Source organism: Bos indicus x Bos taurus, chromosome 11 (assembly GCF_003369695.1).
Source record: "Bos indicus x Bos taurus breed Angus x Brahman F1 hybrid chromosome 11, Bos_hybrid_MaternalHap_v2.0, whole genome shotgun sequence".
Lineage (NCBI taxonomy): Eukaryota > Metazoa > Chordata > Mammalia > Artiodactyla > Bovidae > Bos > Bos indicus x Bos taurus.
In genome coordinates, this window is record NC_040086.1 from 73,499,723 (window position 1) to 73,569,307 (window position 69,585).

At 40.3% G+C, this 69,585-nt stretch overlaps 1 protein-coding gene across 1 annotated transcript; it reads left to right on the forward strand.

Moving 5' to 3' along the window:
• Nucleotides 1-22,732: 22,732 nt before the first annotated feature.
• Nucleotides 22,733-60,679, forward strand: DNAJC27 (DnaJ heat shock protein family (Hsp40) member C27). Its single transcript, XM_027555925.1, has 7 exons — nucleotides 22,733-23,009; nucleotides 31,776-31,858; nucleotides 35,609-35,678; nucleotides 44,825-44,989; nucleotides 45,600-45,722; nucleotides 54,151-54,311; nucleotides 56,772-60,679. The coding sequence occupies exons 1-7, from the start codon at nucleotides 22,923-22,925 to the stop codon at nucleotides 56,902-56,904; spliced, it is 822 nt and encodes a 273-aa protein (XP_027411726.1). The 5' UTR covers nucleotides 22,733-22,922; the 3' UTR covers nucleotides 56,905-60,679.
• The last annotated feature ends 8,906 nt before the right edge of the window (nucleotides 60,680-69,585 follow it).

A 69,585-nucleotide genomic window follows, 5' to 3' on the forward strand; every position in this document is an offset into this window, starting at 1 on the left:
AACATTTAGAAAGAAAGGTTAAACAAATATGCTTCTGCATATGCTTCTACATATGAATCAGACAGACACAAACATAGGCTGATACAGGTGTGTTGACTCAAATACCACGAGCAACGTCGCCACCAGTGACATGATATTCTGAAACTCTGAACAGCTCTTGGTAAAACTCCCAACAAAACAATATGCAGTCTTCTCTCAATCTAACTAGCAGTTGTATTTGAGGAAAATTCAGTATATGGTAAACCATGTAAATGTCTTGTGCCTGTTTACGAGATGGTTGTATGGCATCACTGACTCAATGGACATGAGTTTGAGCAAGCTCCAAGAGATGGTGAAGGACAGGGAAGCCTGGCGTGCTGCAGTCCATGAGGTCGCAAAGAGTCAGACACGACTGAGCGACCGAACAACAGCAATGTGTAAAATAGAGTTCACAGCTAGGCTTAGATAAGCACAGAAGGGTTTGTGCCTATGTGAATTTCTGACAGGCTTGGAAAATTGCGTGGGAGGTGGGACAACTCTCCATGTGCAGGCTGTCCACACACTGTGGGGTGCCCAGCATCTCTGGCCATCCAAGCCAGTGGGGCTTCTCAATCATTGTGGCAACCAAAACACACCCACGGGCCCAAATACCTCCCAGGGAGACTGTTCTTTTTCAAAAGTGTTTTGGCTATTCAGGGTTCCTTGAGATTCCATATGAATTTGAGGATGGATGTATCTATTTCTGCAAAAAAAAAAAAGTGTCACAGGGATTACACTGACTCTGTAGATTGCTTTGGGTAGTATTGACATCTTAACAGCATTAAGTCTCCCAGTCCATGAACATGCATTCTTTACACTTATTTTTCCTGAGCCCTTTTTGAATTTTTAACTATTAAAACAAATTTTCTTTTCTTTGTATCTGATTTTCTAAAATCTAGGACACTGGTCTGTGCCCCAGATACACCCTCTTTCCCTCTATTTTCTCACCACATCTACATTAGGAATCTATTTTCTCTATTTCCTGATAAACTGTTGGCAGGAAGGTCAAGAGTCCACCAGATATCCTTTCAGCAAACCAAGACTTCCAGCAGGGATGCTAGTAAGGAGATTCCAGAATTAAATGAGATGTTAACTAACTTGCTGATAACTAACTTCTCCAACTCTAAGATCCTAAAATGTATTTTATTTTTCCTTTAGACCACGAGTCACAGACTTTTTTGATAGTACTTAAAATAAATATTAGTAAATATTTTGGGCTTCCCAGGGGGCCCTAGTGATAAAGAGTCTGCCTGCCAATGCAGCAGACTCGAGACCTGGGTTCAATCCCTGGATTGGGAAGATCCCCTGGAGAAGAGCATGGCAACCCACTCCAGTATTCTTGCCTGGAAAAATTCCATACACAGAGGAGGCTGGTGGGCTGCAGTCCATGGGTCAAAACAGGACTTGCAAAGAGTCAGACAGGACTGAGCACTTGGCAGCAGCAGTAAATATTTTAGACTTCGCTGGCCATATAGTCTCTGTTGCAACTGTGTAACTTGGCCAATGTAGCATAAAAGCTGCCATCAGTTCAGTTCAGTTCAGTTCAGTCACTCAGTCTTGTACGACTCTGCGACCCCATGAATCGCAGCACGCCAGGCCTCCCTGTCCATCACCAACTCCCGGAGTTCACTCAGACTCACGTCCATCGAGTCAGTGATGCCATCCAGCCATCTCATCCTCTGGCGTCCCCTTCTCCTCCTGCCCCCAATCCCTCCCAGCATCAGAGTCTTTTCCAATGAGTCAACTCTTTGCATGAGGTGGCCAAAGTACTGGAGTTTCAGCTTTAGCATCATTCCTTCCAAAGAAATCCCAGGGCTGATCTCCTTCAGAATGGACTGGTTGGATCTCCTTGCAGTCCAAGGGACTCTCAAGAGTCTTCTCCAACACCACAGTTCAAAAGCATCAATTCTTCGGTGCTCAGCTTTCTTCACAGTCCAACTCTCACATCCATACATGACCACAGGAAAAACCATAGCCTTGACTAGATGGACCTTTGTTGGCAAAGTAATGTCTCTGCTTTTGAATATGCTCTCTAGGTTGGTCATAACTTTCCTTCCAAGGAGTAAGCGTCTTTTAATTTCAAGGCGCAGTCACCATCTGCAGTGATTTTGGAGCCCCCAGAAATAAAGTCTGACACTGTTTCCACTGTTTCCCCATCTATTTCCCATGAAGTGATGGGACCAGATGCCATGATCTTTGTTTTCTGAATGTTGAGCTTTAAGCCAACTTTTTCACTTTCCTCTTTCACTTTCATCAAGAGGCTTTTTAGTTCCTCTTCACTTTCTGCCATAAGGGTAGTGTCATCTGCATATCTGAGGTTATTGATATTTCTCCATAGAGCCATGTAAAGAAGTATGAATACATGCTAAGTGAAACAAAAAATAAAGCCAGGCACAAAAGGCTGTACATTGTATGATTTCATTTGAAATGTGAAGAAAGGGCAAAGCAAATAGAGACAGAGGGTAGATCAGTTGTTTCTAGACTCTGCATGAGAGGGGAGAATGGGAAGTGATGATGAGTATCTTTTGAGTGTAATGGAAATATTTTCAAATTAGATAAAGGTGCTGTGTGCATAACTCTGAATATTAAAAAAAACACACTGAATTGTAAATCTTATTTTTTAAATAAATTTTTATTGGAATATAGTTGCTTTACAATGTTGTGTTAGTTTCTGCTGTACAGCAAAGTGAATCAGCTCTACGTATACATACATCCCCTCTTTTTTGGATTGCCTTTCCAGTCAGGCCACCACAGAGCACTGAGTAGAATTCCCTGTGCTGCCCAGCAGGTTCTCATTAGTTATCTATTTTATACATAATAGTGTATATACGTCAATCCCAATCTCCCAGTTCATCCTACCACCACTCCCATTCCCCGTATGGTATCTATACATTTGTTCTCTATGTCTGTGTCTTTATTTCTGCTTTGCAAATAAGTTTATCAACTTCATTTTTCTAGATTCCACATATTGGCAATATTATATGATATTTGTTTTTCTCTAAGTTATTTCACTCTGTATGATGGTTTCTAGGTCCATCCATGTCTCTGCATGTGGCACAATTTCATTCCTTTTTATGGTTGAGTAATATTTCAAAGAGTCAGACATGACTGAGCAACTGAGCACACACACAAACACACACAAAAAACTCCATTGAATATATGTGCCATATCTTCTTTATCCATTCCTCTGTTGATGGACATTTAGGTTGCTTCCATGTCATGGCTATTGTAAATAGTGCTGCAATGAATATTGGGGTGCATGTGTCTTTTTGAATTATGGTTTTATTCAGGTATATGCCCAGGAATGGGATTTCTGGGTTATCTGGCAGTTCTATTTTTAGTTTTTAAGGAGGCTCCATACTGTTCTCCATAATGGCTATATCAATTTACATTCCCACCGTCAGTGTAAGAGGGTTCCCTTTTCTCCACACCATCTCCATCATTTATTGTTCATAAATTTTTTGATGATGGTCATTCTGACTGGTGTGAGATGATACACTTTATTGTAGCTTTAATTTGCATTTCTCTAATAATTAGTGATGTTGAGCATCTTTTCATGTGCCTCTTGGCCATCTGTATATCTTTGGAGAAATGTCTATTTAGTTCTTCTGCCCATTTTTTTATTTGGTTGTTTGTTTTTTTGATATTGAGCTGCATGTGCTGCTTGTATATTTTAGAGATTAATCTCATGTCTGTTGCTTCAAGCATTTTCTCCCACTCTGAGGGTTGTCTTTTCATTTTGTTTAAGGTTCACTGTGCAAAAGTTTTAAGTTTAATTAGGTCCCATTTGTTTATTTCTGTTATTTTCATTACTCTAAGAGGTGGGTCAAAAAAAATCTTGCTGTGATTTATATCAATGCATGTTCTGCCTATATTTTCCTCAAGAGTTCATCCATTTTGTTACTGATGGAACCTGGGCTGTTTCTAAGTTTTGACTATTTTTTGTTGTTGTTATACATATTTATTTTTTACTTTTTTTAATTAAAAAAAAATTTCTCATCAATCCCAGTCTCCCAGTTTGTCCCACTCTCTTCCCTCCTGGGTAACCTAAGTTTGTTTTCTACATCTGTACTTTTTTTTTTTTTTACTATTCTTAATGATGCTGCTAGGAACATTGTTATACAAACATTTTGTGAACACATATTCTCTATTTCCTTGGACAACTACCTGGGAGTAGAATTGCTGAGTCCCAGGATATATTCGTGTTTAGATTTATCAAAAACTGTCAGATTTTCCCAGACTCCCACCAACAGTGTATGAGAATTCCAGTTGCTTCAAGGTGAATTTGACATTTTAATCCCTCAAATTATCTATCTATTCTGCTGTACTTTCTTTACAGAGTAAAGAAGCTTCACACCAAACTAACAGTGTTTCTTTTTTAATGTCTATGGACACCTTCTCAGAGGGGACCCTGGAAATGATCACTTGGTTGGTGGAATTTCTCTGCCTCCAAGATGTTTCACTCCTGTACTCCGGTGTGTTGACCACGCGCTGAGCATGACTCAAGTACTTTTCCCAGATCCTTGGCTGTGCCCTTTCCATAAAGTGCTTGGATTTCTGGCTGCCTTTCACCTGAAGCAGCATTTCCAAAGCCTGCTTGACAGCACATACCGTGGCAGCTGCAGGCTCCCAGGATCTGGTCTGCATCGTGAAGCTCAGCAGAAGCCTTGAGCTGTCACAGACCTCCTCTCCCCTTCCAGCAGACAGCGAGTTAAAACTAGAGCCTGCTTTGCAACTACCCAGAGGGATTTCTTTTTACTTCCTCAATTTAGTGTGATTATTAATTTGGTTCTGTTTCTGGAAACAAATAGCCAGTGCTAAGCAACCCACTGTCTTCCATTTGTAATTCTGATGCTGGTATCTTTTCAGAGGTGTTTACTTTTGCAGCTGTATAGCCTGGCTCTCTGCTCCTCTGCTTCACATTTTTGTTGAAAATCTTTTTGGTCGAGTTAGAAGGTCTGCCCTGAAACACATTCATCTTCACGTTAATGAGGAGTGTGCTGTCCCTTGCTAGCATTCCTCAGAAGATGTAGCACACACACACACACACATATCCAATGCTGTTCTTTGGTGCTTTCTAATTTGCTGTTTGCTTTGAGTATCTGTGCTCCTTATTGTTTTCTCTTTAATACTTGTTTTTTGAATCGTCAGTAGCTACACCGGTACAAAATACAAAAAGTACAAAAAGTATTCAGTGAAAAGTCTCCCACTCTTATCTCTCAGCCCCCATCCCTTTCCTTGGGGACCCACAATTACCAGTCTCTCTACATGTTCAAAATCCGCGAGTATGCACACTTCTTAAACAAACAAATAAGAAACCCACTCATTGTGGGTGGTGACATTGGTCTGTGCCTTGCTTTCTCCTTATCTATCTCTTGGAGAGCGTTTGCTATCATCAATACAGAGCTGGCTTGTTCTTTTTACTAGTTGCCTGTCACTGCGTGTGTGCATGCTCAGTCATGTCTGACTCTGCAACCCCATGGACAGTAGCCCACCAGTCTCCTCTGTCCATGGAATTTTCCAGGCAAGAATACTGGAGTGGGTTGTCATTTCCTACTCTAGGGGATCTTCTCAACCCTCTCTTCATCTGGTTAACAGGTTTGATCATGAAAACAAAATCTAAAAGATCAGTAACAACCTATTTGTCCATCAGGAGGTTTTGGATTCTGTTATGGTACACACTGTTGGTAAAGAATCTGCCTGCCAATGCAGGAGATGCAAGTTCAGTGAGTAACTACACCCAGTACAAAATACGAAAGGTACAAAAACAACAAAGAGCATGAGAGCTTGAAAGAAAGAAGTGTGCATACTCATGGATTTTGAACATGCAGAGAGACTGGTAATTGTGGGTCTCCAAGGAAAGGGATGGGGGCTGAGAGATAAGAGTGGGAGACTCTTCACCGAATACTTTTTGTACCTTTTGTATTTTGTACCGGGTGTAGCTACTGACTGAACTTGCATCTCCTGCATTGGCAGGCAGATTCTTTACCAACAGTGTATACCATAACAGAATCCAAAACCTCCTGATGGACAAATAGGTTGTTACTGATCTTTTAGATTTTGTTTTCATGATCAAACCTGTTAACCAGATGAAGAGAGATGAAAATAGCTGTCATGAACCAGCAACAGTGTCAGGGTTGCCAGCTGATCCTGTGAGGTTTTATCAAAGTATATGACATTTCCCACACAAACTAGCTGGTGAGTGTTTAATGATGCTTGGCAGGCTTTCTGTCAGATCTTGGCTGCATCCTCAAGGAGACTGGCTACCTCTTGATGAGGTATTGCAGGGTGACATCTGGTCAACTCTGAATATCAAATCTAGCTTCCCTTCTCTCCTCTTTTTTTCATTGCTCGGTGTGATAAAATAGAGAAATAAATGACACAAACAACAAAAAGCATGAGAGTTGGAAAGAAAGAAATTTGTATGAACTGGATAAGAACAACAGCAAAAAAGATTTTTAGAGGCAGTATTTGAGGAGGGCAAAGCAGGGGTTGGTAGAAAGGTAAAATTTGTGAATTAAAAGCAAGAAAAACAGAAAGAGCAAGGAGAGGGGAGGCAATAGCCCAAATTCAGAAGATAAGGAGAAGGTCAAACAGACTGGAGCAAACATTTCACACTGAGGAGCAGTGGCCAGCGAGGCAGGACAGGTGAGATGAAGCAGGTTACAAACGAACTGAATACATGGATGGTAAGTGCAGCCTTCATCTTTGAGGGTCTAAAATAAGTCTTGCCATGTTATAGGGCACATTTCCCCAACTTATTCTTTTTTGTCTGGAGCGTCTTAATTATTGATCACCTGTTCTTCCACATACTATGTAGAATCACCTTGCCAGCTTCCTTTTGGGACTGCATTTGTAGTGGCATTGATTCAAGAGATTAAGGAGAATCAGTTCAGTTCAGTTCAGTCACTCAGCTGTGTCCGACTCTTTGCGACCCCATGAACTGCAGCATGCCAGGCCTCCCTGTCCATCACCAACTCCTGGAGTTCACTCAAACTCATGCCCATCGAGTTGGTGATGTCATCCAGCCATCTCATCCTCTGTTGTCCCCTTCTCCTCCTGCCCCCAATCCCTCCCAGCATCAGGGTCTTTTCCAATGAGTCAACTCTTCACTTGAGGTGGCCAAAGTATTGGAGTTTCAGCTTTAGCATCAGTCCTTCCAAAGAACACCCAGGACTGATCTACTTTAGGATGGACTGGTTGGATCTCCTCACAGTCCAAGGGACTCTCAATAGTCTCCTCCAACACCACAGTTCAAAAACATCAATTCTTCGGTGCTCAGCTTTCTTCACAGTCCAACTCTCACATCCATACATGACCACTGGAAAAACCATAGCCTTGGCTAGACAGACCTTTGTTGCCAAAGTAATGTCTCTGCTTTTCAATATGCTGTCTAGGTTGGTCATAACTTTCCTTCCAAGGAGTAAGCATCTTTTAATTTCATGGCTGCAATCAGCATCTGCAGTGATTTTGGAGCCCCAAAAAAATAAAGTCTGACACTGTTTCCACTGTTTCCCTATCTATTTGCCATGAAGTGATGGGACCAGATGCCATGATCTTTGTTTTCTGAATGTTGAGCTTTAAGCCAACTTTTTCACTCTCCTCTTTGACTTTCATCAAGAGGCTTTTTAGTTCCTCTTCACTTTCTGCCAGAAGGGTGGTGTCATCTGCATATCTGAGGTTATTGGTATTTCTCCCGGCAATCTTGATTCCAGCTTGTGCTTCCTCCAGTCCAGCGTTTCTCATGATGTACTCTGCATATAAGTTAAATAAGCAGGGTGATAATATACAGCCTCGACATACTCCTTTTCCTATTTGGAACCAGTCTGTTGTTCCATGTTCAGTTCTAATTGTTGCTTCCTGATCTGAATATAGGTTTTGCAAGAGGCCAGTCAGGTGGTCTGGTATTCCCATCTCTTTCAGAATTTTCCACAGTTTATTGTGAGCCACACAGTCAAAGGCTTTGGCATAGTCAATAAAGCAGAAATTGATGTTTTTCTGGAACTCTCTTGCTTTTTCCATGATCCAGTAGATGTTGGCAATTTGATCTCTGGTTCCTCTGCCTTTTCTAAAACCAGCTTGAACATCAGGAAGTTCATGGTTCACGTATTGCTGAAGCCTGGCTTGGAGAATTTTGAGCATTACTTTACTAGCGTGTGAGATGAGTGCAACTATGCAGTAGTTGGAGCATTCTTTGGCATTGGAACAAAAACTGACCTTTTCCAGTCCTGTGGCCACTGCTGAGTTTTACAAATCTTCTGGCATATTGAGTGCAGCACTTTCACAGCATCATCTTTCAAGATTTGAAATAGCTCAACTGGAATTCCATCACCTCCACTAGCTTTGTTCGTAGTGATGCTTTCTAAGGCCCACTTGACTTCATATTCCAGGATATCTGGCTCTAGGTGAGTGATCACACCATCGTAATTATCTTGGTCGTGAAGAACTTTTTTGTACAGTTCTTCTGTGTATTCTTGCCACCTCTTCTCAATATCTTCTGCTTCTGTTAGGCCCATATCATTTCTGTCCTTTATCGAGCCCATCTTTGCATGAAATGTTCCCTTGGTATGATAATAGACATCTTTAATTTTTAAATACTCAAGAGATTTCATTTTACTTCTCAGAAGATGTCTACAAATAACTTTTCAGCCCAAAGTCAAAGATAACCAAGCACAGAAGGGAATAAGACATCAGTGAGGTGCAGCAGAAACAACCGGCAGTAGAAACAGACCAGCAAAGACTTCAGACATAGAACTTTCAGATACAGATTATAATATAAATATGCTGCCTGTATTTAAATACAGTAAAAGAATAGCTTAAAATATATTCCAGCATAACGAAATTATAAAAGTTGGCAGAAACTTAGTTTTACCCACTGCTCTCTGCCCAGGGCGAGGACCGTTGTCTGGCATGTGGTAACTATAGAGCAAATATTAATATTTGTCGAGAGACTGACTGAATAGCTACATCCTAGGCCTCCCACCTGGGCTCTCGACACATATCTAACTGCCTGTTGGTCTTCATTAGGATGTTCTTTTGTCACCCTCAAATTATGTCCGACAAATCCAAACCTGCAGCATGTTCAAAACGGAGCTCACAGCGTTCAGTGTTTATCCTCGGACTTTCTTATTTCTATCAGTGACTCAGACTCTACAACTTGAGATCACCCCTTCCTGCTTTTTCTCTTTTTCCCTTACACCTAACAATCGCCGAGAGTCTTCTTTTTTTGTATTTCTTTCCTCTCTCCCTTACTATCCATTCTCATGTCCACTATAGTTCGGGTTTTTTGTTATTACACATCTGAGTAACTACTGGGCTTCTGATGGCTCACCACCCCTACTTCTGTCTATTTTTGTATTATTCCTAAATTAATATTTCTAGAACGATATTCTGTGCACGCTAATCCCCTCTCCAAAAATTACATGTGCTTTATCAGAATATCCATCTCGTTTTCAGTCATCCAGTTCTTCAACAAATATTAATACTAATTGAATTTCTATTTTGTACCAAGTTTTAGTACTAGGAAATAAGTGAACTTCAGAGATTCAGTTCTTGCCCTCAGGAAACTTGCTGTCTAGTGGGGAAGATAGTCACTTGAAACAACAATTACGATTCAGTGTGACAAATGTTATCATAGAGGAAGTTCAAAAGTAGGGTAGAAGCCCATGACAGAGGCAAACTTGGGATGGGTAGGTAAAAAACAGGAGTCGGAGGAGGCTTCCCAGAGTAAAGAACTTTCAGTCTGATTTCTCATTATTCCCCTATTGCAACTTTCTGTAGCTTTAGGCATCATTCCTTCTATGTCTTATCTTTCCTTTAAAGTGAAAGTGAAGTCGCTCAGTCATGTCTGACTCTTTGTGACACTGTGGACTGTAGCCCTCCAGGCTCCTCCATCCATGGGATTCTCCAGGCAAGAATACTGGAGTGGGTTGCCATGTCCTTCTCCAGGGGATCTTCCTGACCCAGGGATCGAACCCAGGTCTCCTGCATGCAGGCAGATGCTTTAACCTCTGAGCCACCAGGGAAGCCCTATAAAGATCCTTTAAGATCCATGTTAAATTTCTTCCCAGATTTCACACCCATGATGTCATTTCCTTCTTGGCTCTGACAGTGATAATGTGGTACAAAGGGTATGCTGGGTTGAATTTATGCATGTATACATAGACATGTACTTGCATATACACATTAGGTAGAATCATACAGAAATCACTGGATATTTAACCATTTTTAACCCACAAAAATGGCAGTTCCATATGAGCTAACCATATGATTTGAAAACTTTGCCTAAGGCTATGCCTGCATAAAACTATTATACAAATTTATAGTTTAGATTCAAGATACACACTTTTAAGCAACTCCACAAATGTCCTTTTATACAGATTCCAGCTAAGTGTAAATTCTCATTAACATATTTTACATCTGATCACATGTATGCATATAAACACATGAAATGACAAACTTATTCACAAATGTCCTTACATATCATACACCCAAAACACACACACCAAACTGACAGATGCACAAGATGAAAATCTACACACACACATTCCCCAGAGCCAACACATTGGTATACATGTAGATTTCCGCACACGCACTTGCATACACACATTTCTATATTGATGTATCCGAATAAGTCTCAAAATTTAACAAAGTCAGACATATATTTTCCCCTAGGGGCAAATTTCAACCCACCCTCATTTTTGTTTTTTTTTTGGCCTCATAATGCAGCATGCGGAATCTTAGTTCCCCAAACAGGGATGGAAACTGAGCCCCTTGTAGGGGAAGCATGGAGGCTTAACCATTGGACTGTCAGGGAAGCTCCATCCACCCACTTTTAAAAATAATTATTTTAAATTGACACATGAAAACCCATGGCTGATTCATGTCAATGTATGGAAAAGCCACTACAATATTGTAAAGTAATTAGCCTCCAATTAAAATAAATAAAAATAATAAATTATTTATTTCAAATTGAAGGATAATTGCTTTACAATACTGTATTGGTTTCTGCCATAGATATACATATGTTCCCTCCCTCTGAAACCTCCCTCCCCATCCCTCCCCTCTAGGTTGTTACAGAGCCCTGGTTTGAGTTCCTTGAGTCATACAGCCCATTGGCTGTCTATTTTACATATGGTAGTGTCTGTTTCCACGTTTCTCTCTCCATTTGTCCCACCCTCTCCTTCCTCCCCCTACCCCCGTGTCCATAAGTCTGTTTTCTATGTCTGAGTCTCCATTGCAGCCCATCCACCCACTTTTAATCTGTCTTTTTGTAGACATAGAAAATCAGATAATGAAGTGATACAATGATGCTTAAAATTAGAATTAATAAGCTCTGAGCTAGAACCTGAAGAACTCTGCTCTAAGTAAAAGTGCCTTTGCTGTAATGCACAGACCCTGAAACATTCACTGTGCTACTCAGAGGCCTTTTTAGGCTGTGCCCTCAGTAAGATCCCACCTTAGAGCTGAGGTAAAGCTTAAAGTTAGTGAGGTGTTATGTGCCTTGTCCAGAGAAGGCCTTTTCTATTGCAAGTCCCTGCCAGCCCTACTTTCCTTCTGGGTTGAGTAAAAGGGAAACTAGTCATGGGGAGGGTAAGCTGGAACTAGTTATGGAATGGATTCCCGGGAAGTCATGACAAGCAGTAGTCACAGTTGTCACAGGTGGACAGTGGTCCTAGCAGGGAATGGCTGTGGTGGAGTGGGATCTGAAAATATAGTGAGAAGACACTTGTTTCTTTGTTGTATATGCTGCTTCCCACCACACAGTCTCTGTCTGGTTTCCATGGACACCAAGATCCATCATAGGAACAGCACAAGAAACTCTGAGCAGAGAAAAATATCAGACCAAGTCTGCTTGTTTAACTCTTAAACCCATGTGAAAATTAGGTAGGAATTGTTTTTGTAAACTTTTTGTATTGAAGCCTAATATCCTATGGAAAAGTGCACAAAACATTAGCATGCAGCTTAGTGAATTTTCACAACATGAACCCACCTTTGTAGCCATCACCCAGATCAAGATACACAACATGACTAATGCCCAGACCCTCTTTACACCCATTTCATTCACTAAAGCCCCAAAATAACCAGAATCCTGACTCCTAACACCATAGATTAGTTTTATCTGTTTTTGTGTGTGTGTTTAGTCACTCAGTTGTGTCCGACTCTTGCGACCCCATAGACTGCCAGGCTCCTCTGTCCATGGGAAGCTCCAGGCAAGAATACTGGAGTGGGTTGCCATTTCCTTCTCCAGGGGATCTTCTCAACCCGGGAATTGAACCCAGGTCTCCTCATTGCAGGTAGATTCTTTACTGACTGAGCTACAAGGTATAATTGGAATCATCCAGTACATACTCCTCTATATCTTATTTTTAATTCAACATTATATTTATGCAAGTCATAGCAGTAGTATAGTATTATATAGGGAAAATATAGTATTCCATTGTAAGAATCTGCCACAGTTTATTTATCCATTCTGCCACTGCTGGACAAATGAGTTGTTTCCAGTTTTTGACTAATAGTACTGCTATAATGTGGTACTGACAGAATGTGGTCCACTGGAGAAGGGAATGGCAAACCACTTCAGTGTTCTTGCCTTGAGAACCCCATGAACAGTATGAAAAGGCAAAATGATAGGATACTGAAAGAAGAACCCCCCAGGTCAGTAGGTGCCCAATGTGCTACTGGAGATCAGTGGAGAAATAACTCCAGAAAGAATGAAGGGATGGAGCCAAAGCAAAAACAATACCCAGTTGTGGATGTGACTGGTGATAGAAGCAAGGTCCGATGCTGTAAAGAGCAATATTGCATAGGAACCTGGAATGTCAGGTCCATGAATCAAGGCAAATTGGAAGTGGTCAAACAGGACCAAGAGTGAACGTCGACATTCTAGGAATCAGCGAACTGAAATGGACTGGAATGGGTGAATTTAACTCAGATGACCATTATATCTACTACTGCGGGCAGGAATCCCTTAGAAGAAATGGAGTAGCCATCATGGTCAACAAAAGAGTCTGAAATGCAGTACTTGGATGCAATCTCAAAAATGACAGAATGATCTCTATTCATTTCCAAGGCAAACCATTCAATATCACAGTAATCCAAGTCTATGCCCCAACCAGTAACACTGAAGAAGCTGAACGGTTCTATGAAGACCTACAAGACCTTTTAGAACTAAAACCCCAAAAAGATGTCCTTTTCATTATAGGAGACTGGAATGCAAAAGTAGGAAGTCAAGAAATACCTGGAGTAACAGGCAAATTTGGCCTTGGAATACGGAATGAAGCAGGGCAAAGGCTAATAGAGTTTTGCCAAGAGAACGCACTGGTCATAGCAAACACCCTCTTCCAACAACACAAGAGAAGACTATACACATGGACATCACCAGATGGTCAACACTGAAATCAGATTGACTATATTCTTTGCAGCCAAAGATGGAGAAGCTCTATACAGTCAGCAAAGACAAGACTGGGAGCTGACTGTGGCTCAGATCATGAACTCCTTATTGCCAAATTCAGACTTAAATTGAAGAAAGTAGGGAAGACCACTAGACCATTCAGGTATGACCTAAATCAAATCCCTTATGATTATACAGTGGAAGTAAGAAATAGATTTAAGGGACTAGATCTGATAGATAGAGTGCCTGATGAACTATGGACGGAGGTTCGTGACATTGTACAGGAGACAGGGATCAAGACCATCCCCATGGAAAAGAAATGCAAAAAAGCAAAATGGCTGTCTGGAGAGGCCTTACAAATAGCTGTGGAAAGAAGAGAAGCAAAAAGCAAAGGAGAAAAGGAAAGATATAAGCATCTGAATGCAGAGTTCCAAAGAATAGCAAGGAGAGATAAGAAAGCCTTCCTCAGTGATCAATGCAAAGAAATAGAGGAAAACAACAGAATGGGAAAGACTAGAGATCTCTTCAAGAAAATTAGAGATACCAAGGGAACATTTCATGCAAAGATGGGCTCAATAAAGGACAGAAATGGTAGGAACCTAACAGAAGCAGAAGATATTAAGAAGAGATGGCAAGAATACACAGAACTGTACAAAAAAGTTCTTCATGACCAAGATAATCATGATGGTGTGATCACTCACCTAGAGCTAGACATTCCGGAATGTGAAGTCAAGTGGGCCTTAGAAAGCATCACTACGAACAAAGCTAGTGGAGGTGATGGAATTCCAGTTGAGCTATTTCAAGTCTTGAAAGATGATGCTGTGAAAGTGCTGCACTCAATATGCCAGCAGATTTGGAAAACTCAGCAGTGGCCACAGGACTGGAAAAGGTCAGTTTTTGTTCCAATCCCAAAGAAAGGCAATGCCAAAGAATGCTCCAGCTACTGCACAGTTGCACTCATCTCACACGCTGGTAAAGTAATGCTCAGAATTCTCCAAGCCAGGCTTCAGCAATACGTGAACCATGAACTTCCTGATGTTCAAGCTGGTTTTAGAAAAGGCAGAGGAACCAGAGATCAAATTGCCAACATCCGCTGGATCATGGAAAAAGCAAGAGAATTCCAGAAAAACATCAATTTCTGCTTTATTGACTATGCCAAAGCCTTTGACTGTGTGGATCACAATAAACTGTGGAAAATTCTGAAAGAGATGGGAATACCAGACCACCTGACCTGCCTCTTGAGAAACCTATATGCAGCTCAGGAAGCAACAGTTAGAACTGGACATGGAACAACAGACTGGTTCCAAATAGCAAAAGGAGTACGTCAAGGCTGTATATTATCACCCTGCTTATTTAACTTATATGCAGAATACATCATGAGAAACACTGGTCTGGAAGAAGCACAAGCTGGAATCAAGATTGCCGGGAGAAATACCAATAACCTCAGATATGCAGATGACACCACCCTTCTGGCAGAAAGTGAAGAGGAACTAAAAAGCCTCTTGATGAAAGTGAAAGAGGAGAGTGAAAAAGTTGGCTTAAAGCTCAACATTCAGAAAACGAAGATCATGGCATCTGGTCCCATCACTTCATGGCAAATAGATAGGGAAACAGTGGAAACAGTGTCAGACTTTATTTTTGGGGGCTCCAAAATCACTGCAGATGGTGACTGCAGCCATGAAATTAAAAGATGCTTACTCCTTGGAAGGAAAGTTATGACTAACCTAGATAGCATATTGAAAAGCAGAGACATTACTTTGCCAACAAAGTTCTGTCTAGCCAAGGCTATGGTTTTTCCAGTGGTTATGTATGGATGTGAGAGTTGGACTGTGAAGAAAGCTGAGTGCTGAAGAATTGATGTTTTTGAACTGTGGTTTTGGAGAAGACTCTTGAGAGTCCCTTGGACTGCAAGGAGATCCAACCAGTCCATTCTAAAGGAGATCAGTCCCAGGTGTTCTTTGGAAGGACTGATGTTAAAGCTGAAACTTCAGTACTTTGGCCACCTCATGCGAAGAGTTGACTCATTGGAAAAGACTCTGATGCTGGGAGGGATTGGGGGCAGGAGGAGAAGGGGACGACAGAGGATGAGATGGCTGGATGGCATCACCGACTCAATGGACGTGAGTTTGAGTGAACTCCGGGAGTTGGTGATGGACAGACAGGAGGCCTGCTGTGTTGCAATTCATGGGGTCACAAAGAGTTAGACATGACTGAGCGACTGAACTGAACTGAAATGAATTGAACTGCTATAAATATTCCTATGCCAGGAATATATAGCTGATAAATAATATATATATATATATAGAACATAAAAAGAATTCTTACAAGTCAATAAGAATAAATAAACTCAGTAAAACATTGGATGAGATAATTGAACAAGTACTTCATGTAAGAGAAAATGGCTTATGAATATATGAAGTCACCCAATCTCATTAGTCATCAGGGATAGACAAATGACCATTAGATGCTGCTGCTGCTGCTGCTGCTAATTCGCTTCAGTACTGTCCGACTCTGTGCGACCTCATAGACGGCAGCCCACCAGGCTCCCCCGTCCCTGGGATTCTCCAGGCAAGAACACTGGAGTGGGTTGCCATTTCTTTCTCCAATGTATGAAAGTGAAAAGTGAAAGTGAAAGTGAAGTCGCTCTGTCGTGCCCAGTCTTTAGCGACCCCATGGACTGCAGCCTAACAGGCTCCTCGGTCCATGGGATTTTCCAGGCAAGAGTACTGGAGTGGGGTGCCATTGCCTTCTCCAATTAGATGCTACTACAAGCCTATAAGGAAGGCTGGCATGAAAAGACGGACGAAGTTGAAGACCACTGGGAATTTGGAACAAGTGGAATGCTCATTCCCTGTTGATGGCAATGTAAATTGATAAGCCACTTTGGAAAACTATTTGGTAGCACCTACATGCCCTATGACAAAAGAATTCAACCCCAAAGCAATGTGAACATAAGTAAAGTGCTGCATGGCATGTAGGGTCTTAATTCCCCAACGAGGGATAGAACCCACGCTCTCTGTAATTCCAAGGCAGTATCTTAACCCACTGGACCACCAGGGAAGCCCCTGAATGTAAATACTATGGTAGACTTTTCCTGTAAAATGTTAGAGTTGCACTAAGCTGCTAATAGGCATGACTAGTCATCAGCAGATAAATCACTCTAAGCCTTCTTTCTATTGTTACAGACTCAGCATAGTTCCTACTTTTTATGATTATTCACAAATTCTGTCAACATCCCTGCTGAAGGGTATGTTGAGGTAAAGACCTGAACTATTAAAGAGAGCTGGGTAAAAAGCAGAATCCTATCTGGTAAAAAGCAGAAATGTAGAGATTTCCTTCTTTCTTTCATTCTATTTCCTGTCATTTCCTTCTTCCAGCTTCTCTTCCCTTCTTTCTTTCTTAAACTTTTAATCAGGCTATTGGATGCCATTAACTGCAACTAGATATGCAAATAGAAACTGTGGTTTGTGCCAAAATCTCTTCTCCCTGGTAACCAGATCATTATATCTGGAGCATCCAGAAATCTGGGAAGGGCGTTTTAGGCAGAGGGAAACTAAATACAAAGCCCGTGAGATTCAGGGACTTCCCTGGTGGTCCAGTGGTTAAGACTCCATGCTTCCCCTGTAGGGTGTGTGGGTTTGATCTCTGGTCAGGGAACTAAGACCCCAGATGCCACCCAGTATGTCCAAAAATTAAAAAAAAACAAAAAAATGCCCATGAGGTTCAAATGAACTTGGCATTCAAAGAATGGGAAGAAGATGGCATTTGAGCTCTTTCACTCTAGTAATTCACCTGGCACCCTAGAATGTCTTCCAAGAAATCTGCACTTTGCTCTGAGTTCAAATCCATTGGTGAAGCAAAGGCAATTTTCTCCCTGTCTGTATCACTGAGTACCACTTGCCACAAACTCCTCGCTACATTCCACTTCCTGTTGGCATCCTTGCTTCATTGGTTTGGCACTTTCAAGATGGCTTGATCCCATGGCTGGCAAATTGGTGTGAGCTGTCATATGGGAGCTCAACTGTGGTTGTGGATGGGGGTCGGGTGCCTCATCTCTCTATGGGGGCTTCTTCACACTTAGAATTCCAAAAGTGAGCATTCCAAGAGAACTAGAAGAAAATCACACTGCTTTCTATTATCTAGCTTTGAAAGTGTCATTAACATCACTTATACCCCAGTGATAAAGCCACCCAGATTCAAGGGAAAGAAGACATAGACATCCCCTGCAACACCTCTCAAGGGGAGAAATGGCAGTCCCATTATAAGAATATTATATAGGAACCTTGAAGACATTATGCTAAGTGAAATAAACGAGTCAGAAAAGGACAAATACTGTGCGATTCCACTCAAATGAGGTGCCAAGAGTAGTCAAGTGCATAGAGACAGAAGGAGAATGGTGGTTGCCAGGAGCAGGGGGAAAGAGGAGGGGAAACTGATGTTTAATGGGGACAGAGTTTCAGTTTGGAAAGATGAAAAAGATCTGGAGGTGGATTGTAGTAATGGTTGCATACAATGTGAATGCACTTAATGCCACTGAACTGTACACTTTAAAATGATCAGAATGGTAAATTTTATGCATATTTTCATTTTACAGAAAATACCCTATGGGATAGGAAATGTTTCAGTCACACAGTCCTATGGATGATAGTCGGATGAGGGTGTAGGTGTCTCATGTCCTCTGACAGAGCACAGTGCATGCTCAGAACCAAAATCTTGGAACTCACACCTAAGACAGAAAGGGCTAGTCAGAGTATCTTCCAAGGTCCTTGTATTGCTCAGGAGAAACTTATCCCATGCCAGATGCTTCTCTATATTTTTTTACTCCCCTCCATCATCTGCCTGATTATTACATTACCCTTCTGAATCCCCAGGTCATTGTTCTGCATTTCTTTCAGAGTTTATAGTTATCAGTGGGAGACTTGGTCTATAGGGACTTTCACTGCCAAACTAGAAAGAGAGCTTCTCAATAAATTGAATCTAATACAAAGTTATTCAGTATGTGTATTTGTTTTCTGTTGCTATATAACAACAGCTTCAAACATTTCATATCTCACAGTTCTGTAGGTCAGAAATCCCAGCAAGGAGTAACTTGTTCTCTGGATCAGAAATCTCACAAGGCTGCAACAGGGTGACAGATAGCTGTGTCCTCACCTGCAACTCAAGAGTTCCTTCCCATTATGCAGGTTTTTGGCAGAATTCATTTACTTGAGGTGGTAGGATTGAGGTGCCCGTTTTCTCGCTAGCTATAGGGATTCCCTCTCAGCTCTGAGAGCCCACTAAGGTCTTTGCTGTGTGGCCCCTTCCATCTTCAAAGCCAGCAATGGAGAGAACCTCCCTCACACTGAATCTTTTTCAGTCTCTGAATATCTCTCACCAGAAAAATCTTGTCCCATTTAAGAACTTTCGTTAGCAAACTTCCCTTAACAAGGGCTTCTCTTGTGGCAAAGCTCGTAAAGAATCCGCCTGCAATGCGAGAGACCTGGGTTCGATCCCTGGATTGGGAAGATCCCCTGGAGAAGGGAAAGGTTACTCACTCCAGTATTCTGGCCTGGAGAATTCCATGGACTGTATAGTCCACGGGATCGCAAAGAGTCAGACACAACTGAGCGACTTTCACTTTAACAACCTGAGGTCTGGCCCAGGGAGAATAATCTCCCTATCTTAAAAACAACTGAATCTAATCACAAGAATACACCAAACACAAATTGAGGGATATTCTAAAAATAAATTCAGATTAAAAAAAGACTGAAGATATATGACAACTAAATGATGCTGGATTAGGCTCCAGACCAGGGGTAAAGAACATAGTTACAGAGAATACTATTAGAGTAAATGGTAAAATCTGAATAAGGACTGTTGAGTTTGATCAAAATTTCCCATGTTCTTGGTTCAAGGTGGCCTCAGTGTCTCAGTAATTTTTTCACAGTGTTCCTTGGCCAAAAAAAAACTCTAGTTCCAAACAACTTATTAAATATTTATGCTCTAACAATTTAGTTGCCATTTGAAAAAAATATTACACATAAACTAAAAGAAAAATGGCATTTTTATTTCATTCTTAAATAACCACAATTATTTACTAATGGGATTTATGCAGCTATTGTGCACTGCACAACTTCTCGAATCCTGGAATCAGTTTGGGTAAGACCACCCTCATTTCCTGTTCTCATTGATTTTTGCACTGTACTTTTTATCACAAACACTGAAAAAACCCAGCTTCCCAAGTACATGACATTTCCAAGAAATATGGCACCATCTAATGTTAAAGCTGTGCATAACCTCAAGTGAGTAGTTTTGCTTGCCTTGAAAGTTCAGAATGTATTAATATCACACAGATACCCTCATGAATTCACCGCGGTGCTGTGGGGCACCCAGTGCACAGTTTGGGAACCACAGGATTAGATGACAGTTTTGTATTAATGTTACGTTTCCTCCAGTTGATAAATATGCTGTTGCTATGTAAGAGAAAGTCCTTGTTATTCAGGAAATGCACATCAAAGTGTTTATGAATAAAGAAAGACATCTGCAAACTACTCTCAAATGATTTAGACAAATTGTGTGTGTATTTGTGCATATATAGTTAGTGAACACAACTGATAGAGGAAATGAGCAAAATATTAACAAGGAATCTGGATAAAGGGTTTACAAGATTTTTTTCCCCACTACTATTTTTGAAATTCTTTCAAAATAAAGATTTCTAAAAGATGCAATACAATACTATATTTCAAGGTGTATATACATATATAGTAAAACAATATTTAAATGCCTGGAAACTAGAAGCGCCAATTCAAATAGTTGTAATGTTTTGTAGAGTGGGAAGAGGGATGTACATTTGGGGAAGAGTACATACAATATCGCAGATGTTTTATTTCCTAAGGTAAGCGGTGGACATTACATATTATCATTCATACCTTTAAGTATGTCTGACATACTTCATAGTTTATTTTAAAGAATAAATATGTAGAATCCGGACTTCCCTGGTGGTACAGTGGATAAGAATCTGCCTGCCAATACAGGGGACACTGGCTAGATACTTGGTCCAGAAGATTCTACATGCCGAGGGGCAGCTAAGCCTGTGTGCCACAACTACTGAGCCCATGCTCTGGGTCCTTGCGCTGTAACTGCTGAGCCTGTGTGCCGCAATTACTGACGCTGGAGCTCCTGGAGCCTGTGCTCTGCAACAAGGGGGGCCACTGCAATAACAGGCCCGCACATCTAGAGACTAGCCCTGCTCTCCACAACTAGAGAGAGCCTCCACGCAGCAATGGAGACCCATTGTGACCAAAAATACAAGTTAATTAATAAAAAAATATGTAGAATCTTTTGTAACAGATAAAACATAAAAAATATGAGTAAATGAAAGCATACCACTGTTGCTTATTGGGGATTACCATACACGTCACAGGCAGCCCTGACTGCCACTACACACCCATGTCATGCCAACATTATGGATTAAGAGGGCTGACTCCAGAGCTCACATTTCTAATCCACATACTATATCTTCCAGCTCCGTACACAGTTAACATACTTCTTTTTGTTCCTTTTATCTTAGACTGGAAAAGAAAGCTAACTTTCTTGCTTTTTCTGTTTTAAACAAATTTAACACAATTAGTAAACAATACGGCTGTACATATTCAAAACTTGAAAATATCAATATGAAAAAATGATAATAAATTTTAATCTTTAGCACATTTCACTGCTCTCATGCTCAACAGTATTATACCTAATGTCTTTAATAGTTGAAGATTTGACATTTTGCAATTATACTTCCACAATATCAGTTCTATTACAGGGTCTGCTGCTGCTGCTGCTAAGTTGCTTCAGTCGTGTCCGACTCTGTGCGACCCCACAGAGGGCAGCCCACCAGGTTCCCCTGTCCCTGGGATTCTCCAGGCAAGAACACTGGAGTGGGTTGCCATTTCCTTCTCCAATGCATTAAAGTGAAAAGTGAAAGTGAAGTTGCTTAGTCGTGTCCGACTCTTAGCGACCCCATGGACTGCAGCCTACCGGGCTCCTCCGTCCACGGGATTTTCTAGGCAAAAGTACTGGAGTAGGGTGCCATTGCAGGGTCAGTATGGCAGAAACCAACACAACATTGTAAAGCAATTTTCCTCTAATTAAAAAATAAATTAAAAAAGAGGAAATAAAAGAAACAGATGCTTATTGATTTATCAAATCATACTGAGAGATCAGCATGAAAATGGAAAATTTTCATGGAGATCTGGAAAATCAGTATGAATCCAATTCTTTTAAGCTTTAAACTATCAAAATTCTAACCAGGACTTATATCTCATAATTGTAAAGAATTTTAGAAGCTTCACCGAACTAAGTTACATTACTTGTTTACTATGGAAACAATCCAAAATAAGCTTTTTTTCTTAATAAGCATTTAATGTTTAAAAATTAAATTTTAACATTAAAATGCTTGAAAAATCTAACTTAAAATAACTGTTACAAAACTTTGAGCCTTTAGTCACTATCTTCCTGAAATGTATTTAAAACGTTTATAGCTATGTGAGAACAGAAGCAATGCTACCTTCCCCCTCATAATTTAGTGGGAAATTGGCAGCCATTCTTTTTCAGGGCACTAAACAAACGTTTGTCAAGTTCTATTCATCTTCTGTAGCTAAATATATTGATCCCCAAAGCGACAGTTGCTCAAACTGTTTTCTATTTTAGAAGATGCTTTCCGTCTCATCGCTTGGAATGAGAAAAGTGGTTATCTCAGAATTATTATTTTGTTATATTTTCAGCTAAAGGTGAGAACAAGATGGGGTTAAATGTGGATGAGTAGCAGGGTAACGAGCTCAACTGAGCTCACAGCTACAATCCCACACACCTTGACAGAAGTCAAAGTGTAAAAAAGGTTTAATCTGAACGTTCCACCTGCAGGCGAGAAGTACATAATAGGGACCCCAAGGGAAACATAATATTGGAAGAGGGGGTCAGTGGATGTGCCCATGGGTACTGAAGAATCCACAAAAAGTACACCAAAACGGACCGTGGTCTACTTGGCATATCCGCACCGATGGACCTTGAACTAATCCGTAATTTCAGCTACTTCCAGCCTGAGAATCTGCCTTGAACAGTCAATAAATGTCTACCACTCGGCTGCGAACCTAACAAATTTCTAGGTCCTGAAACCCCACCCTGGCCATAAGTTCGCATCCTCCATGAAATGTAAAACTCAGCCACCTCCCGCGAGGCCGCCTTCCTGCCTACGGACACTGCCGAGCCAGATCGCGCGACCCTAGGGAGCAGCCTCATCTCTGGGGCCTGGTGATGACGTCACGCGGCCCCTTGCTAGCATCGCGAGACTCTCTTCTCCCTCCTCCAGTTCCCTACCCTCCCAACCGTCAGCGCCCGCTGCCAGGCAGCGGCGGGGATGGCGAGCCGCGGAGCCAGGGTGGTGACGAGAGCAGCGGTCCCGCCATTGGACGAGGAAGCCTGAGGGACGTGCCAGCGTGGTGAACAAGCAGAGACCGAGGCTGCTGGCCCCGAGAGAGCGAGGGCCATGGAGGCCAGCATGCCGAAGCGGAAGGAGCCTGGCAAGTCTCTGCGCATCAAAGTCATCTCCATGGGCAACGCCGAAGTGGGAAAAGTGAGTATCGCGCTGGGAGGGGCGGGACCGCAGCGCGGCGGAGCGACGTGCCGATTGGCTGGGAGGGCGGCCACTCAACAGCCTGGTCGCCCGGCCTCCTCCCCGCCCCTGAGCAGGCCTGGGTCTCCTGAGGGATACGGCTCCACGAGGAAAAACTCTCCTGACCTTTTTGACCTTTGGGTTGCCCCCCTCCGACACCTAAGAAGGTGTCTCGAGTGGCCACTAACCGTTGACTATATCCCAAAGAGAGAGGAGGCCTAGGTCCTCATGTCAGATCGTATGCTTGGATAACATACCCAAGCGTTCTGGGTGACCCGTACAGGACTTTGAGGTGGAGAATAAAAGTTCAGTTACCCCAGCAGAGCTTGGGAGCTGATAACTTACTGGGCTGTGTGTGAGGATGGGGATTTGTAAAATTTACCCTGTAGATGTGGAGCCCAGAATCTACATTTCATTTGTAAGAGAGCGTAACTGATGCTGAAGTGATTCACAGGGAGGTGCAGTGGATGTTAAGGAACTTGCATTATTTTGTTTTGTTTGTGTTTATCTCTGATAGTGTCACCACATGCATTATCGCAAAGAAGTCTTAGATCCACTGTCTTTTTCTATGGTGCTTCTGCTGCTGCCAAGTCACTTCAGTCATATCCGACTCTGTGCGACCCCAGAGACGGCAGCCCACCAGGCTCCTCTGTCCCTGGGATTCTCCAGGCAAGAACACTGGAGTGGGTTGCCATTTCCTTCTCCAATGCATGAAAGTGAAAAGTGAAAGTGAAGTCGCTCAGTCCTGTCCGACTCCTAGCGACCCCATGGACTACAGCCTACCAGGCTCCTCCGTCCATGGGATTTTCCAGGCAAGAGTACTGAAGTGGGGTGCCATTGCCTTCTCCAATGGTGCTTCAACTGGCTATCAACTCTAAACTCTCCCATAGTATTGGGGGTAGGGAGGGCAGGAGGTGAACGGAGGTCTTTATCCCCGCGTGAATTCTAAGACCGCTCTTCTTCATCCAAATTGTCTCTTCAGGGTGAGTGGAAGCTGTTAGTTAAGAACCTTCCAAGGTCATCAAATCAGTGACTGAGACAGAATTAGAACCTGGGTCTTCACACTCCCATTGCAATGTTCTTTCCATCATTGTTGTTTAGTTGCCAAGACTCTTGCGACCCTGTGGACTGTAGCCCGCCCAGCTCCTCTGTCCGTGGGATTTCCAAGGCAAGCATACTAGATTGAGTTGCCATTTCCCTTTCCAGGGGATCTTCCTAACCCAGGGATCAAACCCCCATCTCCTGCATTGCCGGCAGATTCTTTACCACTGAGCAACCGGGAAGCCCCCCTTTCCAATCATTATTTGCTGTCAAAATCAACTCCTAGTAGGATCTACATGCCCAGAGAGCTGTTAATGGGAGTGTTTATGCCAAAGACCTGCACGTAATTGATGCTCAGTAAATGTTTATTAGTGTCTTTTCTTTCCATTTAGTATTATTTTGTATTGTTTATATATCTGTGTATATGTATGTAGTAACGTAGCTGAAGGTCGATGATTACTGAATGTAAACTATGTGCCAGGCATTGAAAAGAAAAGAAAGACCTCTAGAAGGTCATATACTAAATACTAAACACTAAACTGGCTAAGTGAGCATGCTCACTTTAAAATTTTGCTATGCTTAATGATTCAACTTTTTTTTTTTTGATTCAACTTTAGAAATAGCTTAAAATGTCCAGTATCAACCACGTTCATGTAATACAGTTCTAGATTTATTAACCAATGCAGTTAGGGAGAAAGAAATAATGTACGAAATGCTGAAAAGGAGAAAGCAAAATTGCCATTATATGTTAATGATATGATTGTTTATCTGAAAACCCAAAGAGAATTAACTGAAAACCTATTAGAAACAACAAGACAAAATTAATATATAAAAACTTACAGCTTTACCGTATTAGAATTATAATTTTGGACTATATATTTGAAAAACTGTTTTAGTTTACAATAACGACCAAAATAAAGTGCCCAGGCTTAAACTGCAGAAGATATAGGTAGGTCCTAGGACCTATATAACAGAGAAAGCAATGGCACCCCACTCCAGTACCCTTGTCTGGAAAATCCCACGGACAGAGGAGCCTGGTAGGCTGCAGTCCATGGGGTCGCTAAGAGTCGGAGACAACTGAGCGACTTCACTTTCACTTTTCACTTTCATGCATTGGAGAAGGAAATGGCAACCCATTCCAGTGTTCTTGCCTGGAGAATCCCAGGGACGGGGGAGCCTGGTGGGCTGCCGTCTATGGGGTCGTACAGAGTCAGACATGAAGCGACGCAGCAGCAGCAGCAGCAGCAGCAGCAGCAGGACCTATATAAAGAAACATTTCTACAGAGACATGCAATTACTTAGACAAGTGGAAAGGTATGTGTCCTCTTAATTAGGATCACTCAATATTTTGGAGATATCAGTTCTTTAAAATAATCTACAAATGTTATTCAATTATAGTTAAAACATCAGTAGTTTTTTTCTTCAGAACATAATAAAAGGTACTAAAAGTCCTTATGAAAAATTAAATGTGAGACTAACCAAGAAAATTGAGGAGAAGAAATGAGAGGAAACTAACACTACCAGATATTAAAACATATTTTAAAGTTACTAAAGTTTTCCTATTGATACTGGAAAGTAAATACAGAGACACTAGTGAAACAGACTGGAGTCCAGAAATAAACCAAAATGTATAAGGAAATTCAGTTTACTAGTTAAACTGGGAAATTAGGGGCCATTTAATAAATACTTTTGTTACAACTATTTACTATTTGGGGGTAGAGTGGATTCCTTCTGAATGCCTTTTTAAAAAATAATTTTTTCATAGATGAAATATTTAAGTGTAATTAAAAAATGTTTGCCTTAGTTATAAAAGTAAAACATACTCATTTTAAAGAATTTAGAAAATGTAGGAAGATATACAGATAAATAATTTTAGGTTAAAAAGACATGCCCTAGTAAATAATCCTTGGCTCAAAGGACAAATCAAAGCAAATGACAAAATAACTAGAAACCAATGAAAGGAGAGAATCCATGCCAAAATCTTCAGGGCAGATTGAAAGCAATCCTGAAAGAAAAATGAATTATCTAACTCATTTCTAAAAAGGAGACATTGGGAGGGAGGGGGGTTCAGGATGGGGAGTGCGGGTGTGCCTGTGGCAGATTCATCTCGATGTTTGGCAAAGCTAGTACAATATTGTGGAGTTTAAAAATAAAATAAAATAAAAAAAATAAAAAGGAGACATTAAAAACTAAAAGAACTTAGTAGTTGTACAACTTTGTGAATATGCTTGGAACCACTGAACTGTACACCTTAAAAGTATGAATATTATGGTATGGTATAACTGAATTTTCAAAAATAAAGAAACTTAAACTTAAGACAGAAGAAAAAGGGCCCTAAATATGAGAGAAAGAATTCCCTGGAAAGATTAATGAAAAAGAAAAATGCCTAAAATTTATTTTAAGAAAAATAGAGAAAGCAAAAAATTACAAGATTAGTGCTGAAAATCATATTCTGGAAGAAATTAAAAGAAAGATTAGAGAATACTATATATATTCAGTTCTTGGGATCATATTTCAAAATACAGAGAAAATGGAGGATTTCTTAGCAAAGTATAAATTACCAAAATTGACTCAAAAAGTAGAATACCCAAGTGACCATTCATACAAAAAGAAATTGGAAAAAGCAATTAAAAGATTTATTATCCTAAAAGGTATCAGGATCAGATGGCTTCATGAAAAGATTTATTTAAGCTTTAAATAACATATAATTTCAGTTATTTAAGTTATTCCAAGGCAAAGAAAAAGATGAACAGCACTCCAATTTATTTATATAAAGTCATGGTGACTTAAATAGCAAAACTTGATATAGTCTCAAAAAAGAAAAGTATATATACTATTTTCATATATGCATACAAATGCATAATTCCTAAATATCCATGAATAGAATTCAGCAGCATATCAAAAATTTCACTATTAGCAAGTAGGGTTTATTCCCGGAATGCAAACTTGGTTCAACATCAAGAAGTTAATCATCATAATTTGTTTATATTCTAAACCCATTTTTCTGTTAGGCAATGTATCTTTCTTACCAGTTTTTCTGGTTTGAGGATGTTAGAGTTATTAACTTTTTGCCAGCTGTATGAGTTACAAATATTTGCCCCAGTTATGTTCTTTTAATACTTGGTGTTTTGCCATACAATTGCTTTTATTATTATTTGTATATACTCAATTATGCCCATCTTTTTTAAAATTGAAATATAGTTGAAGTACAATATTATGTTAGCTCCAGGTATGTTACACAGTGATTTGACATAAATGATCATCACAAGTCTAGCAACCAGCTGTCCTCATATGAAGTTACTGCAATAATATTATTGACTATATTCTTCATGCTGTATAATACATTCTAGTGGCTTACTTCTTTTAATAAGAGGTTTGTACCTCTTATTCCTGTTTACCTATTTCACTTCCCCATCCCCTACCCCTTCTGGCAACCACCCATTTGTTCTCTGTATCTATGAGTCTGTTTTTGTTTTGTTTGTTAGGTTCCACATATAAGTGAGATCATATGGCATTTGTCTTTCTTTGACTTATTTCACTTAGCATAATACCCTCTAAATTTCATTCATGTTTTCACAAATGATAAGGTTTCACTTTTAAAATGAAAAAAATAAAATTTTAAAATTTATTTTAAAAATAACAGTTAATAGTCCATTATGTGCATATATATATATATATATATAAAATATATATTTATACCGTATCTTCTTTATCCATTCATCTATGGGTGAACACTTAGGTTGCTTCCATATCTTAGCTATTGTAAATAATGCTGCAGTGAACATCAGGGTGCATGTATCTTTTTGAATTGGCGTTTTTGTTTGCTTCAGGTAAGTACCCAGAAGTGAAATTGCTGGATCATATGGTTGTCCTATTTTTATTTTTTTTGCCCAGCCTTCATACAATGTGTTCCATTGTGACTGCACCAGTTTACAATCCCACCAGTGTTGCACAAGGATCCCTTTTCTCCACATCCTAACACTTGTTATTGTCTTTTTGATACCAGTATAAGGTGGTATCTTACCAGTTAAGATAACTGGTAAGATATACTGGTTACCATTCTTAGCAGTATAAGGTGGTATCTCATTGTAGTTTTAATTTACATTTCCCTTATGATTAGTGGTGTATTTTTATGTATGGTGTGAGAAAGTAGTTCAGTTGATTCTTTTACATATAGCTGTCTAGTTTTCCCAACACCATTTATTAAAAGTGGTGTGTTTTCCCATTGTATATTCTTGCTTCTTCGTCATTGACTGACCATCTAACTGTAGATTTGTGTCTGGGCTGTCTATTCTGCTCCATTGATCTATGTGTCTGTTTTTGTGTCAATATCCTACTGTTCTGATTACTGCCATTTTGTACTATAGTTTGAAATCAGAGGGTATACCTCCTGCTTTGTTCTTTTTCAAGATGTTTTAACTATGCTTTTCTGTTTTTTTTTTTTTTTTTATGGTTTCTGGGTTTTCTGTCTTGGTTGAAAAGGTTTTCAGATGTTCTACATATATTGTGCATTTTCTTCTGAAATTTTTATTGTTTTATTCTGAAATACTTAAATCACAAATTCACCTGTAATTTTTTTTGCATATAGGTAAGTTAAGGGCCTAACTTAATTTTTTTTTCCCTGATGGATAGTCAGTGTACCAGTAACATTATACTAAATAAATTATTTTTCCCATTGACTTTTTGTCACTTTTAAAATTTTCATGTATAATGGGATCTATTTCTGAGCTCTCTGTTCTTTTCTACTAATCTACTTGTCTATTCTTATGCCAATATAAGACCCTCTCAATTGGTTTCAAACTATATTTTAATACCTGTCAATGCAAATTCTCACCTCTTTCTACTGCCCTGTATTTTATATTTCAATTAGTTCTTCTCAGATAGCTGTTCTTTCATATGAATTTTAGGATAATTCTATCACCTGCCTCCTGAGAAATCTGTATGCAGGTCAAGAAGCAACAGAACTGGACATGGAACAACGGACTGGTTCCAAATTGGGAATGGAGTATGTCAAGGCTGTATATTGTCACACTGTTTATTTAACTTATAGGCAGAGTATATCATGCAAAATGTCAGGCTGGATGAAGCACAAGCTGGAATCAAGATTGCAGGGAGAAGTATCAATAACCTCAGATATGCAGATGACACCACCCTAATGGCAGAAAGTGAAGAGAAACTAAAGAGCCTCTTGATGAAAGTGAAAGAGGAGAGTGAAAGAGCTGGTTTAAAACTCAACATTCAAAAACTAAGATCATGGTCCCATCACTTCATGCTAAATAGATGGGAAAACAATGGAAACAGTGACAGACTTTCTTTTCTTGGGCTTCAAAATCACTGCAGATGGTGACTGCAGCTGTGAAATTAAAAGACACTTGCTCTTGGGAAGAAAAGCTATGACCAGCCTAGACAGCATATTAAAAAGCAGAGACATTACTTTGCTGACAAAGGTCTGTCTAGTCAAAGCTATGGTTTTTCCAGTAGTCATGTATGGGTGTGACAGTTGGACCATAAAGAAAGCTGAGCACCAAAGAATTGATGCTTTTGAACTGTGGTGTTAAAGGCTCTTGAGAGTCCTTTGGACTGCAAGGAGATCAAACCAGTCAATCCTGAAGGAAATCAGTCCTGAATATCCATTGGGAGGACTGATGATGAAGCTGAAGCTCTAATCCTTTAGCCACCTGATGCAAAGAACTGACTCATTGGAAAAGACCCTGATGCTGGGAAAGATTGAAGGTGGGAGAAGGGGACAACAGAGGATGAGTTGGTTAGATGGCATCACCGAAGTGATGGAGATGAGTTTAAGCAAGCTGTGGGAGCTGGTGATGGACAGTGAGGCCTGGCGTGCTGCAGTCCATGGTATCACAAAGAGTTGGACACAACTGAGCAACTGAACTGAAATTAGGGAGGAAAAAAAGATTCAAACCTTAAGATTTTAATTGAAACTGCTTTTAAAAAGAAAAGTGCCTAAGAATCTACTTAAGAGGAATAGAGAATGCAAAAAACTCTCTCTATATTTATGTTATTTAACTTAGCTTGTAAGATCCTAAGGCCCAGAAACCCTGTTTCTTTATAGGGAGTGGTTATTCACACTATTAATTAAATGTGTATCTCTTTAAATACTTAGGACTAGTGTTTAAATTGTCTACTGGAGTTAAAGGACTTGCAGGTCCCTTAATCTTATGAATAATTTAGAGAAAGGCTGTATTTATTTTTCTAGGATAGTGTGAGAGAAAACATTTGAAAAGTGCTTTCAAGCTATAAAGTGTTTTTTAAAGTGTAGCTTCTTAGCAGTAGTTATTCCAAAAAAGTTTTTCCTTCAGTTCCCAGTGAGCTTATTAAGTACTTTTTAAAGCAGCCGTCCTATTTAATTTAGATTGAGGTTCATCAGGAAAGTGAGCAGAATAAGCTTCATCACCTGTGCATCAAGTAAATTATGTTTCATGAGTGCTAAGGATTGCTGTTAATGTACAAATCATTTTAAATTGCTTTTTCATTGGTACTGAGCTAATCCCTGAGGTGTGAAGATACAAGATAAAAGTAAAATACCGGTGCTTGCCTTCAAGTAGTTTACTGTCTAGCTGAAGAGATAAAATTATGTGCAGGCAGAAGATAACAAGGCAGTGAATGATAAAAACATTGTATATATATTTATATATACATCTATATATGTATGTAGTTTATGTTGGAGAAGTTTAGATGTAGGCAAGATCTCTTATAACCAGAGTGCTTATGGATAAGTAGGATTTGGAAAGAAGGGAGAAAGCTCATTCCAAATTGGAAGGAAAGTAATGACAAGAGTCAGGAAGTCAGGCCTGGAGTTTGGCAGAAATGGAGGATTTATATTAAAAGAGTTTAGACAGAAGACAGATTAGGGTCAGATTATGGAGGGTCTTGAATAATGGACAGAGGAATTCGGATGTTGAACTCTTGGCAGTGAGAAGCTGCTGAAGATTTTTAGTTAGAGAAGTGAAATAATGTTAGCGGTATGCAGTGTTGGTTGAAATTGGGAGGGAAAGGAGGCATAAAGACCAATAAAGAATTTCCTGTAGTTGTGCAGAAGTAGATAATGAAGACCTAACTAAACTGGTATCAATGGGAATTAGAACGAAGAGAAAGATTGAAGAAACAGTGAAAAGAAGATTTAGAAAGACTCAGAGTCAGATATGACTTTAATAATTTAATCCTCTGTAATTGGGAAAATGGTATTATTAACGGAAACAGATGTCAGCAGGATGAGCTGTTTGCTGTTTTTATGTATAAGATTAGTTCATATTTGGACACGTGGAATTTGTAGAATGGTTGGACATCTAAGTAGAAATTAGCCTAGTAGATATTTGGAGATGTGGATCTGGTCTGGGGAGGGAGGTTGAGGTAGGTATTTTGGTGTTATTATTAAAAGTATGTTGGTGTTATTCTTGAGTAGAAGAGGTCTTCAAAAGAAGAGAGAATAAGGATTGAACACTAAATTGAAAACATACCCATATTTGGTATTAAGGAAAGAATTTTGAAATAATTTTTCTTTAAAAACTTCACCTTTAGTACTTGTTTCAGTTATTTTATAATTTTGGCTTTTGAAAAAGATTTGTCTCATAGGGGTAGATGAAGAAACCATAATGAAGAAATGTGCTTATTTTTTATGGGTTCCCAGAGTGTCTTTACTAAAAGCTTTTATTTTTACCTTTTTAGAGCTGTATTATAAAGCGATACTGTGAGAAGAGATTTGTGTCTAAATACCTTGCAACAATTGGAATTGACTATGGAGTCACAAAGTGAGTACATATATTGTTTCCTTGGGCTTGCAAATCTCATAGAAATTCAGAACCCCTCTAAACTGATCTGTCTTGAAATAGAGATTCTGAAGATAAATTGGTTCAGAGAGGAATGAGACCTTTACAGACAGCAGTGATCATGTCATTCGTTCATCATGGAGCACATTCTGTTCACCAGGCCTTCTAAGTGGGATGTAGGGATTGGTGATGGGCAAGTCAGCACAAAGCCTGACTGGCAGACGTGGCTCTTCAGGAAACATGTGTCTATGTAAGCAGGTCCTATTAGCAGGTGTGTTTTTAGAGAATTTTGAAATATTCACTCCAAGAATTTTAAATATTATGTGAAAATTTTTCTATCAGAGAGCTTCCTTTTAGTGATATTTTTATAGCCTTTTGAAATCTAGCAAAAATGATCTGGGAAGAGTGAAATTAAGTATCAGTGGGGATTTATTTGGAGGTGGATTGAAGACGGGTTGAGCTTGGGGAGACAGAGTCACATTTGGAGGAAAGCACACCATGGAAGAGTAGAATGGAGGTAGATAGCTTGTCTCCAGAGAGGGAAGTTCAAGTGGTCAGTATTCTGACCCCAGCCCGCCCCTCCCTTCTCTCTCATTACATTCTTTGACAAACTTTACTCTCCACGCACACTGAATTCGTGCAGTCATACTTTTCTCTCTCAGTGCCATCCTTCATTCTGTCCGCCTGAAATGTGCTCTCCCCTCGTCTCTCCACCTGTCAATCTTCTCAAGCTGTGAAATATACATGTTCCCATGAAACATTCTGAACATCCCCTTTACCGATCAGGACTCATTTTAATTGAAAATGACAGTTGTATTAAAATTCTCTGCTATTCATAGGTGTTAGCATAAATTATCTTGTCTTATTATTTGTATGTGTTTAATGTCTCCTGCTAGATTATGAGCTCCATGTCGAGAGGCTATTAGAATAAATAATCTCCACGTGCCTGGTACCATGCTAGTACACAGTCCATACTCAATCAATAATTATTGTTAGGTAAGATAGATGCACCTAAAGAGGAAGTTTGCAACATTAGAATATGAGGGCGGCATTCAAGAAGGTAGACTAAAGTGGTGAGGGGTATCTATACTTCAGGGCACAGGATTTCACTGATAAGGTAGTATATCCTGTTTAAGGCAGTTTTGTTTTGAGTCCATATTAGTAGCTAATTTATTTATCTAAGAAGTGAGAGTTATCATGTTATGCCATAGAGCTGTGGTTTATTCAATAGACTATAGTCATCTCAATATCTGAGGAATATTGGTTCCAAGACCCCTTGTGGATATCAAAACCTGCCGATGTTCAAATCCCTTATATATGATAGTGTAGTACTTACTATACACATTCTCTCAATACTTCAAATTTTCTCTATATAACTATAATACATAATAGAATGTAAATACAATGTTAATGCTATGTAAATAGTTGCCACTTTGCAGCAAATTCAAATTTTGCTTTTTGAAATTTTAAGGTTTTGTGTTTTTTTTCCCCTGAATATTTTTGGTCCAAGTTCAGTTGAATCTATGGATACAGAACTTGCAGATACAGAGTGTTGCAGATATGGAGTGTTGATTATGTTCTGTTTCTGGTTGAAATTTTTTTTTTTTTTTTTTTTTGTCCTTTGGTGAGGAAGAGGATATGGTTGACAGAAACCTAACTCAAGTCAAAAAAAAAAAGGAGAGAATAAAAAGGCTATTGATCAATTCACATAATCCAATCATGAGGATATAGCTGGGTCTCAGAGATCCCTGGAACTAGGGAGGGATTTCACAACATGTTTCTCTCTACCGTTTGGCTCCCTCTCCACAGCTGCCAGTATCTCTCAGGCTTTCCAAAACTAATCTCAAATTTTAAAATCCCAGGGAAGGTTTTGATTGTCCAGGTGGTGACAGGCGCCTTTCCCCAGTTCTGTTAGCTGTGGCCAGCAGAGTGGCATCAAAAAAGAAGATGGAAGAACCCATTTAAACCATAGTTGGCAGGAGGAGGGGAGGTACTCTTTGAGCAGTCAAAACAATTGAAGCCCACTCCATCCTTCAAATCACAGTATGCTTAAGAACTATTTGCAGAGTCTGTAAAAATGAAGATTCCCAAGCTTCATCCAGTAAGATTCTGATTTACTGGGGCTGAGGTGGGGCACAGGACTCTACAATATAAACACTCTCCCCCTCTTTCCATAATTATGATTCAAGTGGTCTTCAGGACACAGTTTAGGAAAGCACTGGCTTGAGGTAATGAATTACCATTTTTCTTAAGGTAATATCCTCTGTCAGACTTCTGAAGTAAACTGCCCTGTTTTGAGTTCCAATTTGTAAACAATTTATGTTACTTCCTGATTTTATAAACTTCAGTTCCATCCCTTCTCAGCTGCTATGTGACAGAACTTTCTAATAGGAGTTGTTATATAAGATCTTCTCCAGATGCTCTCAAACTCTTAAATATTTTGTTTTGTTTTGCTGTTCTCACATCCTTTTATGAGACAGATCCTGAATTCACAGTTGTTAAAATGAAAGGAAATGTGCATCTTAGGACTGATGAAATATGGCAGAGAATTCAGGACTGAAGAAATCACGATGAGATGAGTAGTGGTTAGTCTGATTTAAATATACAAGTGATATAAAACAACTGCAGGAATTATGGTTTCAGAATAGAAAGTGCATGTTATAAACTTGGACAGGGAATTATAATCATGAACAAAGCAGGAGGTAATATAGAAACAATGAGAGCAGGTGCTATTTCCTTGTAGTCCACAGAGGGAGTCCTACCAATGCTGTCTGAAGCATGTTACTTAAAAAACAGAACTCTAATCTGTTGATTTATTGTTAATAATCTCTATTCTTAACCTTAGAGGAATTTTTAGGAAATGCTATTTCTGTAATGAATAACATTTATATTTAAAACTCAGTAATTCCCCCCAGTTTACTTCAGTTTCTTTTTCTTTCTTTTGTTAAATTCAGTGAAAAGTAAAATTTTCTTTTATTTTAAATTAATATAACCCCAATTTTATAAAAATATTGATGTTTATCATTCTTATCTATATATAAAAAGAAGTCTACAGTGATGCTCATCTGTGTTAATGAAGGGTTTTTTTCTGGGTGGTAGGCTTTGGGGTTACTTTTAAGCTTTCATCTTTGTACTTTTCTTTAGTGTTTGAGTTATTTATAATGTTTCATTGATTCATTTTCCAGTAGTGATTTTTCTCTAGAAAATAAAAGGACTAGGAGCAAGAATGCTCTGATGTTAGTAGTAGTTAATTCTAATGTGAATGGTTGTTATTTCCCTTTTCTTTTCTCTACTTCCAAATTTCTGAAAAAGATTGACTGTTATCCTTGCTCAAATGAAGATCATAAGAAAATTGAACAAACATCATTAAAACAGTAATACAACTTTGTACTATTTATTTATACCATTTATTGTACTGCATGGTAACAAGCACAACCAGTAGTAATTAAGATGTCATACTAAGTGAAGTAAAGCATTTTGGTTTTCTTCATCTTGCTCCTACTGTCCAAATAAATTTGTTTTAGCAGCACAGTAATAGCTACCGTTTGTTTTGTACAGGGAATAGACTGAACTGTCGTGGTAAGGTGAAGCTAAATGGGAGTGCTTGTTCTAAAAAAGCCTCTTAAATTTCGTTCACATAACCTTTTGAAATTCATAAGCAACATAAATGATATTAACATGAGTACAGAAGCCATGACCCTCTTTGGGATTGTTTTCATTTGAACATTTCAGGGTACAAGTCAGAGACAGAGAAATCAAAGTTAACATCTTTGATATGGCTGGAGATCCCTTCTTCTACGAGGTAAGAAAGCCTTTTTGAGAAAAATCTATACCCAGTATTGTCAATGGGTTGAAGGAATGCTCCTGAATTATCAAAACAACAAATATTCAAGTCATGTGTAAAAATAGGTAAATTTAGCCAGTGTTTGTGCCTTAACTTAATGGACATCTGTTGGTCTTTTGTACTGTCTCCTTAAATAGTGGTAGGAAATTTTGTTGCTAATCTTTCGAACACTTAGATAAGACATTTTAACCTTCAAAAGACTGTTGCTTTTCACTTTGTGCCTTAGCCTAGAACGTGAAAAGATAATTACATTCATCCTGAGGCTTAGGAATTCAGAAGTGAACCAACCCTTTGAGGCAGGGTTCTAGGGGGGTTTTCCAGGGCACTCCTCAGCCGTGTGTTCTCTCCCCCCAGAAGAAGTTAAAGCAGCTTCACTTCGTTTCCTTTCATCTCCCTATCAGTCCTCAGTAGTCTCAAAGTGAATCTCATGGCCGTTCTCCTTTGGTTTTCCTTCCGTCTGTTTTTCTTTTTCCATAAGGAGTCTCTTTACTCTTTCTAGTTTGGCCGTTTCATTTCTGCTTTTGTCTTTATTATTTCCTTCCTTCTGCTTGCTATGGATTTATTCTATTCTTCTTATAGAGAAGAGAGCTTAGGTTATTGATTTGAGATGTTCACCTTTTCTAATGTATGAATTTAGTATTATAAATTCTCCTCTCAGCACTGCATAGCTGTATCCCACAAATTTTGGTATGTTGTATTTTCATTTTCATTTATACACTTCTTTTCAAAATTTCCTTTGAGATTTTCTGTTTGACCTATGGATTATTTAGAAGTATGTTGTTTAGTTTCCAAGTGTTTAGAAATTTTCCTGTTATCTTTCTGTTACTGATTTCTAGTTTGATTTCAGAGAACATACTGTGATCAGAGAACATACTGTATGATTTCAATTCTTTAAAATTTATTGAGGTTTTTTTCCTGGCTCAGGATGTGGCCTGTCTTGGTAAATGTTATGTGGGCACTTAAAAAGAATGTGTATTCTGCTATTGATGGATAAAATGTTTTTTAAATATTCATTAGATCCTTTTGGTCAGGTGTGTTGATGAATTCTTTTATATCCTTGCTTTTTTTCTGTTTAGTTGTTCTGTTGTTAAAAGAGGGGTTTTGAAGTTTCCAACTGTAACTGTGGATTTGTCTATTTCTCTTTTCAGTTTTTGCTTCACGTATTTGCAGCTGTCTTGTTTGGTACATATACATTTAGGATTGCTTTGTATTCATTATATAATGTTGTTATTGTATACTGTCCGCCTGTGTCTCTGATAATTTTCTTCCTAATGTCTATTTTATCTGATGTTAATATAGGCATTTCTTCTTTCTTTTGATTAATATTTGCACGATACATCTTTTTCTATCTTTGCACTTTCAGCCTGCCTTTATCTTTATATTTGAAGTGACTTTCTTAGAGGACAATACATAGTTCAGTCATTTTTCTTTTTTAAGTATGATGCCAATTTTTGTCCTTAGCCTACTTATTTTTCTGTAACTATTGATATGTTAGGGCTTAAGTCTGCTATTTTACTTTTTGTTTTCTATTTTTTATTTCTATTTTCTTTTTCCTGTCTTCCCGTGGGTTACTTGAATGCTTTCTGAATTCCATTTTGATTTGTCTATAGTGTTTTTGAGTAAATCTTTCTGCATAGCTTTATTGGTGGACACTCTACTTACTACACTACATGTTATCACAGTCTACTGTTATTAGTTTAACAACTTTAGTGGGCTGTAGAAACTATTCCTCCTTTTATGTCCCTTTATCCTCTCCCATTTATAATCATCTTCAATATTTTGTCTACATACAAGAGAACCACAGTAGTGTTTAATTTTTGGTTAACTGTCAAACATAATTTAGAGAATGAGAGACAAGGAAAGCATATTGTGTTTACTCATAGTTTTGCTTGCCCTACTCTTTCATCTTTCGTTGTGTTCCTATTGCAGGAAGGGGGGGCCCTTCCAGGGCCCAAAAGGGGGCTCTTGTCTAACACTCAGAAAAGAATTGACTGAGGAGACACACGTGCTGACAAAGCAAGAGACTTTACTGGGAAGGGGTGCCTGGGTGGAGAGCAGTGGGGTAAGGGAACTCAGGAGGACTGCTCTGCCGCATGGCTTGCAGTCTTGGATTTTATGGTGCTAGGATCAGTTTCCAGGTTTTTTTCAGTCAGTCATTCTGATTCAGGGTCCTTCCTGGTGGTGCATGCGTTGTTCAGCCAGAATGGATGCCAGCGAGAAGGATTCTGGGAGGTGGTAGGACACGTGTTGTCTCCTTTTGACCTTTCCCAAATTCTTCCAGTAGGTGGTGGCTTGTTAGTTGCGTGTTCCTTAACTAGGACCTCCTGTTGTGAAATAACTCACACAGATGGTTATTATGGTACCTGGCCAGTGTGGGTGCTTTCGGTTAGTGTGCCTCCCCTAACATTCCAAGGCTGCATCTTTCATCCTTTCTATTTAGAGGACTCCTTTAGCCATTCTTTTAGTGTAAGTCTGGTGGCAACAGATTCTCTTAGTTTTCCTTGATTGAGAATGTTTTGGTTTCCCTTTGGTCTTGAAGACTTTTCTTTTTTATTGCAGGTATGGGATTCTGGGTTGATATTGTTACCAGACCAAACTTGGGTCCGCTTGCCCTTGCACAGTAAATTCAATTCTACTGACAATGGGTTATGGTGAAGGAAAGTACAGTGTTTATTGCAGAGTGCCAAGCAAGTAGTTGGGAACTGCTAAAACACAGAACAAACCCCAAAATTCCTAAAGGGTTTTTCATCAAAGCATTTTTAAAGGTGAGGGAGGGAGGGTCGCAGGGTATGACATCAGCTGTTGCACAATTCTCTGATTGTTTGATGGTGAAGTAACAGGGCAGGGGTTGGCATTCTCTATCCTTAGGCACCAGTAGGTCTGGGGGTGCTTCTTGCTCTTGGTCATTAAGTAGTTCATTTCTTCCACTGGTGGCGGTTTTAGCATCTGTAAAACAGCTCAGGAAGTGTGCATCAGATACTATTATCTAGGTACTTAAAAGAGGAGCTATAGCAGAGGATATGGGGGAGGAGTCTGTCCTGAAAACGCTCCATGGGGTCCTGCTCAGTTAACAATTTTTCTTCTTTCTTTTGTTTCAGCATTTGAAAAATAGTGTGCTTCTTTCCTCTGGCCTCATGGTTTCTGATGAGAAATCTGCTGTCATTTGAAATGTCTTTTCCCCCCCACTTTGCTTTTTTAACATCGTCACTACTTTTTTAATATAAGATCAGGTCCATTTCATCTTAAGCTTAGAAATTTCTACTGTAAAATTGTTTCAACTCTGCATTAAGAAAGCAGCAGTGTTTTAAGCATTGTATTTTGTGGGAAAAATAGTACATATGACAGAAAACTTCCTACTTTGCTGTTTTCTCTAATTTCTCTTGAACTGTGTAAAGGTTCTTTCATGTTATGTGAGAATCATTTCTCCTCATATGATTATTTTCCTTTTCTTTACTTATATTTCCTTATCATTTGTTGTTTTCATGCCAGCTTTTATACTCCCTGAGCCTCTTAGCCCCAATAATTTCAACGCTTTCAGGGAAGAATGGGGTTTCTGACGGAAAGATTTATTGTGAAGGTTAACTTAATTACCAATAGGTTCAGAGAGGTGTCATTTTCTTTTTTTCTTTCCTATTGCTCTCATGATTTTTTTCCTCTGTCTTTAGTTATTAGAGGTTTAATTATGATGTGTATTGGCATGGATTTCTTTGAGTTTTTCCTGTTTGGGGTTTTCTCAGCTTCTTATATGTGTAGGCTTACATCTCTTGACAAATTTGGGAAGTTTTCAGCCATTATTTCTTTAGTTCTTTTTCAGCCTTACCATATTTATCCTCTCCTTCCTGGACTCTGATCTTGTTATAGTGTCACAGGTTCCTAAGGCTCTGCTCTTTTCCTTTTTTGTTTCTTTTTTCTTTTCTTTCTTTTTTTTAAAGTTTATTTCCTCTCTGTTGTTCAGATTAGGTAATTTTTATTATCTTGCCTTCTGTTTCACTGATTCTTTCCACCATCTCCTCCATTCTGCTGTTGAACACAACTCCTGAGCTTTTTATTTTAGTCATTCTATTTTTTCAGTAATTAATTTTTCTAAAATTTCCACTGTGCCTTTGCTTGTGTAGGTGTGGGTAGATAGTGTTTTCCTGAGGTGTCAGTTTGGAGGAGAGTGGTTATCATGTAAAGTTCTTTGTCTTTCCTGGTCTTTCACTAAAGAGAGCAGCCTTTTGTTAGGCTTTTATTGGTCTGTACTCATTGGTATTTCCAAGTTGTACTTCTCCAGCTCTAAATTTTGGATACATGAGGAAAAGAAAACCTGGGAAACTCACCGCTGTGTCATTCCTCAGGTCCCAAGGTCCCTTGCTTGTCTGCCTTCTTCTCTCCACTTTCCAGAGTCTTCTTATGTATGTTATATGTATTTATATATATAGTATCCAGGAATTTTACTTGTGCTTAGTGGAAATAATAGGGAAAAGTACATCTACTTCATCTGCCCAGAGGAAACGTAACTTAATGGCTATTTAATCTTCCATCTTGTGACACCCAGATATTTAGGTAAAATGAATGAATTCCTTTTGATTGTGAAGCCTTATAATGGTTATATCAATTTCACAAGTATAGAACATTGTCAGTGAAAAAGGCATGGAGGCTCTCAGTGGCCAGAAGTTTGACATAGATTCTGACTACCAGAAATGCTAACATTAATCTTAGGTTACACCAAAGTTATGTAAGTGGAGGGTTAGGAGATGCCTGAGAATCAGCGTGGTCCAGATTTCTGTCATCGTAGGATTTCTTTCCGTAGCATTCCTGATTGATGGCCATTATTCATTTACCAGATAGCAGCATGCCAGTTTTGATGCTGCAGACTGGGAATACACAACCCCTATTTTCACGACACATAAACATGTCAGAGAAGACACATGTTAAACAAAGGACAGAATGCTTGGGAGCACTTAATACCCACACCTAGCTTATCTGGAAAGTCAGGAAATCCTGTTGAAGGAAGCAGCATTTAAACTGAGTGTTGATGGAGAAGTAAGAGTTATGTAGGTTGGTGGGAATCCAGGGACAGTATAATTCACGGGACAGTTTTGAGTGGTGCAGACTGTAAGAGTTTGAAGAGTGCTTTTCTTTAATGATGGGGTCTCACCCCTTCACAAGTTAATCCTTTAGAGTTAAAAACTCCATATTAACGACTTCTCTGTTGTGAAGGCTGCCTTCCTTTGACTTTTGCCACTGATTCTGGTCTTGTTTTTGAAGCAACATAGACTGAGTCTGTGCTTCTGCAAGAGACCTCCTAATATTTGTTAATTTGCTTCTTTCAAGGTGAAACATTTTTTATTCTCTCTAATGCCTTCTGTTGGATAATCTCTAGTGAGCCGACAGGGAGCTGAGAACTGAGCACAGCCTTCCAGATATTGTCTGACTAGTGAAGAAGACTGAGTCTTCTGTTACTTTCTGTCATTAGACACTAGCATCTTACTAACGCAGCTCACAATTTCAATAGCTTTTTTCAGCAGCTCACAGAAATAGAAGTATAATTAACAGAAGTGCCTTAAAATCATCACTTCTGAAGTACCTTTTCTCCAAAATAGCCTTGATCTCTCCTTTTTTGTCAAATTTTTGCTGTCTATAGCTCAAACCCTCCTTTTTGACAAAGCCAAAACCATCATCTTTCTAAGCCCTCAACTGACCAGCATACCCTGTTGCTCAGCACATGCCTAGTGAAGCACCCACGTTCATCCTCGGGGTCCCAGGCTTCCTCAGATCCTTAGCACCTGTTCTGTGTTGGAGCTTCCACTGTCAGCAGTCCAACCCACCAGGTTAACCCAAAGGGCCTACTGAGAAAAGATGGTCCCTCAGCGTGTCAGGTAAAGTGATCTCAGAGGGAAGTGTCGGAGGGGGGACTCCCGCCCAAGAGAAAGGTGGCCTGTGTCTTGCCATGAGTCTTGCTTCCCCTCGCACACACAACTGAATCTTGGGGTTTATTGGAATGAGTTAGTGGGTCTATAATAACTTTCTGAGGCCTGAGTGATATTAAACTAACAGCTTTTTCTAACCTACAAGCTTGAAAAGTGTGCCATCTCTGCTTTAAAGTTCAATGGTCCCAGTTCTCTTAGCATCCTATTTAATTAAACTGTGGATTAAGTCTGCCAGGACTAACAGTAGACTGCTCTTTGGGGAGATAAGAATAATAGGATTCTAAGGCACCACTGAGGCATCCACTTGGGCCTAAGGATACTCAGGTTTGAGGTAATAAAGTCACTCACTCAAGGTAACATAGGTAGATAGTTGCTGAACCCAGAATTGAACTTGAGTCCTTTGAAAGAGAAATCCATTGAGCTTTTTAAATTCTCTTTTTATACACAAATCTCACTTTGGACAGCATGATCTGCACCTTGCAATTTTCTTTTCCTCTTTGGCCTCTACTTCTGTTCTTTACTATAGCACATTCAGCCATTTGATTAAACAAATATGTGTCAAACATTTATACCTGCTAGGCCCAGGGACTGACACAAAGGTGATATGTGCCTTCACACCACTTATAGTCTAGTGGGGAAGACAGCTAGCTATGCCACTAACTATGAAACTAGACAGGAAGTGACATGAGTGCTCTTAGAAGTACAAAATGCTGTGGTATTCCAGGGGATATAGAGATTGCATTCTGTTTTGCAGGTGGAGGGGACCAGATGGTGAGGAAGGGAGAAGAAAAAGCTACATGAAAGATACAGTATTATAGCTTGACCTTGGAAAGTGGAAGATGAAGAGGTGTCCATTTCCAGGTGGAATTAGGAGGGCATAGGAGAAGGCAATGGCAACCCACTCCAGTACTCTTGCCTGGAAAATCCCATGGATGGAGGAGCCTGGTAGGCTGCAGTCCGTGGCGTTGCTAAGATTGGGATACGACTGAGCGTCTTCACTTTCACTTTTCACTTTCATCCATTGGAGAAGGAAATGGCAACCCACTCCAGTGTTCTTGCCTGGAGAATCCCAGGGATGGGGGAGCCTCGTGGGCTGCCATCTATGGGGTCGCACAGAGTCGGACACGACTGAAGCGACTTAGCAGCAGCAGCAGCAGCAGGGCAGGTTTGGAGAATGAGATTATCCAGTTTGAAGTACAGGAGATGGGTTGGGGGACAAGGCTGAAAAGTGGGTGGAGGACTGTTCAGAAACTGTTAATGTCAATTATAAGGGTTTGAACTTTGGAGAGTGTGCACTAGAGAAACAGGAAAGAATTTTTGAGCCAGGGCTTTAAAAAAGATACATATGCACAGTGTATAGTGTTGCTAGGGAGATTGCTTAGAAGACTTGAACAGTCATGCAATCAAGAGATAATATTGGCAACGAAAATGGAAAGGAAGTGATAGTGCAGGAAGCATGGTGGAGGCGGCTTCTGCAGAATTGTCTGAGCAGAGGGACAGGAGAGCAGCAGAGGCTAACACCAGGCTGTCAACCCAAGTGACTCAGAGAAGGGTGTGCTGCTTTCATCACTAGATGTTCAAGAGAAGGAAAAGTGGAGGAAGGAATGAGGTGGAGGGTTTCCTGTTATACGGATTGAATCTGAGGTTCCAACAGGGCATTGAGCTGGGAGTCTAGAGCTACTTGGAAATGCAGAAAGCACAGATGAAAGGACTCGTCTTGGAGGTTCTCACAGTTGAAAATGTGCAAGTGGTTGACTTTGCTGAGTTGGGAAGAAGGATAACAAAGAAAGGACGAGGGCCCAGGACAGGGTTTGGGGAACTGTGGCAGCAGACTGGAGTGGGAGCAATGGAGGGAAGAGGAGTCGGTGGAAGAAGGATGAGTTAAGGAACCTGGAGAATGTGATGTGGGAGTCAGGCAACAGGAGTCCGGACAGAAGGGAAAGCCCCCCTGTAGCTGCTGCTCGAGGGCTGAGGACCCTGAGTACTGAGGGGAAAGGACGCCTTCCTGGTCTTCATCATGTTAAATTCACTCTGATTATGTTGGGTTGGATTTTAGGGGATAGCTTCCTATGTTTCTGTAAGTTAAGAGGCACTTACATTCTTGGCACAGGTGTCTCTCTATGCTCAGAAACCCGTAGATACTTCATGCCAGATGTGTGAGAGAGGTCTTTGTTCTTACCACATATCCAGCATAGGTCTCAGTACTTACCAGATTTTTCTGAAAAGAACACATAATACATGGCCTCTGTCAAGATTCTTACTGGGATTTTGGCCTGAAATCCGTAGTCTGTCAGTGTGACTCCTCATCCACCTAACCTGTCAGGTTAGTGCCTCCTCCACTTCACACCCTGCACTTCCTGCTCCCTCTTCCCAGAAAATACGCCCCAGAGGCGAGTTGCCATGGCTGATAAGAACCTCAGAGAATGAATGCAAGGAAGGAAGGGAGAAGGTGCTGATACACGTTGTTTCCCAGGCACCATTTAGGGGCTCTGCCTTCTTGATCTCATTTACTCCTCATAATAACCCTATGAAGTAAGTAGTATTATCCCCATTTTACAGATGAGGAAACTGAGACGCAGAGAGGTTAAGGGAACTTGCCCAAGATCACACAACTAGTAAGTAAGTGTGAACCCGGATCTGATTCCAGGGCCTGTGCTGTTTTCCACTGCATATTACACAGACACTCAGAGTTCAGAGTTCCAGAGTTGCTGGTGAGACCCAGGAGTCCTAGGGAGGTTCTGGCCAGCCTCCTGGGAAAAGCCAGCTTTTGGATGTGATATGTAAATGGCTATACCTTGTTGCTGAGACTGGTGTCATTTTTGCCTTAAGTTCTTTTTAATTGTTCACTCACCTTCCTAGTTCTTCCTAAGAAGAACTTCATTCAATTTGTGTTCTTCTTAAGGCCTACTGATAACAATTAAAGATTGATTGCCTCTGGGGAGTAGAACTGGAGGTAAGGAGGGACAGGGTAGAAGGCTGTTAGATCCATTACAAGTTCTTCTATTCGAATAGACCTTTTAAAGAAAATCATGTTATTCTGATTTTATTAAAAGCCCTCCAAAGACCAGTAGTACAATTAGTAAACACTGTGAATACACACAAGAACACACTTTGCTAAGTTAATGACTGCGAGATGTACTTTTATAAAATCACAATATCTACATGTTGTGCATCTGTTTTTTTTATGTGAAGGTTCGTAATGAGTTTTACAAGGACACACAGGGTGTGATACTGGTCTATGACGTTGGGCAGAAAGATTCCTTCGATGCCCTTGATACATGGCTGGCAGAAATGAAGCAAGATCTTGGACCTCATGGAAACATGGAAAATATTGTATTTGCAGTGTGTGCCAATAAGGTAACTGTTTTGGAGATGAAATGCTCAACTTTCTAGGTTCATTATGGGAAGAGTGCAGCTCTGAGTTTTGGGGAATAAATAAGAAGAAAAAAATTATGTAATCTGTAATGTTAAGAATCGGCAGCTTTTCAAAACATATGTTCCTAAAACAAAAACAATTGAAAAACAAAACCTGGCATGTTATCCATTTTTTTCTGGTGCCATGTTTGGGAATGGATATTGGTGAGGGAGCAGGAGAGGTGGAGCCTAGTAATCAGACTCTGACCTGATTGGAGGAAGGGGCAGAAGTCAGGAAAATGGCCTGCGGAAAAGTGGAAAAGCAGACCGTGTGTGGCAAACGTGATGAAGCCAACTTCCACAGAGGTGAGCAGCAGCAGCTTTCTCAGGAGAAAGTGCTGGTAGCAGGCACTTGTGGTTTTGCCACAGAAAATCAGTCTATATTCAGTGCTAGTAATTTTTTGGTCCTGGTAATTTTATATATTGGTGCTGGGGTTCAGCTTAAGAATAGTTTTTGCCTCAGCAGAGGGTTGACAGAGACCTCATTGGGCCTATTCTAGAGGGACAAGGTTGGAATATTCTCTTCTCCGCTGCCTCCAACTCTCAATTTCAGATCGACTGTACTAAGCACCGCTGTGTTGATGAAAGTGAAGGACGTCTTTGGGCTGAAAGCAAAGGGTTCCTATACTTTGAAACTTCGGCTCAAACTGGAGAAGGAATCAATGAGATGTTCCAGGTAACCTGGCATTTTATTGTTTTAGAGTTTTTGTGTCTGACCATACCAAATTTTAGCTTAATGATGAGGAGCAGAAAGTAATAGAAGTTTCTTATTAGAATAAGCTGTTTCTTTTCAGAAGCAGGTAAGAAAGAGGGAATGGGAGAGAGAGGGTGAGAATGAGTGTGTGTGTGTGAGAGAGACAGAGAGAGAAAGAGGGAGATTTGCCTCCTGTCTCTTTTAGATCAGAATTATCTACTTATCAGAATTACTGGGGAAATTCTTCAAAATACAAATTGCTGGGCTCCAGGTCCACTGGAAACTTAATGTTTTGTTGGAGCTGAGGAATCTTGATTTTAAAAAACCTCTCTAGGTGATTGCTCTGATCATCAAGTTTAATAACACTTATTATATACTTAAATGGGAGAAAGATTTTCTTTAAAACCATGTTTGGTTATATTTATATGCATAATCAAATGAAAGTATTACTTTGGCAAAATTGCCTTGCCATAACTAATACAATCTTATTTTGTAGCCCTGTGGGTGCAGTTAGAGACCAGGAGACTATCATTGCAGGATCAGCGAGTCATATGTAAAAGTTCTGTCTCACCAATCAAGTAGGCAGTAGAAGGATGCAACCTGAATAGATGGGCACTTTTTAGAACTTGGGCTTCCCTTGTGACGCAGCTGGTGAAGAACCTGCCTACAATATGGAGACCTGGGTTCAATCCCTGGGTTGGGAAGATCCCCTGGAGAAGGGAAAGGCTACCCACTCCAGTATTCTGTTCTAGAGAATTCCATGGACTGTATAGTCCATGGGGTCGCAAAGAGTCAGACACGACTGAGTGACTTTCACTCACTTTTAGAACTTAATAATCTTGAATCATTTTAAGGGGAGCCTAAACAACAAATTAGAGTCAACTCTTAATTCTAGTTTCATTTGGAAGTAAGTGGTGGCATGAATAATGCATTTTTTCTTATGAATATATCTGATATTTTAGGAATTTTTAGCATTTCAAATAATGTAGCTATACTATAAAGAGTTGTTCTTAATTACCGAGTGGGATTTCATTTAATCATTTGTACTGAATCTCCTTCTCACAAGATGTCATCCCTCCTACTAGAAGACAGGTTTCATCTTTGGCTGACAGACTGAATTTGGCATCAGTAGCTTCTATTTCAAGACCAAACATGGTTGATGCTGTTTTGCCACTTTTCTAGTCCTTTGAATACATAGACCTATGTGAGTATGTACCAATATGTGTACAGTAATGATACTTAACCATTTGAATAGTACTTTACAATTCTGGAGAAGTTTACCTGTTCATCTCATTTGAGACTCTTAACAGTGTGTGGCAGGTATCATTCTCATTTCAGATATGAGACATCCAAGAATAGTAGTGATTTGTCCAAGAGGTATAAGTAACTGTCTCAATGTCTTTCAGCACTTAACTCTTAAATGTCTTTCAGCACTTTAAAGATATTTGAGTTTTCCTGTAGTCCTTGAGACTATTTTTTTTCCATTTTTCCTCTGTCTTTTAGATTGCATAATCTATATTGATCTGATTTCAATCTGTTAAATCTACCAAGTGAAGTTTTCAATTCACGGCTTTCCAGTTCTAGAATTTGCATTTGATTCTTTTGTATAGTTCCCAGTTTTCTGCTGAGATTCTCTCTTTACTCATTTTGAACATATTTTTCTTTATCTCTTTGAAATTTATAATAGCTGCTTTACAGTTTTTGTTCAATATCTGAACCATCTTGGGTTCAATTTCTATGGACTACTTTTTTTCCTGACTATGGATCACATTATTGTTTCTTTGTATGAGTAGTGACTTTTTATTTAACACCAGACATTGTAGATAATACACTGTAGAGACTCAGTTTGTTTATTTTCCTCAGAGGAATTTGATTTTTGATTCAGCAGGCAGTTCAGTTATTGACAGATTACACTGAATTTGTGTAGGCTTCACTCTTTTGCTTCAATAGTAAGGCTCAGAAGGAAGCCCAAAGTGTGTTCAAAATTCTTCTAATCTAATTTAGCAGGACTCAGCCTCCAAATTCTGTCCCTCTTGCAGATCTTGTCGATTCTTGGTTTTAGGTTTTGTTAGGCTGAGTCTAACTCCTAAGGCATATCCTTTTTGTGGCATCTCAGCTGGATGCCAGGGGTATTATTAATGAGGTGTTAAGGAGGTCTCTTAACTCTCATGAATCTGTCTCACTATTGAGTCTTTCCCCCTCTCATGAGTCTGTCTCCAGGGAGTCTCTCTCACTAGAGCCAAACTCTAGTATCCCCAGGATGGCTCTTCACCAGTTCTGTTCTCAATCTCTCAATAGTTATCTGGTAAGCTTCAGGTGATTTCATCGTGTGCATATAGAGCCTAGCCGTCAGCTGCAAACTAGTAGGGAACCCCCACATGGACTTCTTGGGGCCCAGCTCCCTCCTATCCAAGGGCCTGCTCTGCAGATTCCAGCCACTTCAGCATCCTCAAGCTCTGACCTCTGCCTCCTTAGCTCAGTGGGACTTTGTTTCTTCTTAGACTCCAGCACTCTGTGACATGGTAGGAAATGGACTCAGAAGACAAAGGAGCAGTCTTACACTTGTTGTCCACTACCTGAAAAGAGTTGCCGTATATATTTACTTTTATAGTTGTTTGGCAGGATGTTCCCATGATTCCAACATGGCTGGCACTCAGACAAGGAGTTTGAAGAGACTTTTGACTTCAATTCCAGTATTCTGTATATCACACCACAGCTGGCCTTCATTACATTACTTGTTATGAATAAATCCCTCAGAAAGTTGTGAGGGTTTATATTTTAGGTTAACTTATAGACTAGTAGAAAACTTTACTGATACATAAGCACAGGCAAACATCTGGAAACTATGTTCCCTATTAGTCTGCTTTTATTTTTTAGATAAATCTTGGGCAGAATTGGGCTTCCCTGGTAGCTCAGATGGTAAAGCGTCTGCCTACAATGCAGGAGACCCGGGTTTGATCCCTGGGTCGGGAAGATCCCCTGGAGAAGGAAATGGCAACCCACTCCAGTATTCTTGCCTGGAGAATCTCATGGATGGAGGAGCCTGGTGGGCTACAGTCCATGGGGTTGCAAAGAGTTGGACACGACTGAGCAACTTCACTTTACTTCACTTCAGGGTAGAATTAGTGAATAATTAGTCTTTTTTTTTTTTTTTTTGAAGGCTAATAAAGAGTATAATAAAACAATTCTATAAGTACTTATAAGTAGTACTTTCCTGCTGGTTCAGTTAAATAAATACTTTCTTTGTTTCCTATTACTTAATAGACACTTTATGTCAGGAAGGACCTTGGTTTTATCTTAACACTGTTAGCACAGAGTAATATTAAGATAGACTAAAACTAAGTCAGCACTTCTCTTGTCTTGGCATCTAGCAGCTTTTCCTTTGACACCCCTTTTCACATGTCAGGGTTTCTTGTTTAGGTTGCCAAGTCAATTAGCTGATACTGGAGATAAGAAAGAGGAGTCAAAGAGAAAAAATTTTAGATGATAATAGGAACTATAGAAATAGCTGAAGAAAAAAGGAGAAATGACTTCCCTGGAGGTCCAGTGATTGAGACTTCACCTTCCAGTGTAAGGGTCACAGGTTTGATCCCTGGTCAGGAAAATAAGGTCCCACATTCCTCGGGGTGCAGCCAAAAATTCAAGAAAAGGGGAAGGGAGATTTTAAAAAATGGAGGGATGAGGAGTAAGTCAATTTAAAAGTCAGTTCAGTCACTCAGTCATGTCTGACTCTTTGCAACCCCATGGAGTGCAGCACACCAGGTTTCCCTGTCCATCACCAATTCCCAGAGCCTACTCAAACTCATGTCCATTGAGTTGGTGATGCCATCCAGCCATCTCATTCTCTGTCATCCCCTTCTCTTCTCGCCTTCAATCTTTCCCAGCATTAGGGTCTTTTCAAATGAGTCAGTTCTTTGCATCAGGTGGCCAAAGTATTGGAGCTTCAGCTTCAGCATCAGTCCTTCCAATGAATATTCAGGACTGATGTTTCCTTTGGGATAGACTGGTTGGATCTCCTTGCTGTCCAAGGGACTATCAAGAGTCTTCTCCAACACCACATTCAAAAACATGAATTCTTCAGCTCTCAGCTTTCTTTATAGTACAACTCTCACATCCATACATGAGCACTGGAAAACCCATAGCTTTGACTAGACGTACCTTTGTTGGTAAAGTAATGTCTCTGCTTTTTAATATGCTGTCTAGGTTGGTCATAACTTTTCTTCCAAGGAGCAAGCATCTTTTGATTCCATAGCTGCAGTTAGCATCTGCTGTGATTTTGGAGCCCCCCAAAAGAAAGTCTGTCACAGTTTCCATTGTTTCCCCATCTATTTGCCATGAAGTGTTAGGACCAGATGCCATGATCTTAGTTTTCTGAATACTGAGTTTTAAGCCAACTTTTTCACTCTCCTCTTTCACTTTCAACAAGAGGCTCTTTAGTTCTTCTTCACTTTCTGCCATAAAGGAGGTGTCATCTCCATATTTGAGGTTATTGATATTTCTCCTGGCAGTCTTGATTCCAGCTTGTGCTTCATCCAGCCTGGCATTTCTCATGATGTACTCTGAATATAAGTTAAATAAACAGGGTGACAATATACAACCTTGATGTACTCCTTTCCCAATAAGGAACTAATCGTTGTTCCATGCCCAGTTCTAATTGTTGCTTCCTGATCTGCATATAGATTGCTCAGAAGGCAGGTCAGGTGATCTGGTAGTCCCATCTCTTTAAGAATTTTCCGCAGAAGGCTTTGGGATAGTCAATAAAGTAGAAGTAGATGTTTTTCTGGAACTCTCTTGCTTTTTCCATGATCCAGAGGATGTTGGCAATTTGATCTCTGGTTCTTCTGCCTTTTCTAAATCCAGCTTGAACATCTACAAGTTCACGGTTCACATACTGTTGAAGCCTGGCTTGGAGAATTTTGAGCATTACTTTACTAGTGTGTGAGATGAGTGCAGTTGTGCAGTAGTTTGAATATTCTTTGGCATTGCCTTTCTTTGGGATTGGAAAGAAAACTGACCTTTTCCAGGCCTGTGGCCACTGCCGAGTTTTCCAAATGTGCTGGCATATTGAGTGCAACACTTTCTTTTAGGATTTAAAATAGCTCAACTGGAATTCCATCACCTCTACTAGCTTTGTTTGTAGTGATGCTTCCAAAGGCCCATCTGACTTTGCATTCCAGGATGTCTGGCTCTAGGTGGATGATCACACCATCATGGTTATCTGGGTCATAAAGATCTTTTTTGTATAATTCTTCTGTGTATTCTTGCCACCTTTTCTTAATATCTTCTGCTCCTGTTAGGTCCATACCATTTCTGTCCTTTATTGTGCCCATCTTTGCATGAAATGTTCCCTCGGTATCTCTAATTTTCTTGACGATATTGCTAGTCTTTTCCATTCTATTGTTTTCCTCTATTTCTTTGCACTGATCACTGAGGCAGGCTTTCTTATCTCTCCTTGCTATTCTTTGGAACTCTCCATTCAAATGGATATATCTTTCCTTTTCTCCTTTGCCTTTTGCATCTTTTCTTTTCTCAGTTATTTATAAGGCCTCCTAGGACAACCATTTTGCCTTTTTCCATTTATTTTTCTTGGGGATGGTCTTGATCACTGCCTCCTGTACAGTGTCACAAACCTCTATCCATAGTTCTCCAGGCACTCTGTCTATCCAATCTAATCCCTTGAATCTATTTCTCACTTCTACTGTATAATCGTAAGGGATTTGATTTAGGTCATACCTGAATGGTCTAGTGGTTTTCCCTACTTTCTTCAATTTAATTCTAAATTTGACAATAATGAGTTCATGATCTAAGCCACAGTCAGCTCCCGGTCTTGTTTTTGCTGACTCTATAGAGCATGAAAGTGAAAGTGAAGTCGCTCAGTCGCTCAGTGTCCAACTCTTTGCAACCCCATGGACTGTAGCCTATCAGGCTCCTCCGTCCATGGGATTTTCCAGGCAAGAGTGCTGGAGTGGATTGCCATTTCCTTCTCCAGGGGACCTTCCCGACCCAGGAATTGAACCCGGGTCTCCCACATTGCAGGCAGACACTTTACCATCTGAGCCACCAGGGAAGCCCCCTCTATAGAGCACAGGTTGGATTAAAGATTCACTGAGCATGGCCCCACCCATCAGAACAAGACTCAGTTTCCCCCTCAGTCAGTCTCTCCCATCAGGAAGCTTCATAAGTCTCATATCCTATCTGGGCAGACAGAATGAAAACCACAATCACAGAAAACTAACCAATCTGGTCACATGGACCACAGTCTTGTCTAACTCAATGAAACTATGAGCCATACCGTGTAGGGCCACCCAAGATGGACGGGTCATGGTGGAGAGTTCTGACAGAATGTGGTCCACTGGAGAAGGGAATGGCAAACCACTTCAGTATTCTTGCCTTGACAACCCCATGAACCATATGAAAGGGCAAAAAGATAGGACAATGAAAGATGAATTCCTCAGGTTAGTAGGTGCCCGGTATGCTACTGGAGATCAGTGGAGAAATAACTCCAGAAAGAATGAAGAGACGGAGCCAAAGCAAAAACAACACCCAGTTGTGGATGTGACTGGTGATGGAAGTAAAGTCCAATGCTGTAAAGAACAGTATTGCAAAGGAACTTGCAATGTTAGGTCATAAATCAAGGCAAATTGGAACTGGTCAGACAGGAGATGGCAAGAGTGAATGTTGACATTTTAGGAATCAGCGAACTAAAATGGACTGGAATGGGTGAATTTAACTCATATTGCCATTATATCTACTACTGTGGGCAAGAATCCCTTAGAAGAAAGGGAGTAGCCATCATAGTCCACAGGAATCTGAAATGCAGTACTTAGATGCAGTCTCAAAAATGACAGAATGATGTGTTCATTTCCAAGGCAAACCATTCAATATCACAGTAATCCAAGTCTATGCCTTGACCAGTTAGGCTAAAGAAGCTGAAGTTGAATGGTTCTATGAAGACCTACAAGACCTTTTAGAACTAACACCCAAAACAGATGTCCTTTTCATTATAGGGGACTGGAATGCAAAAGTAGGAAGTCAAGAGATACCTGGAGTAACAGGCAAATTTGGCCTTGGATTACAAAACGAAGCAGGTCAAAGGCTAACAGAGTTTTGCCAAGAGGACACACTGCTTATAGCAAACACTCTCTTCCAACAACACAAGAGAAGACTCTACCCATGGACATCACCAGATGGTTGATACTGAAATCAGATTGATTATATTCTTTGCAGCCAAAGATGGAGAAGCTTTATACAGTCAGCAATTTAAAAGTAGCCGTAATGTATTAAATTAGTATTTTTAGTGAAGTTATTCAATGACAACAATGGTGCACAAGGCGTGAAATATGAGCAGGATCACAAAATAATTTTCACTTTGAAAAAGATAAAATAGGAAAAAATAATAACAGTTTACAGAATAAGAAAAGACCTATAAGCATATGAAAAGATACGCAACCTCCCTTATAATTAAAGAAATGGAAATAAAAACTGTGAGATAACATCAGATTGGCAAAAATGAAGATGTATGATAATGCCCAATACTGAAAAGAGTATGGGGAAGTAGGCATTTCCATTCACTGTGATGGGAGTATAAACTGGTATAGCCTTTTTGTATGACAGTTGTCAAAATCAGAAAGTAAAATGCACATACACTTTTATTCAGCAGTTTTGCTTTCAGAAATTTATTCTGAAACAGTATCCCCACAAGTGTGCAGAGATATGTGCCCGTAAAAAAATATTCCCTAAAGCACTGTGTGACACAGTGTGTGACACAAAACTGGAAACAATTGACCTGTCCAAGAATAGGGAGTTGATTGACTAAATTATGAGTACAGTCAGTCACACAGTGGAGTACTGAACAGTCATTAGAAGGGAGGAAGAAAGCGTCTATATGCAGCTAGAGAAAGATTCTAAGATTTATTATTATGTGAAAAAAGTTACAAGGTGCTCAGCAGTGTGTTTAATCTGCTCTCTCTTATGTAAATACTTTGGGCTTGGATATGTGTATTGGTACTGAGAGAAAATTATTCTGGAAGGATACTGAAAAAATGTATTAACAATGGTTTACCCCAAGGAGAGGAACTCGAGGGGCAAGGAGACAGTTTTCATTTTACACTTTTTCTACTATTTGAATTTTTCTAATAATATTTGTATACTAGTTTTTAATTTCAAGTATGACTATCTGAGAGTAGGATCATAAGCCATTTAAATTCTTATACTTTTTGTGTGCTTAAATATATATATAATATACATATATGTTCTACGTATATGATTAGTACAAAAGAGAAAATGTATGTTTGCTTTATTGTGAATTTTAAGTTATTGGATTATAGTAAAGTTCTTTAAGTTGATGCCTAGAAAGAATTCCTATTTTCCCCTAATCATTTCTGCTCTGGGATGTGTTTTGTTTTTGCAGACCTTTTATCTATCCATAGTCGATTTATGTGAAAACGGCGGAAAACGTCCTAACACAAATAGCAGTGCTAGTTTCACCAAAGAACAAGCGGACACCATTCGCAGAATTCGAAGTAGTAAGGACAGTTGGGACATGCTGGGAGTCAAGCCTGGGGCCTCAAGGTAAGCGGTGCTCTCAGGTACTAGTGCTGCCTTCTGTTATGAAGATTCAGTCATCAGAGTACAGTGTGACATCTTCTTGTAATGGGCTAGACATATGAAGATGTGTGGAAACAGACTACTTAACACTACTCCTTCACCGAATTCAGTGAGTACCAAAGAAGGGAAATAGAGGGCACAGTTGCCTGGTGTGGGAACTGTCGTGTGTCTGTTGTGTGAGTACCTTTTGAAATGGTATGCTCTGCTTTTGTTGACCAAGAGTCTAGAAACAAATGTCACCTCAATATATACACATATGATCACAAAAGAGAATTCTTAAAGCATAGAATTTTTGAAAAAGAAAGAATGTTAGCAATCAACTTGTTGAAACACTTCATTTCATAAGTGGGAAAACTGGACTCAGGGAAACTAAACGCAGTCAGGGACTCCAGGAGTTAGAGGTAGGATTGACCCCGAACCCAGTGTGTCTTCCGGTCTCTGACTCTGTGTCTCTCAAAAATCATTGTGGTTCCTCATCTGTGTGTATTTGTATTAAATTATTTTATTTTAGCCAAAATAATTATTTTGGAGAAAAAGAAACACAGTCACTACTCTTCATGAAAGAAATAAATCATTACCTAGTATGACTATGTAACTTTTCCCCCAGTCTTATTGAAATATAATTGACATACAACACTGTATAAGGTTAAGGTGAATAGCATGATTTAACTTACATACATTGTGAAACAATTACTGAAATGAGTTTAGTGAACATTCATCATCTCATAGAGATAAATAAAAAAAATGTTTTTTCCTTGTGATTAGAACTTTTGGAATCTACTCTCCTAAGAACTCTCAATTGTTATCTCACTTTTAACTCTATAATAATACTTGTACTATGCATATTATTGGAGTTCTCAGATCTTTTTATTTTGCACCATAGCTTTCCTCCCTATGCTTCTCCCTTTCTACTTTTTCACCTTGATTCCCAGAAAAGAAAAAAGTACATCTCAAAACTTTGCCTTATCAGCATCAACAACATTAAGTATCTCTTCTACATTTTGGTCTCCTAGCATGTCTTCCGGAGAAGGCAATGGCACCCCACTCCAGTACTCTTGCCTGGAAAGTCCAGTGGATGGAGGAGCCTGGTAGGCTGCAGTCCATGGGATCGTTAGGAGTCGGACATGACTGAGCAACTTCACTTTCACTTTTCACTTTCATGCATTGGAGAAAGAAATGGGAACCCACTCCAGTGTTCTTGCCTGGAGAATCCCAGAGATGGGGGAGCCTGGTGGGCTGCCGTCTCTGGGGTTGCACAGAGTCGGACACGACTGAAGCGACTTAGCAGCAGCAGCAGCAGCAGCATGTCTTCAGGTTAAGAAGAGAAGAGGGGATGGGAAGAAAGTGAAGTTGCTCAGTCATGTCCGACTCTTTGCAACCCCATGGACTGTAGCCTACTAGGTTCCTCGCTCCATGGGATTCTCCAGGCAAGAGTACCAGAGTGGGTTGCCATTTCCTTCTCCAGAGGATCTTCCTGACCCAGGGATCAAACCCAGGTCTCCTGCATTCCAGGCAGACACTTTAACCTCTGAGCCACTAGGGATGGGAAGAGGGAGACAGTTATTGGTCACCCTTGATTTGACAGGTGTTACTGAGGATGCTTTAAACACCTGACGAAATTCAGATGACCTTGTAGCGTAAAGTTAATTGGTGGCTTTTGGGGTTTCCCAGGTGGCACAGTGGTAAAGAATCTGCCTGCCCATGCAAGAGATGCAAGAGACTTGGGTTCGATCCCTGGGTGGGGAAGATCCTCTGAAGAAGGGAATGGCCACCCACTCCAGTATTCTTGCCTGGAGAATTCCATGGACAGAGGAGCCTGGTGGGCTACAGGCCATAGGGTTGCAAAGAGTCGGGCACAACTGAGCAACTAATATTACTTTTACTATTGTATATCAAATTCAGCTTTTTTGTTGTTTTGTCCTTTCCCTTATGGACCCTGCTCCCTGGCTGACTTTGTCTGCTGTTTGCTTCTGGAACTACATGCCGTGTCTCTGTTCCCTCTCTGGCCTCTGCCAGTTCTTTCCCTGCGGCTCTGTGTTTCCCATCACCGGATCAATTCCTGAAACCCATCTTCTTGCAGAGTCCTCCTCCAGGGGGGCCTTGCCCCGATGGCCTCTTGTCCTCATCGCTTCCATCAGCAATTATTTGCTGAGTGCCAAATGCCTGTGAGGCGCTAACCACTAATTTTCAGTTGATCATGTTTGTATACTCACTTTGTATTGTCTGTTTTTCTACTTGAATGTTACATATTATTTGTCCATTGTTTGTTTCCCAGTCCTTTAGTCTAACCTTTGAGAAAGGGTCACGATAATTTCAGATATGCTTACTGTAAGAGGTGTTCTGTTATCCAGGCAGCTGAAATGCAGTGGGCAGAGGGTGGGGCTGACCTCCCTACTGACATAGAGCTCTGCTTTTTCTTTGCAGGGATGAAGTCAATAAAGCATATCGGAAGCTTGCTGTGCTGCTTCACCCTGACAAATGTGTAGCACCTGGTAGTGAAGATGCCTTCAAAGCCGTTGTGAATGCCCGAACAGCCCTCCTGAAAAACATCAAGTAGAAAATAGGAAAAAAAGACAGGTGTAGGCCTCGAGTCCAAACAGACTTTCTCTGGAAGTAAAATAGCCAACATGGGTTTTTCCTCCACAAAATTCTTACAGCCCTTTTCACTCACGTGCTGTCATTTGTGAATCAGTAATTTGGCTGCCTGTTTCCATGTCACAGACATTTTGCAGAGAGACAAAATGAAGAGAACCGAGTGCCACTTATACACTGTCGTTCATTTTCTATTTTTGAATGATGATAGATTTTTTTTTTTTTCTCATGAGTTGGTAAGCTCTGTCGGTATAGCATCACTTAGGCACTTTGCTCAGGAAAGTCCACAAAGTTTCTGGAAGAAGGATAGGAGGATCCTTTTGCTTTTTCTTTATTAAAAAAACATTCATCATCAGAGGAAAAAAAAACAAAAATGGAAGCAGACATAGTAGAACCCCTGAAAGTGTGGTGACTTTACAAGCAAGTTGCCCCTTTACAATGAGTTTCTAAGGTGATATTTTAAGCATCAGTCTGCTTAATTAATGAATGAACTCTTGGCAGCCCTTCGGAAGTGAAACAAGGTGATGCTATCCTGAGCTGAGTGGCCCTTTTTTGACGTTCGGTCTGTGCCCCTTCTCCATCACCGGGGGAGAGACCAGCCAGTCCTGAGAGTAGAGGTGGCGGTAGCCGCAGGTTCTGGTAGACTGGCTGCTGCTAGACCTGCCCCTGGGTCTGAGGCCTTTCCCTGGCCGTGGGAGTGCTGGTAGCTGTAGGGGCATCTTCACCTAGGAGTCTGGAGTCAGATCCCAAGACACAAATGCCTGCAGGTCAAACTGGATTGTGTACACATTCCCAGAGGGCCTGATCCGCCTGGTTCGGGCGTGTCTGATGCCCTAGGAGAGCCCCCATAGGAGGCTTATGCCTTTCCTTGTTGCAGCATCATTTGCCAAGACAGGTGGGAAAGGCAGGGTTGCGTCTCAACAGGGGGCCTCCCTTCGCTTCCTCGTCAGTGTGAGCTCCCCTTCCCTTTTCTGTTCCTGCCTTGTCTCTCAAGGCACCGCATCTGCCACCACGTCTCTCTTCTCGAATCCCCGCCTTCCGGCTATTGCCTCCTCTGTCCTGTGCAGCCTTTGCTGGGGCCTGGTAGACCAGAGACAAGTATAGATCCTTGGGGTGGTGGACGGAGAGATCTTAAGGCCTGTGTGGGAAGAATTTGTTACTTTTGTTTAGGTTCCAAATTTCTGATCAGTAATACTTTTAAGCTGCAGATTATGAAAATTAATTTCACATAGAGAAATCCATTCTCTTGCTATCGTCTGTCTCTCAGTATTCAAGAGATGGATGAAGATCAAGTGTCAGGACCGGCCTTCCTTCCAGAGCTCACAGAATAGAGTCACCACGTGGCGTGTTACACCATCACTCTCACGTTACTCAGATTGTTAGCTGTGACCCAGCTGCACTAATTGGGGCTTTAAAGTATATGAAGCTTTGCCATCAGTGAATTTTAAGCAGCTATCCCATATTGATTGCCAAGTAGCATTCGCCTTACCCTACCTGAGAAGAAAAACCACTTTCATTTAATTCAAACCCACTGCAGCTTACTGAACCCTTCCCTTCTCCAGAGCAGCTTCGCTTTGTGTGGCTACCCTTGGGCAGCACTGAGCTGGTTGTCAGGAAACCAGAGCATTGTTTTCTAGTAAGAGTTTTCATTTTGATATTAAAAATGCTTTTTTTTCTTAGTAAAATTGAGATATGAGATATGATTTTTTGTGGGATTTTCCTCTTGCCTTTTAATTTTAACTAGCTTCTGGGCCTGTAAAACTCAGGCCAAAGTTCTTCAGGGTTTTAATTTTGCTGTTGGCCTTCATCATGGCCAAAGTAACAAACATAGATCTGTTCTTGTGGCAGAACTTAAGAGTCACATGAGTGAGGAACTGTGCATGGTGGTGTCAGCCCACATTGACATGACAGCTCACTTGTGTATGTGGCCCTGTGTAAAAACTGGTGCCAGTTTTCATCACTGTCATTAAACACTAGATGGGTCACCTCATTCAGCTACATTGTGCAGATGAGCAGTTATAGCAGGTAGAGTTCTCTAGTTCTTCCATTCACATCCTTATGTAATGAGTGACTTGTTGACATTTAGCCTGGTCTTGATTCTTAGGTCTTGCTCAGTTCCCAGCACCTTGATTACTAATGTTAAGGATGGCCATGTACTACTTCATTTATGGAAAAGAAAGAAAAGAAAGATAAAGGTTCAGGGTCCTAGAATTTTTCTGATTTCCATAATCCTGAGTAGAATGTCAAGAAGTAATGAAATGAAGCCTGATCTGCAATGAAAAGTAACTTCATATAAAATTTTACAGACCTCTGTGCATTAATTTAAATTCTTGGTACAAATGTATATTTTTTAGTTCAACCTTATTAAAATTCTTCAGCCAGTTAGGATTGCACAATACATCAGTGAGAGTAACAACTAGCAGAATAATTTCAATGGCTAAAAAAAATTTTATACAGAATCTTGTTTTTTCAAAAAAGAACAAGAAGTTTGAACAGCTGTTATTCAAGAAAAGCCATTTCTTCTGCATCTGAGTCACCAAGAATGAACACTTTAAAAACTTGTTAGAAATCCCTGGAGGTTTTTGAAATTAATCGCCAACCTACCTAAGAACTTTAAAATATACCATCCTTTTGTTCCTCCCTTCCTCTTTCATGGCTCCTTTTGAATCAATATTCTCAACTGTCAACGTGTCTCTTACTTCAGCAATGTCGTTTATTTCTTTGTATGAATGTGTGCTTGGTAAAGTCCGGACTTGGAGATGTTGTGCTGCTTCCCAAGATAAATTGCTCTGATTCTGTAGATTGCACTCTGTGCTTTAAGGCTCACATTTACCTCAGGAAACTCACTTTAGTATGTTTTGTTTTGTTTTGGGTTTTTTTGCATTGAATTCTCAAATGGTAATTATTTCTTTATACTGGTAAACTAGTACCTAATTTACTGTTCACTAAGTGAGCCATAGATAAGGCAGCTAAATTTCTGAAAGAAAGAAAAAATAGGCAGCCCTTGGCTGCTGTGAATCAGTAATAAGGTCCCTATTTCTCAAAGAGCAATGACAGAATCTCAAGGGGAAGGAGGTATTTCGGTCTCATGTTAGAAAGGGGGGGGGGTTGTGCACACTGCCTTTGACAGGGTGTCAGTATCTGTCCCCTAAGCAATTTCAGTGGGCCCTAGAATGTCACTCCCTTCTCTACTACACTCTGTCTAGCTCACTCTGAGTCTGACTACATTTTTGTGAAACTTTTGCAGAGAAATTAAGCCGCGAAATGGAGCTAACCTCCTTCCATTGCAAGTTTTGCGAAGGGAAGAGGGGTTCATATTTCTCATGATAGGTACCTAGCACAATTGTAAGAGACAGTTACTAATGTTTATATGTTGGTGTTTCCATTAAGCATTTCTAGAGGAGACGAAAGCTTAAACTTGTGGTGTGGATGAGTTAGATCGTGTCTGACAAGCAGTGCAATATGAAGCTGTGCAATAAAGGCTGTGTTGTGAAATGAAGCACTGGAAAGCTGGACAGTTCGGGTTAGCTTCCTGCAGCAATTGCCCGCAGGATGGTCTGCCCTTGGCCCAGGAATGCAGTCTCTAAAGAAACCCTTTGCTCTTACGAGGTAATTTATGTATTTGCTTTCTGTTGAAATAATGGAAAATGTTAAAGCTAACAGCTGTCTATGTCTTGTATAGAGAGTGTCATATGTATTTAAGTTGTGTATTTTTATAAAGTAAAGCCAAATGCCAAACACTGGTCTGTGGGCTGCACTCATTTGTTGAGACACTGGTCTTTGAAGCAGAAGCTGGCCGTTACCGACTGAGATCATAGATAAGACATCTTGCTTTAGTTGCCAGTGGGTAAAATGAAGGAAATGGTATTCAGTGGTCCCTCAGGCTGTTCTAACCTTAATTAAGTTGTGATGAAAGTCTCTGCTGTCTTAAAGAAAGATACTAATATTATGTTTGCCTTTTTAATTCAAATGAAACTATTGTTATCTCATTTTAATAATGCAGGTCTAATTCAGCTAATTAGTCCCTGGACAACAGGAATCCTTAAGTAACAGACTATGGTGAATGCGAATTTGAAAATAAAAGCCTTGTAGGCCCAGCCCACAGAAGGCTTCAAACCAGAGCTCTAATTTTCATTGTGAGTGACGTTCCCTATCCCCTGAGAATGCACTCACTCCTGGGGAACCGCTCTACCCTCTCCATACTGCTGACGTGTTCTGAAGCAGAGCTGCCAAATCCTCCTATGACCTCCCCCTTGCTCCTTGGTCACAGAGCTTGGCCCGAGAGATGGGAATGTCACCCAAGCTCTGGAGAAGGAAATGGCAGCCCACTCCATGGAATCCCATGGACAAAGGAGCCTGGCAAGTCCATGGGGTCGCAAGAGTTGGACACAACTTAGCGACTAAACCAGCACCACCACCACCTGAGATCTTTCTAGTTGGAATCTAGGAAGACAGACTTTCTCTCAGGAGAGACAGATAGGAGGAGTCCTCCTGCTGATGCTGGCAACCGTGATTTCAACCTCATGGAAAAAATCAGAGCGAATGAAACAGACATTCAGAGACTGTATTGGTATGGCAAAGATGTTCCTTGCAGTCCCCAGGGTCCCCTGAACTGGCTGCTCTACAAGCCCATCAGCTACCCCAGAATCCTCCCAATCATTCTCCACTCCCTGGTTTTCTGCTTAAGTTTGTTGGAGTTTGCTTTCTGTTACTTGCAACCAAAAGGATATTAGAAAATAATAGACATTAAGGGTCATAAGCAGGAATGAGAAAGCTATGGTCTGTAGACTGGTACAGTACTTGATAAGTAAAGTGTGACATTTTAGATACTAAGTGCTGGGGTCCAGCCCTGGTTGATCCAGGGAATTCGAAGTGGGGACGACGTCAGCAAAGATCAGGAAACAACTGCTTAATTAAACATTAATTAAGGATATAAAGAGTAATAGAATGAGGATAGCTCAGTGAGGAAACTCAGTGGAGAAAGGCGGCTGAAATAAGGATAGCTCAGTGAGGAAATTCAGTGGAGAAAAGAGGCTGAAATAATTCAGCCAGAAGGTGAGAGAAAGAACGACATGGGGAGACCAAGTTTCAGTGAACAAGGCCCGCACTTTATTTTCCAAAGTAGTTTTTATACCTTAAGTTATGCATAGAGGATAATGGGGGAAGGGGTAGAGTCATGCAAGGACAGCAGTTCCTGATCCTAATCGAAGCCAGGCTTTCAAACATATCATATGCAAAAGTTTAGATGATTTACATCATCTTCTGGCCAGGAGGCCTGTTAACATTTTAAGAAACTTATTTTTCTCTAAAGGTGATTATTCTAAAGTCAGGTGCCAGCCTCCAAAAAAGCATTGGATAAAGTTGCATTCCTATAGGGCAAAGGTGTGGTGGGCTACAACAAAAAAGAATTAACTCAAGGGTCCAAGGTTACAAACATTAAAGCTACTACTTACACCAGTTATATTAATCAATACACTGCCAAGGACACAGTAGGTAAGGGGTATGGAGACTTAGCAGCAAACATTGGCCCAACAAGTGAAAAACCCTTCACCAATACAATTTCTAATCAATCTTTTAACTACTCAAAGGAATCTGTGTTTAGACAGTTTAGAACATCTCCTTCCTCTCACAGTTGGGAGGCTCTGAACAATCACATGAGGCCGGAAAAACCTATTCAGGCAGGCTAAAGGATTTCCAAAGGAGTTTGTAGGTTGAAACACTGTCACACCCAGGAATTATTAACTGGAGCTGTAAGCTAACTCTTTTTTCAGAGAGAGGTAGTGGGGGACAGCCCCCCGTAAAGTCAGAGGTGTAGGTGAAAGCACAAAGCAGAAAGTAGGCAGACTCTGGTTTTGGGGGTAGATGCTCGAGAATTTCCAGGGGGACTCCTGAGGCTCGATCCCGCCTTTGCGTATGCCGAGCCTCCTTCCTCATGACCTTTGCCACGGGCGGAGTTCCTCACGCTGGCTCCTGGCAGTGATAGAATTCCAGTTGAACTATTCCAGATCCTGAAAGATGATGCTGTGGAAAGTGTTGCACTCAATATGCAATATGCACTCAATATGCAATATGCCGGCTCCCGGCAACTAAGTATATCCAGATACTTGGTGTTTCTGTTTTAAAACAATAATAACCAAGTGTAAACTGAGAAGAATTAGGTTTACTCATTTTGTTTCAGGATCAATTTGAGATGCACAATTTTATCTAGCTTTTTTGTTTCCTTTTGATCCATTGCCTGTCAAGGGTACTTCTAATATGGTAAATTTCTAATCAAACTTTATTGTTAAAACAGTCATTCACCATGCATTTATTGAGCACCTACTGTATGCCAGGCTCTGTTCTAGGCACTGAGGATATAACAGAGCACAGAATCAACAAAAATCCCTGCCCTGTGGAGCTTACATTCTTCTTGCTGTTCTTTTGCATTTGTGGAATTTTGAAGAAAGCTTCATTTTTCCTTATAGGTTTATTTCTGAAGAGGCGAATTTGCATTTTTGGACTGCTCTTCAAGATACGCAGTTTTGCAATTAATACTCTGCTGCTACATATGGAAGACCATGTAGGTTGTTAAAATGCTGTATTAGTTTTTTTCTTGAGAACTTGACCACTATCATTATCCAAAGTGGTTTTCCCCGTTGACCTGGAGGACACAGTACTTAACTTTAGGGGTTTCTTTATATATGTTTTATATTAAATAATTAAAATATCAATATCTTTTCCCATAGCAGTTGATAAGGTTGTGTTCATTCTGAGGGGAAAATACCTAGACTCTCAGTTGTTGTTTTAGTTTAGTGGTGTTTACCTCTAATCTCACCCAGTTAAAATTCTAATTAGCGGCCTGCTCTAAAAGATGCTTGGACTTTAGGAAAATTATTTCTCTGTGCATCCTAAACAGTTACGTGTTAGTGGTAATTATAGAATCAGCAGATGTAGCCCATAAGCACTTGTACTAGGGAAGAGAAAGTAAAAGTCTATGACTGAGAAAAATGGAGGTGCTGCATGCCTCAGATACCAGGATGTGAACATTCTGCTGGTTTCAGAATAAGAGAGAAAACAAAAAGGTTCATGCAATAAATGCTAAAGAGAGAGGTATCGTATTAGGATAAATGTATTTAAGTTTACGCTTTTAACATCACTACATATAAAAGCGACCTACCAGGCAGTTACTGCCTCCTAGGGGAGATGTCGGTCTTCCCAGGTGGCGCTGGTGGTAAAGAACCCACCTGCCATGCAGGCAGATAGAACAGATGCGGGTTTGATCCTTGGGTTGAGAAGATCCCCTGGAGAAGGAAATGGCAACCCTCTCCAGTATTCTTGCCTGGAGAATCCTGTGGGCAGAGGAGCCTGGTGGGCTACAGTCCATAGAGTCGCAAGAGTTGGACACAACTTAGCAACTAAACCACCACAGGGGAGATGTCAGCATTTATATGAGAGGATGCTAAATCCCCACGCTGTTCCCTCCTGCTCACAGTGCTGGTGGGGAGAGCACCTGGCCCACGAAAGTGATCAGTTTCAAGAAAGGACTGCTGGCATGCTGGACAAGGACTCTTTAGTGAAGCGTCCTAGTGAAATTTTAGATATAAGGAAAATCAGTATGGCTTTGTGTGGTGAGGCACAGAGCCAAGCTGCTCTTCATGAGAAATGAACAAAACATCCAGGGGTTGGGGCTACCTAAAGGAAAAGGAAGAAAACTTGGATGAGCAGGAGCTGAAAGCTGGGGTACAAAGAAGGATTATTAGAAAGATCTTAGATATTAAAAATTATTAGATAATCCTAGAAAGAGAGCCAGTAAGAAGTTCCCAGTGACGGAAACAATCAAAGGACTTTTCAGAACATGCATGGCTTTAGTAATGTTGGCCACATTTTACAGATAAGAAAACTGAGGCTCAGAGAGGGTAAGTGACTTGCTCTAAGTCAAACAGAAAGCTGTTCAAACCCAAGCTTATCCAACTTTAGAACCCAGGCTCTCAGTGTACGCTATCAGCCTCACGCTCCAAATTTTAAAGTACTCTGCTTCATATTCGTAAGTAATGTTGTAACTGCTTTACCATGTTACTTACATAGATATAAATAGGCCTGCCTTTTTGGTGGGGTTGCTTTTTTTTTTTTTTTTGGTTCTGGATCTCATCAAAAGTGAGGTCATATTATATATACTTTTATTTGTCTTTCTCTTCTCATTCAGTAGTACCTCATAAAAATCTTAAGTCAGTTGGTTTAGATTTAATTCAGTCTTTTTAGTGGCTGAATAATAATAATTATGTTGGTATGTTGTAAATAATTCAGCCACATGACTTTGTTTCCAGCTTTCTGTCACTACAAATAATGCTGCAATTTTATGCATGTTTGTATGTTTTTATGAACTAGCAGGGTTTTTTAATTAACCCTTTTAAAAAATTGAACTGAATAGTCAATGGAAGGCTTAAAACTCAGTATTCAAAAAACTGAGATCATGGCATCTGGTCCTATCACTTGATGGCAAATAGATGGGGAAACAGTGGAAACAGTGACAGACTTTATTTTCTTGGGCTCCAAAATCACTGCAGATGGTGATTGCAGCCATGAAATTAAGACACTTGCTCCTTGGAAGAAAAGCTATAACCAACCTAGACAGCTTATTAAAAAGCAGAGACATTACTTTACCAGCAAAGGTCTGTATAGTCAAAGCTATAGTTTTTCAGTAGTCATGTATGGGTATGAAAGTTGGACCATAAAGAAAGCTGAGCACCGAAGAATTGATGCTTTTGAACTGTGGTGTTGGAGAAGACTCTTGAGAGTCACTTGGACAGCAAGGAGATCCAACTAGTCTATCCTACAGGAAATTAGTCCTGAATATTTATTGGAAGGACTGATGCTGAAGCTGAAACTCCAGTATTTTGGCCACCTGTTGGGCAGAACTGACTCATTGGAAAAGACCCTGATGCTGGAAAAAATTGAAGGCAGGAAGAGAAGGGGGTGACGGAGGATGAGATGGTTGGATGGCATCACCAACACAATGGACATGAGTTTGAGTAAGCTCTAGAAGTTGGTGAAGCCTGGTATGCTGCAGTCCATGGGGTTGCAAAGAGTAGGACATGACAGTGACTGAACTGACTGAAAAATTGAAGTATAGTTACAAACATTGTGTTTGCTTCAGGTATACAGCAAAGTGATTCAGTTATTTATTTCAGATTTTTTTCCATTATAGGTTATTATAAGATATTGAATATTATTTCATGTGAATAGCCCTCCATTTTTAAAAAGACCACAAAGGTACAATTTTCCTCATTAATGGCCCAAGTTCAAATTTTTGTCCTTAGGAATGAAAAAAACCTCTGTCTGAGGTGTGCCCAAGCCAAGAGGGAGTTAACTTGACAACTTAAGTTAACAGCAAATAAAAATATGGAATGTGATACATCTGGTATTTATTAACAGGGCTATTTAAGTGAAATTTTGAACAAACTGTGGTAGAACCCTCTGATGCCTCCAGAACAACCTGAAAATTGTGTCTTAGGGGATATCCGCCCTGAGAACCTTAAGAAATAACTGGTAGGCAGAGACATTCCTTTATAGCACCTGTCAGCCTTATGATTTTGTTTCTGGGTGATTTTCACATCCCTAACTTATTCTTTTGTCATCTTTAGAACTGAGAAGCTATTAAAGGGCTGTTTCCCTCTCTCGCTCCACCCCAAAGCTTAGCATTTCGCACTAGAATCACTAGCATTGCAGGAGGAAAAGCTGCTTCATATTCACCATACTGTATAGAGTGACCGACTGGGGCGTGGGTTTTAGGGGATGGGGTCAGGTAGGCGTGACTTTTTTAAAATATATTTTACTGGAGTACAGTTGAGTTACAGGGTTGTTAATTTCTGCTATATAGCACAGTGACTCGGTTATACATACTTAAATACGCATGCTTTTTCATGTTCTTTTCCATTATGGCTTATCGCAGGATGTTGAATATAGTTCCCTGTGCTGTACGGTAGGACCTCGTTGTTTGTGCCCAGTCGCTTCAGTTGTGTTCGACTGTTTGCCACCCTGTGGACTGCAGCCCGCCAGGCTCCTCTGTCCATGGGGATTCTCCAGGCAAGAATACTGGGGTGGGTTGCTATGCCCTCCTCCAGGGGATCTTCCTGACCCAGGGATCGAACCCGCGTCTTTTCTGTCTGCTGCACTGACACGAGGGTTCTTTACCACTAGCACCACCTGGGAAGCCCACCTTTCGTTTACCCATTCCATATATAATAGTTTGCATCTGCTAATCCCAATGGTTTGACTTTCTGCCTTATGCTTATCTATGTTATTTGAGTTCTCCCAATGAATGTCAACTACTTTAATCATCTAAGATGTTATATGAAACCAGAGACTAAATATAGCACCCGATTAAAAAAGAGATTCACTCTGAAGCTTGTGTGGGGACTCCACAGTATGGACGCTCTGGGCTATAATTAAATCTTCTTTACATTAGTAGAAACTTCAGACTAAAACAGAAAAAATGCTTTTAGTAATTTAGAAGTTTTTTAAAAGCTAATGGCATCAGTGCTCTCTGGCTGGAATTTCAGATTCACTTACTGTAGTTACATATCCACAAAGACACTTTCTCAGGTAACACAGAAGCAGTGGAATTGAAGTCAGAAGGCCTGAGACAGAGGCTTATCTGTTAATAGTGTTGTGTGAGGGGCCCCCTTCTGAGGTTCAATTCCTCCATTATTAGATGATGTTGTTGGTTACATTACACCTGTGGCCCTTTCTGGTCTTCCCAGGTAGCACTAGTGGTAAAGAACCTGTCTGCCAACGAGACACAAGAAACATGGGTTCAATTCATAGGTCGAGAAGAACCCCCAGAGAAGGAAATGGCGACCCACTCCAGTCTTCTTGCCTGGAGAATCCCATGGACAGAGGAGCCTGGCAGGCTACAGTCCATGGGGTCACAGAGTTGGACACGACTGAAGCGACTCACTACACACACGTGTGGTCCTTTCTAAAAATCATTATGTTTTGAGATTTTACAAAAGCAATAAACACTAGGCCTCCATATCTCTTGTACATAATTCTAGTGCAACACTCCTAGCCCCCAAAAAAAGAAGAGGAAGGAAAAGAAAAACTAATTTAGAAAAAAGTTAGTGAATTAAGTTTTTCCTAAAGTTAACAATAGGCATTGTTGAACCCTCTCATTTCTTTTGATAAAGAAACCCTAAAATTATTGCTACTTGAAAATATGATATGGCATCTCATTTTACAAAGGCAAATGTCACAGGTCTGAAATTTTTAGTAATAAAGCAATAAGACTCGGATGTTCAAAGATAATCTTTATTCTTGTGAAATGGAAGTTATCTTGGCTCCCAAGCTCACCATTTTCATCAAGGACAGATAAACTTAAAATTTGCCTTCTAAGGTAAGTTACTCATTTCTGGTTTTAAACATGATCAACTTGAGATTAAAACCCAGTAAATGCAAGGTCCCCACCACCTCCTCATACTTCCACTACCCGCCTCTTCCCAGGGGAGATCTAGAGTTGGGACAGGGCTGCCTTACCTCTCATCTTTTGACCTTCTTGGCATCTTTCATCCCAGTGGCCTCACTGGCTCTAGATGGTCCCGTCTGGCCTGCCATCTGCTGATGTCATCATGTTCCCACCAGGGCTTCCAGATTGAAGGTCCCAGCACTCATCCTCCTAGGTGTCCATGCGGAGCCCAGGCTCTTCTGCTGCCTGGTCCTCTAAGCACCTCTACGCCCTGCTCACCTGGGCCGTCAGTAACATGGACCACTTTCCCTCAGCCCAGCAATGAGGCTCAACAGCCCCTCTTTCAGTCATCGCCACTTTATGCCGAGTTTCCCTGGTAAATTGCAATGCTCGCAGACTACACCTTGGAAACCACCTTGAACTTCTTTATCAGGCTGGGGAGTTTATGGTGTGCTGGTAAACTGACTCTAGGAGGCGGGTGAGAGCCCCAGTTTGTAGGTTTTGCCCAGTTTTCATGGCATAAACACTCTTTGTGGTTGATTCCAAGTTGGGAATAGATGCACCAGTAAACTTTCATGAACTGTGATAGCAGCAAACTCCAGCTTAGCTCTGGGTTTACCCGCAGAAAGTGGAGAAGGCAGGGTTTTGTGCATCCTCCAGTGTCTAAGCTCTCCTCACACCCCTCGAGAACCTCTCCTTATAAATGATACAAATGGACTTACAAGACAGAAAGAGGCTCAGACTTAGAAAACAAACTTATTGTTGCTGGGGGATGGTATATAGTTAGGGAGTTTGGGAAGGTCATGTACACACTGCTGTATTCAAAATGGATAACTGACAAGGACCTATTGTGTAGCACATGGAACTCTGCTGGATGTTGTGTGCCAGCCTGGATGGGAAGGGGGTTTGTGGGAGAATGGATACATGTATATGTTTGGCTGAGTCCCTTCACTTTTCCCCTTAAACTACCACACATTGTTAATCAGCTATACCCCAAAACAAAAGGTTTAAAATTTGGGGGGACAAAAAGAAGATCCTCTTTATCTCATCCCTTCAACCAGATGGTTAACCCTTTGGGGCAGGGCTTAAGATTCAGCCTCATTTCTTACAGCACTTGTCACAGTGACTTGTAGGAGGCACTCATTAATTCTGTTGACTGATTATAGTCTTTAACAATATTGCTGTTAAAGATTTTGAAAACTTCAC

What these genes read in the sequence shown, in the direction of transcription:
- DNAJC27 (XM_027555925.1), top strand. Translation starts at nt 22,923, where the DNA reads ATGGAGGCCAGCATGCCGAAGCGGAAGGAGCCTGGCAAGTCTCTGCGC. An exon ending in ATTGACTATGGAGTCACAAA is followed by an intron (nt 31,859 to 35,608) that starts GTGAGTACATAT and finishes TGAACATTTCAG; the next exon opens with GGTACAAGTCAGAGACAGAG. An exon ending in GAGATCCCTTCTTCTACGAG is followed by an intron (nt 35,679 to 44,824) that starts GTAAGAAAGCCT and finishes TTTTATGTGAAG; the next exon opens with GTTCGTAATGAGTTTTACAA.